Source organism: Rhopalosiphum maidis, chromosome 4, assembly GCF_003676215.2.
Source record: "Rhopalosiphum maidis isolate BTI-1 chromosome 4, ASM367621v3, whole genome shotgun sequence".
Classification (NCBI taxonomy): Eukaryota; Metazoa; Arthropoda; class Insecta; order Hemiptera; family Aphididae; genus Rhopalosiphum; species Rhopalosiphum maidis.
Genome location: NC_040880.1, coordinates 23,887,491 through 23,959,579, shown reverse-complemented (window position 1 = coordinate 23,959,579; position 72,089 = coordinate 23,887,491). Strand labels below are relative to the sequence as shown.

The window sequence follows — 72,089 nt, the reverse complement described above, 5'->3', positions numbered from 1 at the left end:
TTTAATACCCCATTATACCGTCTAAGATATCTACCTTCGTAACTATGAGCTATTGTAACAACTACGTAGAATTGTATAAGTTTAAAAATACAGTTAGTATTATAATGTACTATTTTTAAATATTGTATATTTTTACTAGCTTATAAACTATATAACCGTGATTAGTGATACATAAATGCATAATACAATTTATATCTATTTAAAAATAGATAATATTTAAGTGAACCTCTGATCTTGAACTTTTTTCACATATTTAGTTTGAGAGTGTTTGTCCACAGTCAGTACTAGATTTCTGTCCACCAAACCAACGTCTTCAAAAGATAAAACATGTATTCCAGTCATTCCAGAGATACCGTGAGGTACACCAGAGTTGAAATTTAAAAAAAAAAAAATGTTCACAAAAATAATAACGGTAATAAATTGTAATATTTTATGGGAAAACGGATATTATTATAATAAAATATTATTTTAGTTGAAAATAGTGAATATATTTAAAAAAAAAAAAACTGTGCTGGCTACACAATAATATAAACACCGGTTTCTGTTATTTTATTGAAAATAATAATATGTTTTTACAATTATTTATTTAATTGTTTATAGTTATTTTTCTTTAGTAATATTGTTATTTTTTAAGCACCTAGTAGTTTTTTTATTTTGAAGATGAATTAAATTTTTTATATAAATGATAAAACGTAATATCTAAGTTTTCGTTTAATGCATAATTTTTCAATAAGTACCAATAATATATTGTGATCAAACAAGGATTACTCTGGCGTTTTAAAAGTTTCTATAACTATTATGGACATCGAGCTTGCTGTTGTATTAAACAAATGTAATACATTTGATTTAGACAATTATAGACGATAGATTGATAATAATATGGGAAAATCGTTTCTTTACAACATCATTTAACTTGAAAGAAAAGTGGTCTGCTGTGATGGTGATAGTAAGCGATACCATTACTTTAATTAAGTAGTTTTAAAAATAATATTAATTTAAATACCTGTTAAAAATAGTTTTTAATTAATAAATAAGTAAATAAATTACCTATGTATTTATATGAGTTCAGTATGAGCATATATTTAGGTTTTTAAAGATGGAATGTATTTTTATTTATTTATATTTATATATATATATATATATTTATATATTTATTTATTACTTATATAGAATCAATTTGTGTTTGTTTAAATTTTTTTTTCTTTTAACATTCTGATAAAAACTGAAAATGTTGATTGTTTAGCCTGCACATTATTATATGTATACATTTATATCGATATAGATATTTTTAACGAATTCAACTCTGTCAAAAAGGATAATAGGGGAATTTTTTTCAACTAAAGGATACATCAAATCAAAGTTTTTATTTTACCATTACTAATCATGCTGAACAAAATGTATTATACAACCAATTTCTTGTTTTCTTTTTAATAGTTGGATTTCAGTTCTCCTATTCTCCTTTATGTGGATTAGGCCTAAAAGTCGGGGACACCACAATAAAAAAAACGCGCCAAGTGCAATACCTCACAGGACATTAAATACCACGTAATATGTTGAATATGCAAATATTATATACTGTTATTTAATGTACAAAGGTGGTGAGGAAACTTGCACAACATCTTATAAGTTATTTAGATATTTAAAAACATAAAAAAATTAAACATATCTGTAATATGTATTACCAACAGAGAATATATTTACAGTAATAATTATATTATTTCAACATTTTTCACTATAATAAATGGCTAATTTTTTTGTTTTTAATAATCATTATTATCTTTAACAAAAAGTTAGATAGGTTTAATAAAAATATATACTTAATAATTAAATTGGGTTAATATTGTTTAATTTATTATCGCAAGCTTAATATTTCATATTTAAATTACCTATAGTTCTATTGATTTTACTTTAAAGTGAATCCATAAATATATTGACAAACAATACTATATTACAAGTACAAAACAACACGTATTAATTAATTATTTTTTAATGCCTATCAACATAATATCAACACTAACATTATTCAAAATCAAATCAAAATAATACATGCATACATATTAAATGGGTCTGTGTGTGATAAAATATAAATATTTTTTTAGACTCATTTATATTGTAGGCAAGTAATTTACTTTTTTGTAATACCTACAAATAATATTAAATTATAAAGTTTAGTGCGCTAAACTATAGTGTGCAATAAAAAAAATCATTATTTTAGACTAATTTCTATACATTCTGACCTCCTCATGTCAAGTTTAACGATTATTATTGTTTAATTTTTATTTACGTAAATAAAATATAAACTATTAGACACAAAATGTTTTTAAGATAATGTAGTAGGTATTTAGGTACATTAAAAAAACTGTAATCACAAATAAATTCATTACTGCACCTATCTCATATTATAAATAATAATAATATGTCGATTGATGGCGACTGTACGAAAACAATTATTGTCCATATAGAAAACTAAATTGTGCAGTAGTTATAGTTAAAAAAGCCTTACTAAATATACTTATTCCATGCCAACATGAGATAACATCATTTTATATGAAAATGTTATATTAAACAGCAATGTAAGTAGGTACTAATAATGCATTCAGAATATAATACATTATAATCATCGTTGTGACATAATTGGTTCTCAATTTACAAGTATCAAAATGTTGAAAAAACACATATTAACTTTTTTTTTTCTATCTTTGTTCGTACTTGTAACGCTTTTATACGGATTATTTCGCCTTCATTAAGTAATAAGTTTTTGTTATTTCTTTTCAGACTCAAAAAATTATCAAAAGTTTATTTTGTATTCTCCTTCACTTTGTGTTATATCTCTTGTTGCAAGTGACATTATTGTTAGTCTACTATTGTTTTATTTTGTTTAGTCCAAATATTTTCCTTTGTTTTGGTTTTCTGTGATATTTGCTTGACGAAAATATAAGTTTTTAAATTTTAAGCTCAATTATAAATACACAGAATCATACAGGCTCTGTTTAAAATTCAAAAATATGTTTTTTGCTATAGATACGTTTAATCCTTTTACCTGTTATACCTATCATTTGGGGTGACCAATATTATGATGAATTATGATTATTGGACTAATGTTCTATGCTGTGTGCTTAATATAATAATAATATAAATACTTTAATATTATTATTATTATTATTATTTCAATAATAAGGAATACATTTAATGATGTTGGTTTGAAAGTTTTGAGTCAGGTACTACCAAAAACCTAATAAAAATTATGCGCTAAGGCGTTATCGTTGCAAAACACATAATAATATCCAAAGACCGCTATGGATAAAAGTACCAACGGGATTTGATTTCTAGTAAATACACGAGGTATTTGAATTTTTAGAGTACTCTTGATAAAAAAAAATGGTATTCGTAGATATAATATATATATATATATATATATATATATATAAAACTTAGTAAGTTGTAAAACTAATTTATTCTTCAATTCACCAAAAATCTAAATAATGTTTTGTAAAACCATTTTTTTTTTATTCATTAACTATTCATAGCCGTTTTTTTATTTTACTAACCTCGACAATTTGAATACGGTTTCGATGCCTCGTAAGCCCCCAAAGCGTTAGGGTCCGGATGCCATCTACCCTCTGATCACTCGGTAGTATTACGCCACTGGTTACAATCTTTTTTATCAATAAAGAAACATTATACTAGCTGTTATTTGAATCTACGTTCGGGTTCTCTGTGTATATCATTCTTGTTTGCATTGTTGAAATAGCAATGTTTATTACGCAATTTCCGGTAAGTTTCGGGTTCAGGAATTCATTAAATTTCCTTGAACGGGAAAATGGAACGGCTTTATTATAAATCCTTTTCTATTGTTATCGTTAGTTTTGGTAGTGATTCGTATTTATACGTTATTATAATATCATGCGATGGTGAAATAAGTATCGAACTATTATTAGTATCCAATATTGTTATATAACCAATTTATATAGTAATAACACCAATATAATCTTAATTGTTTTGTGTTATATATAATGACGTACACATTTAGCTAATTTAATTGACATTTTCAAGATAATAAAATCAAAAATGAATTCATTTTCAAAATACATTGTTAAACGTGATGCAACATTATATGTATATATATATATATATGGTATATGCATTATTACATTTTATATTCACATGTCATTACATTAAATCAAAAAATGCCGTATACTTATTATCTACTAATATAGGCGTTCGCGTGGGGGGGCTGCCCATCCTTCGAGCTAAATTTTTCATCCAAGTATAGTTTAAAAAAAATTTAATATTATTTTATATAATGAATAATAAGTAATATGCAAACGTTGTATATTAAACAATGTTTTTGTGTTTCAGCTTTCCGCGTACCGCAAGCGATACCGCAATAATAACGAATGTCTATACAGATATGCATGGCGGTTTTTATCGTGCCCGTTAATCGCGCCAATATACTATATTCTATTAATTTTTATGTTCGTTTGTGTTTTTGATTGCAATAACGTGTCTTTTTCGTTTGTATTTTAATTTTGAATTCAAAACAAATTTTAAAACTAATGATTATAACCAGGACTCGGGACTTAAAGCATTTGCTTAATTTTATGGATTGACTTAAAATGTAGCAGAATGCTATGGACGTGTATGTCAAGTTACAACACGTTCATTTATGAAATTTTAAAATGTTTTTTTTTTTTGCTTTTTCAACGATTTTTTAAAAAGAGGCTTATTTCCAGTTTTTCTATTTTTTCAAGTCTTTCAGAAAATCCCTCGGAAAATCTATAAACAATAATACAAAATGTCTCGAAAGTGAAGTTTGATTTTTTTATAGTATAAAGATTTATTAATTTTTTTTAGTTTTTAGTTTTTGTTATCTATAATTATATTATTTTTAGCATAGTTAGAAATTATGTTTAGTACCTACTTTATCATGTAAAAACTAAAAACTTTTTTTTTGATTAAATATTTTTGCTCAAATTTAGGTTTTTTTAAATGCTTATTTGAGTGCTTATAATGATGTTTTTAAGCGCTTATTTTAATGATCTTAAGAGCTATAAGTCCCGAGCCCTGATTATAATTTATAAGTAAGTTTTGATGTCTGAAATTGTGAAACACGCATAAGATGGTTAACCGATTTTGGTAATGGAAGAAAAACTATACCCAATAATATAACATTTTAAATGTTAAAAATATTTGTTATCATTACTGTAACTATAGTCTATAATTATTGTTCTCGTGAAAGAACGTTCTCAAAATTACGTTGTACAATTTATCGGGATTGAATAGATGGACTATTCATCATGTCAATTGAACAGATATTGGCCTACAATATCAACATCGATGATGTAATCGAAAAATTAAGAATATTAACCCCTACCGAGAAAGAATGGTACTCTGAAGAACTCAGGTAAGTAACAAATTGTTGTTTAGAAATTGTAAAGAATGCTAATTTTCTTATCTTTTAATATATATTATTATAAAATAAATGAACTGTGACATTTTAATTATTATATTAAGTTAATGGTTTATAAAACTAAAATAATTTCATCACTAATATTAATTTAACTAATTTATTGATAACAAAATTAATATTGAATTTAAAAAAAACAATATAATATATATATACATTCTGTCTCCCTGCCAGCAAGGTCTGTGCACGATTATGTCTACTAGTTACTTATTCTACACTGAATAGATAATCACTAAACATTTAACAAATCAATAGTGTACTAATGGTCCCTATTCCCCAAACACGATTTTGAGGCAAACGATTGATCCTCTAAATTTTTGTGAATTGTGAATTTCATTAATTATTGTTTATACAATTTGCCATACATGTAATATAATAAAGGTAGTAGGTAATTAATTTTAAAAGCATATTTTTTTATATTATAATATTATAAATGCACAAAATATAAAACAAAATTATATCCTACTTTTCGTATTTAATTCACTCTAAAAACAATGTATTATTTATTATATTATCAGGTAAAAGTAATCTATATAGTGCATGTATAATATTCAACAGTAATTGTAGTGTGTAGGTACCTATACTAAAATAGTATAAACTAAAAGCAATTTGATTTCACAAATTTCTGTTTACACAACCGTTATGAATACCTTTAATACCAGCTGTATCGTATTTTATTAATGTTAACCTATATAAAAAAATGTTATTGGGTCAACCACATTTATTATGGTAGGATTACGACTATAAATGTGACAATTGGCATTTTTGAAATCAGAAGGTGTCTTATACAATTATGTAGAAAACACAAATTTACAAATTATATGGATCAAGAAGGTATCTAATATATATACATAATTATTATTGATATAATATAGACATAATATACGAGATATTTTATTGCAATAATTCTTCTCTAAATAATGTAATATTTATTTTTTTGTGATATTTACATTTATTTATACTTATATACAAATGTTCATATTTAGTAGTTTCGTCTTGTTAAAGTTGATAATATAGTACTGTATTGGCCGCAAAAATTACTTTAAATACATTTTCTATTCAGTTACCCAATTATTTATTAATATTATTTTGCAATCCGGGTTTGAATATAATAACAATATAAAATAATGGAAATCAGGGTCTCTAAAAATCATTTCCTCTCTAAGAAAATTTTATATGAACGAAAAGTAAAATAAATTCATATTCATTGCACGATAAGATTTGCTTAGTCGTTGTTTATATTTTACTTTACGCGCCATTAACATAATGCATGATTAACCAAAAGTCGAATCCAAAGAAAAAAAATCTAGACTTTATAGCCTGAACCATAACGGGAGAAATTATTATTACAATATTACAATGTTGTTTTTTATTCCACTCTTTTTACATCGGAATACTTTAATGCCATAAGACATTGCTCATTAGTAATGCTCGCTTTTAGATCACAATAATTAGTTAGAATTTTTACCACCCAACACTTTGTCATGCACTGTAGAGCATTTTAATGCGATTTTTCACTTAATACAAGTAAAAACATTATTTCTATAATATTATAATATCAAGTATAAACATTAAATTATTAATTATTTATATTGCTTCGTTATTATGTCATCATAATGACATTACGGTGGTCGTCAATTTAGTTTCGTTTAAATTGCCTCAGTGTTTCAATTCATTCAGTGAAAAATCAATAACCATACATTTATTTTATACGGATAAGTTTCACAGCCCTTCACAATATCAAAGAAATTTGAAATCTGAGTTGGAGCCTTTGTTTGTGACAGCTTATATTTTAGTAACTGTATAACAAATAAAAAGTAGTGCGTCGTACCGCTTATGGCTTATTTTCATACATATTTTTATTCATATTGTTGGCAATATATTTTGTGTTCATATCATTTTAGTTTTATCAAAATATCAAATGTCGTATGTACTATTCTGGTTAAATGTTGTACTATTAGTTATTACTCGATACCATCCCAATGTTATAAATGTATTGATTACGAGTTACGATTGAGTTGTTCTAGCAGCTGGTATTTAGAATATATTATAATAATCAAGCATGTTGTCCCTAATTCAGACTAAATTCCGGACTGTACACAGTATTAGTATCGTAATTATATTATTTTATTTATGGTTTCAGTATTACTCGATATAGATGCTTTTAAATTTTAAGATTTTTTTTTTTAGCCACTTTTAATTAGTCAAATTCTGTTATTATAACTATTAGCGTAAAAAGTCTAAATAAACCATTTTTATTTTCGGCAAAAATATGTTTCATTTTGTTAACGTATAAATAAATAATTAAATTAATAATATGGACATTTATGATAAGCTCCACTTCACAATTGTTTTTATTTGCTACAAAAACGTCAAGGATCTGCAGAATGTCACAAATTTTCAAATCTAATACCTAAGAAACATGGATGTATTCTCATTAGTTTAATATTTTTTTAGTTAATCACTATTATAGTAGTATATTATACTTTTTATGTATATTAAAAAAAGAAACATTTTAGTTAAACGATATATTAATGTTGGTCATCTCGAGGGTAAGACGAAGGACAAAAAAAGTAATTAACAAAAATTGTAAAACTTCCGAAGTTCGCGGTAGGTCATGCATATTTAACAGGGTACGCATTATTATAATAGCTTGGTGTCTACCCACTGAAATGTCCATATAATTATATTTACACATTATTTCAAAGTCCTGACTTTAATAGTACCTTCTACTCAAACAATATTTAACATTTTCATATGCGTGTTAGATAATTAATATACATTATGTGTTATTACAGTTTGACAATGTTTAAAGTATAATATCGTTAATGGTCCAATTTAATGAAATGCAATTTCATTTGTTTTTCTTAGAAAAGATTTCAAATTAAAATAATATATTGTTGTAGTGTTAATAGAATATTATTAAAAGTAAACATTTGTATTTAATTTATTTTGTTATATGTGTTATATAGTTTTGATAAAAAAAACCAAAATTCACCAATTAATTACAACAAAAATTAATGTTAATTTATATATATACTGTAAAATATATTACTTCAATACTTATTTGTAACAAATCAGACTGTAGCTGTAATTGATAACAAATATCGATAAAGTTATAAGATTTATCGAAATTTACTAAAACTGTTCCTAATAATGTATATATTTTGAATATTTAATTACTACAATTTAAAATGATTTTAAAACAAATAAAATAAAATAAAAATGTACATAGTAATTCATTTCTATCAAGCATTTATTAAAACGTTGATAAATGGAATTTTTAAGTATATAAAACCCTTGTTTTTAGGTATTTACATTTTTTTTTTTATTAGTTGATTATTATAATTTGGCATTTATACTTGTTTTTATTTTTATTTGTTTTTAAGATAACCACATGTTTAATTTAAATAACTGAGAACATTTTTTTTCAAATATGTGAATACATCTGAATTAAAATTCTGACGATTATTTTCTTAGTTATTTAACTTTATGTACTAAGGTGTATAATTCTTACTAATGGGCTTTTAAAAAATAAAAATTATGAAATATATGTAATATTCAATATTTAATACTATGATTTTTTTTTATATATATACATGTATGTATATTAAGAATGTATATATGTAATATATATATAACAATATGTATATTTTTATGTGTAGGTTAATTAAAATAAATATTTTTCATATTTTAAATAACTTAAATCCAATTTAAATTTTAAATACATATATAACAAATAAAATATATAATATAATCACAACTAATACAATGCAGTTAGTTTTTGATTTTTATAATACAACAGGTAAATTAATTAAATTAAAACTATTTTATTTAAATTATTTTTTTTTTTAATAAATAAAATTACATTGATTAACAATATGTTTTAAATAATAATAATAAATAAATAGGTAAACCACAATCGTGAACCAAATAGGAGAAGGACGTTAACTCTTGAACATTATCTGGTTCCAAGAATTATAATACGATATTTTAAATTAAAACATTACAAATATGTAGATTTCATATTAAAATAATAAAATGCGATAGGCAATACGAGTATGTTGCTATTTTCTAACGTATGTTTCAAAGATTTTGTTAATTTAATTTAATTCTCTGAAAATCTCAGCTTTAGATTCAATGTTTTAGACTTTTAAGCAGAACACGTCAAGCTTTTAATAGTTTAATATATAAATTCCCATTTAATAAGTGTTAAATTTTATTGAATTTGAATTTAAATTTCTGTTTCAAACCCTATAAATTATAATTAATATTATTCGTATAGTCGCTATCTAAAATAAAGGTAAAAATACTGACGTGTGTCTGTATAACTTAATAATTAATTAAAATATCGTATCTTTAAATTTTAATTTATAGCGAATTAAAATACTCAATTCTATATGACGTGTGAAACTGATAAAAACGGATAAAATAATTCTTATTTTATATTGTACCTACAAACATTTTGACAAACACTGAAAATGTAACTTAATTAACTGAATCGTACAGTAATATTTCACGCCGACTTTTAGATTTATAACAGCTAAACTAAATTTAAACTTATTGTAGTATTATACTGGGGCTATAATATTATGTTAAAACGCGCCATACTTAATTTTTTCATTAAATTGTAATATACAGAATATGATTGTCGTTTCGCTTTATAAGCCTTTTTCATATGATAATAATTATAATAATAAATTAAAAAAATAACATGAAGATTTAACATCCAGTTGTTGTTCAATTAAAATGACACCACTCAAGTCCACCCGGTGTATTAGTTTTGACTTGCCATTCAATTGGGCAATTGCGTCAGGGACGTTTGCGGTTGATTTTGGAGTGGGTTTTCGCAGTGGTAAAAACACATTAACTACCAGACCGTTTACACGACTGTAGGCTTCGCGTTATTGCTATTATTATTACCGTGGTCGTGGTCTTCAAGTGTTGTTATTGCTATCGGCCAGTTTGGTAATAGAGTCGGGATTCGGGAACCCGTGCTCAGGGATTGAGTGTCGGGAGGAATAGGTCGTATACGCCGGTGTGCGAGCGTTGGATGATGGTATTGCGGGGTAGTGTACAACTGTGGAACCATTACACATTTCGCCCCTAACAGCCCCTATCTACCCGATCATCCTCCATGTCAAGCTCCAACCCTTACACATTCGGTACGGCAAGTTTGTTACACAGCAGCTATAAACGAGCCATACTGTTATAGTGGCATATTTTATGATTTCAGCCTCGTTCCGTAGCAGCGAAGTCATGCATTATCGCTATCACTGAGCAATTTTGTTCATTATTATTTTTCTATTATCATTTTGATAATATCACCCGACACTATTCATTTTATTACTATAATCATTTTATTTTTAAACCGTTTTACAGTGCCATTTGATATACGCGTTTCGCACTGAACGCCAGCAATATTCATTCGATTAAAATTATTATGGCCGTTTGTCTAGACCACAGACCTACTAATAATGGATCTAATTTTATACGAGTCAGCATTATGTTGATATATTATTATGTTTGTGAGCCCGCACGCATGTGAATAATATATTATGCAGTGTGCCCGTGTGTGTTTACTGAGAGAATAAAATAATAAATACACACACCATGCAACTGTGAAAGTATTGTTAGAGATAATCCTTATTAAATAATGCTTACAGGATTATCACGCGTGAAATATAATATATGTGTACAATATATTACATTATTATTATTATTATTATTATTATTATTTAAAAATTAGGATAACCGGATCACGGCCAAATGAATAAATACACTGTGCTACACGATAACTTATCGGCGCTTCAAAATGTATTTCTTGCACGGGTTTATTTGAAGTGCAAACAATCAACGCTAAAACATTGTAGGTTATAACTAATTGTATAATATTTCGGTATTTGACTAATTCAAATAGCATCAACAAATGCAGAATTAATACCTATTTTAAATTTTAGTTCCGTAAAATTAAAAAGAAAAACTAATTCGTAGAAAGCAAATAACTTTTATTAAAGTTTCTATACTTCTATTCGTGGCTTTTTTCGACGATATCGAGCAACAGTTTGGTAAATAACAGTAAGTTATATAAAATACAGACACTTAAATTGAACAAGAAATTGTGAAAAATACGTTTTTTTTTTTTTTAAGCATAGAATATATATTTTTATTATCAAATACTAAGTGTCATTTATGTTTTTATTGCAACAAACGTAGAAATAAAAATTGTGTTATTAAAATGTTTCACGATATGAACAAAAATATTTCTAATAGAATTTTATGACGTAAAAACGTTTTTGTTTGAGCTTTTATTGTATGAGAAAAATTACGGTCCATGTTTATGTATCAGTGTAAAATAACAAGTTTGAAAATCTATTATTTATATTTATTTTATTCTATGTTATTGCAGTATTGCAATAGAGGTGAATGTTACAGGTCGAACTATTTATTCTAAATAATCTAATTTTAATAAGGCACAAATAAAACTTGATAATAATTTGAAATACGTATTAGTATCTATACTGCCATATTAACGATACGAACTAACTTTTTTTGTTGATAAAGCATTACATTACTCATAATATGCATATATGTTGTGAATTATACAATAACACAAACAGACACTTAAACTAAACCGTAATTAATATTAAATTATAATTATTTCATTGAGACATATTTATGTAATGACAAGTCATATTTTTATTTTATTTTAAGTATTAGCAATTGAGGCTTGTATTATACATGGATATAATATTCGTGAGATTGATTGTTTTTTTTTTGGTAAGATTAAATTTTAAAGTTTACAGATTAAATTTAATTAATTACGTAGATTTTTTTCTTTTAGAAAATGACTTATGTTTATGTTTTATCACAGATCTAACTTAAACATTTCAAACATAATTATACTTTGGATACTATCCAAATTTCAACAAATTACGTAAATATTTTATGTTTTTAACCCTTTGTTGAAAATCCTATTTATTTATTTCATGTTAAATTTAAATTTAAAAACAAAAATAAAAACATAAATTTAAATTGAGGAAATGTTTGAATATCTTAAATATATATATATATAATATAATATAATATGTATATTACTAACATTGGAGTTGTTTCGCAAGTAATTTTGTATCGCTATATATCACGATTTAGTGTACCAACAGTTTGGTATGGTAATTAACATTCAGGATGGGTTAATAACATGAGTTAGAAAGCTCTTGGTAACCGTAAATCTAAGGAATTCGGATAAGCCCCAGCTACCCGGGCCAAGGCATGATTTATTGCTGGGAAGAGCAATGCATTACTAAATCCATGTGCGTGAAATTTATATGTATATTTTATATAGGTACTTTATTATGCATATAAATATAATATATTATAACTAACAGGGTACCTCCTACGCAAAATATAAAATTAGTGAGTAAAATGTATTTATACATATCAATACAGTTAATTGTGTTAATTTGTCTATTTAATACAATCATGATTTGCAAAAACTGTGAAAATATGAAATGCTTAATATTTTTCAAGTATTTTATGAGGATTTCACCATTTTCATAATTTAATTTAATTTTATATCAATACATTCAATATATCAATCATTGGACATTTGTAAAAGTAAAAATTGGCTTAGGAATTATCGAATAAAATAAATAATGATTAATAATTAATATTTTAAAGTATTGAAACATAATCGTTAATTTAAATTTCTTAAAAGAATCTTTTTCCTTTAAATCTAAAATTTAAAATACATTATATTAATATGCTTTTAAATTTTATTTTAATATGTTGAATTTATTTGTGTTGCAAATCTAGTAATCTAGTTTTAGTTTTAAATTCTGAGTGGAGCAATAAATCTATTGATTTTACCATGATTTGTATTTTTATTTGGTCTGTGTACACGATGATAAGATAATAAAATGCTTCAATTTTTTCTTTGAGAGTGCTTTTGACTAGAACATTGGAACCAATTTGTGCTTTAAAAGGGTTAATATTAAAATTTCTCAACATTTTTTTTTATATAATTAGGAAAAACAAAAAAAAAAAAAATTAAGGAAAACGTTAATTTTTACGTAAATCAAATAATATTATTAAAATAATAGTCTTATAATCATAGTTACCAAAATGTAGACTGTCTTCTCTCAGAATCGTTTCTTATTGTATATAATGAGTTATCATTGGATTCAAATTGAACGAAATCCATTATAGTAATTTACTCAATAACGATTTTCATTCATGTATAGCACTACATAACCTACACTTGCATACCTATTTTTTAAATTTAGTATTTGTACAATCTGATAATTAAGTTTTTTTTTTATAAGTGTAAATGGTTGTAGAGTTTATACGAAATAAATAATTTAATTAATTAACTAAATTTTGGGCGAAGGACCTATCCATGAATTTCATGTGTTTTAAATTTAATACACGAATTGATTTTTTATGTATATTGATATTATATATTGCTAATAAATAATAATTTAATATTAGACCAATAAATAAAAATACATTTTGATAAGTAGATTATAGTATTCAGACTAAAGTAATATTTTTGAGAATTAAAAAGGAAAACTGAAGGTTGATGGTGGTTTTAAAAAATAAAATAAGTACAAGAAAATATGATCTGTAGTATATTCTGAAAAAAATTCATTTTTAACTGTACATAAATGTATCAATATAACGTCACACTGTATGCAATGTATTTAGTTTCTATACTTAGTCCAAATCTGCTTTGCAGCGTAAGCATGTATACAAAAATGTAATCTCTATTGTTTTTATCTAATATGTTACAGAATCTAGTTGAAAATTTTAGAAAAAACTTTTATTTGAACATAATAATGCCACGTCAAATTATCAAAATGTACTTAGATCGTAAAAAAAAAAAGAATACTACTCTTTTAATGATTTTCTAAAGTTAAACGATTTATAAATAAGTTATTTCGAAGTAAAATAACTTAATATACACTACCCTTAATACCGTTGTGTATACATTTCGATTTTCGAATTACTTATTTATTCAGTTTTTTTTCACGATACACCAATATCCCTAAAACGATTTAATATCCTGGAATAAATGTGTTTATATGTACAAGTGAAAAAGTGCTCAAAAGAAAGTAGGTAGGTAGATACACCATTGCGTTTCAGTTTGGTTTTTTTTTTGTCATCAAAGTATATTTCTTATTGAATTCAATAGAAAATACATCGATTTAGCTTATATAAAAAGAAAACACATTAACTGAAACTCTGTGATACACAAGGAGATTGCAAATTGTACGAATAATTTGACTTAACATAACTCCATTCAATTCAATTTCCCTATCACAAATTACGGTACCTAAGCAATTTATCAAATGAATACGTTGTTTTCAAAATTTTACTTCAAAGAAATAAGCGCTGTTATCTGTTTTGTCTACAGACAATACAGTGAATCTTTCATTGGGACGAAATACAAGAAAACACATTTAGATTGATTCTACTGATTGAATACTGTGACAGTTAATATTTATATAAAAACTACGAACATACGTTTACCTTATTATCATTAATGAGTCTTCTAATTAATATTACAGTATTTTTCATGTTATTGTTATGATAAATTTATCAATCAAATTATTGTCATATTATTAGCCTACCTACTTTAACAAAAGCAATTTACAAATTGGAATATTATTAGCAGTATTAGCAGTATTTTATAATCGACAAATTATTTTTTAAATTAATAATACCTATTACAGACAGAAGATAATAGCTCTATAATTTGTGATATATTTTTTTTTACCATTCTTTTACATACTATGAGATTCATATTTTTCTTTTACTCATAAGGAACACTTAAAAGCGTTTAATATCTGATATGTTTTTAAATAATATTTTTATATGATGAACCTAATACTGGCAATATAATATTATTCACAATAATAACAATATAAATATACTAAATTATGTGATATATTTAACATGAATATTATTACTCTTCCGATTTTGACAGTAATATTATACTCACGATAAATTTTCTTTCTACAAATTCACTATTGTCTGCTGTTGTCTTGCGTTATGATGGCACGGTTTATATTTTTTGTTTTTGTTTTTATTTTTTATTTCTTGTACACCAAAAGTAACATAACCGCGTTGAAGACGAATTATACGGTCATTTGTTGTACCGGAAAATCTAATTTGGTACCCACGGAGAAAAAAATAACTACTGTTTGCGCACAGGCAATATTTCCTCTTCGTTTTGGACAGACGAAATGGCGGCAAGTGCTCTTACTCGGTAAACTTTCTTCTCTCCTCGGCTTTTTTCTTTTTTAAATTCCCATCGGTCTAATTCTCGCCTCAGACAGTAATTACTTGAGGAACGTTTAGTTTACGGGTTTCCTCTCTGCAGACAGTTTTTCTCAATTCTCCTTTGTCCACCACCCAGCCCGTCAATCCAGGAGCGCGGCGTGGAAAGAAAATGTCTCTCCCCCCAACCCACGATAGTTCTACGGGCGAATTTAAAAATAATTAATTGTTTGTGTTGCTTACGTGCTTTGCCTGAATTACGTTTGGTTTGGCCTCGTAGTAATGCACAAATTAAAAATGTATATAAAAACTGTTCACTATTACTGCCGGTCTCATAATATTGTTGGTTTTATATATATAACTTTAAAACTGTCAATATTATTAGCTGACGATGTAAATTCGATACAAAAAAATTATTATCCATTGAATTATTTATCAAATGTATTTGATCTAATTAGATTTTAGAGCTATGTGATGAAACTACTTTACTGATTTATATGTTATAAGTGTTACATAATATTTATTTACGGTTATAATTTCAAAATAAATTACTATTTATAAGCGCGTAAGATCAATATACCTATACACATGAACTAAGTATTGTGTAAGTTGAATGTTAGAAAAAATCTAAGTGATATGCAAATAATTATTTAATATTGGTAAGTTTACATTATCATTATAGTGATCAATGTCTAATATTCACCAATAATTATTAATGATTATGTGTTCAGAAAATTCATATTATATGTATTAACTAATTATAGCAACTGGTAAGAGGTTATACTTAAATATTTAAAAAAAAAATGTGTATCAATTTAAGGTATAAATCGAAAGGATTATTTTAAAGATATTTTGTATTATAATTACGTTGGATACAATGTCTTAAGCTGATTTCAATAAGGATATAATATGAAATAGTTATTTTACTCTTGTTTACTATACTGTTTACTTTGTGCATAAAATATTATGACTACTTATTAAAATCTATCAGCTTTATATAAATTCAATTTAATAAAAAAAAAATATTTGAAATTCAATTTATCCAACAAACAAAATTAATTTAAACAATTTCAAACACACACACACACACAAAATACATAATACTACAGTAAGTTACGAAAAAAGAGAAAAAGAAATGGATATGAGTTAATGAAACATAAACGTTAAATACTGTATTTTAGATTAAATCAAAGTGTCATTTTTAATAAACTGTCTGTTTTAATCAAACATGTACACATTTAAATATATATATACATATATACAAAACAGTGGGCATAATTTTAGTAATTCACATTTAGTTTAAAACAATATGAAATTCATTAAGAGCTATATTATTTCTGTGTTATTATTATTCCAATTATGCAAATGTGCAAATAAGTGATGTCAAAAAATATTAAAATAAGTGAAATTTGTTTACTATAATAAAAAAAAACCTATTTTTTAATTAAAAACATTGCAAACACCAAATAAAATGCACACATCAAATTTAAATATAAATATAAAACAATATATTAAGATGTTTAATAACGAACAATAAATGATTACTATGCGTATCTAGGGTTTTAAAATTTCATGAAATTTATTTTCTTGAAATATTTTATTGCAATGAAAAATAAAATATAAATTATTATATCTTAAAGTTTATAATCACGTCAACTTGCAAGTGAAAATTTTCAAAATTTGGCTTATTGTGAGAAACAAAGATATTATGTATAATAAATATTAATAATAACAACCAATAAGGATCCAATTAATAATACAACTAATACAAGTGATAAATTAAAAAAATATCAAAAATATATAGTGCATAATTTTGCATATTTACTAAGAATATTTTCTGTGTTTAATCAATATATTATTTCTAATCAACTATAACCGATCATGTATAAAAGAAGAAAAAATATTTTTCAATATTTCATTGAAGCATTTCAATTTTAGAACCTTATGCGTGTCATCATACGAATATTTATAATTTATTTTTTCCCCGTAAAATAATGTTTTGTATTCTACTGATTACACCATTATTAAACGAATTTATAGAAGTTCTCTTCTATGAGTAATTCGAAAATCATTGTGTTTTTTATTGATTATTTTAATTGTCCAAAAGTTTTCATAATACCCTAGTTCGTTTTTAATTATAAGTTTACAAATGTCAATAATAAACAATGGTTTAATTAATTACATTATTCTCAACATTGTACATTTATTCGATAAATTATTTAAAAATAATTATACTAAAATTGCCTAGTATCAACGATATTTATATTAATTAATATTCTTTATTCTTATTATTTCTAATATTATAACATTTATTTAGTTTTCTTTGAAGAAATAATTTTTTTTTTTTTACAGTGATTGATTTTTTATAACCCATCGTTCAATATTAATATTTCAATAATGTCTAATACCTCATCGTTTCATGTCGCTTTGATTAATATGCCACGTAACCGTTAAATCTACACCGTTTTATATTTTTCACAAAGTTAACGATCAACATCCCTTTCATAAAAAACACCGATTTTCTACAATATATAATATAATATACACAATATACATAAGCAGTATTTCTTCTCATCCGATTCAAGGGTTTTTCTTTCTATTGCAACTGTCCCTAGAAAATGTTGGTATTCTAGCAGATTGGGTTACGGATGAATTGATCACTTGAAAGAGTTTTCTTTATTCTTTATCATCATCTTGGGTATATATATATATATAAGTGTTTGTGTGTGTGTGTGTGTGTTTATTACCAAAAAAAAAAAAAAATACGATAATAGCGACATGTCATGGTTGGCGTAACCAACAAAATAAACAGACCTGTAGAAATGAACCTTTAGAACGGACAAGTGCGCTTTTCTACCCTTTGTTTGTTTACATTTTCACACTTTCTTACTAGTTTACAAAAAAGATACAAACATCTAATGTGGTATAAGAAAATCCAAGAGGAGAGAAACAAACTCAGTTAGAGAGCAAAAATACAAACAATTCTCACTATTTTAAATTGAACAAAAACTAGATGACCTGGTTTACTATCACTATAAGAATAGTAAATGTAAATACAATTTTTAAGTATACATAAGGTTAAAAAAAAACACGTATTCGTATTACCATAGTATATACAATTAGAACAATTTAATATTAATATTAATTGAATTAATATATTTTGGAATAAAAAAAAAAAAAAACGAAAAATGCAATCGGTTAAATAATTATTACTAGGTTCCTAAAAATATTTTATCTTTAGAATAGAAACATTTTATATTTCATTAAATGTATAAAAAAAATTGGTTAAATTAAACGTGTGTTAAGTGCATTCAATATTAAACTTAACGATTTTAATGTTACTTCATTTTTTAAGGACATACAATTAGCAGACTAAAATAAATAATAATTATAATGCTAATGATTGTAATTATTCAGTAAGAGGTACCTACCTATATATTATTTCGTTTTGAATTTTATTATTTTAATTGGAATTTATTAAGAATGATATAATAAAGTCCAAAGATAAAATAACAATAAAATAGAAGATACGTGTTTTATCTAATTTATAATTTCTGAATATAAAATATTTGCTTGATATCAAAGTTACAATCCATAAATCATTGCATATGATTTCGATACAACGGTAATATTGTGATTTCAATTTATGATTAATATGCATTTGAACGTTTTGAAATGTCATTAGAGTTTTTGTGAGTGTATTATTATGAAATTGTTTCCATTAGATGGCCTGTAAGAATAAAGTTTGCAATCGAGGGTTACACTTGGAAAGTTTTGAAGCGCCAAAAACCTTTATGGAAATATTGATAAAACAATAAAGATATTTACAAAAGGTTTAACAAAGGCGGTTTAATATTTCTAAACAAAATAAATTAAACTTCAACAATATAATAAATTCTTAAGATAACAATAAATGAATAGAGTTAACCGGCATAATGTTATTAAATTTGACGCCCTAGAAATTATTTACATCTCATCATACATGCAATATTTTGTTAGGTTTGTTTTGGTTAGTTAAATTGTTATTAGTTTAAATTCCAAAAATAAAATAAAAACTTCTTTACAAAACAACACAATACATAATATGATTTGCCAAAATTGAATTGAACGATGCATTACACGAATATATTTTATTATATATTGTACATGACTAGAAATACAATTGAAATTTTAATTGTACTCAACTTTTAATCAATGTAGCGAAATATTTTTAATGATATTAACTTGTAAAAGGTATAATATGGTTCAAGGCGATTGCCAATTAAAATTTAATTCGTTTTGGGCCCACCGAGCTGCGTGGCCTTAAACGCTTGACGACATTTTTATGGAAACACATAACTAATCAATAGAATCTCGTTTAAGTATACGAGTACGGCAAAAATAGGACAGGTCGTGTAAATACACAATAAATAGATTACACGTTTGTAAGTAAACATCGCAAAGCAATTCTGTAGCGCACGATACTCTAATAGCGTTATGAGTGACTCGACTCGAAGACGCGTTTAACTAGATATACAGACAATTTGTTGCATTCCACCATACGAATATTCTCGTTTAAACACAACGATGAGCATTGTATGGTTGAATACAAACATTCTAAATATTATGGCACGCCAAGAAGCTCTGATATCAATTCTCCAAGAAGTGCCATATACAAATTAACGTACTTACTAGAAAAGACAAGGTTAAACAGGTTCGGTATAATCGGGCAATATATCAAACACCTTATATAGGCGATGACACTTGGCCGTATGGCTCTATTGCAGTGTGCAATTGGTCGACCGAATATAAAATGCAAATGCTGCTATTTATTACTGGAATATCACAGCATTAAGCCAAAATCAAACTGAACCGTATCACTTGCATAGGCGGAATTCGGGGGGAAGCTCGAGGGGACTAAGAACCGTCCATCCCCCACAGAAGCTTAAAGTATCGGTCTTAGCATTATAAAGGTATTTTATAATGAGCATGTAATTTCATCAAATTTCTACTTATGAATTTCACTTGTGACATGCCACGATTGTAATGGGAATAATATAATAATATTGTAATACACAAAGTAAAGCACTAGCGTGGTACCTCAACTTTTGATAACCCGACATGTTTGGTTTATAAATAATATAAATTTTAATGACAATTCAAATTGTGCACGATTGTCACAATGGTCCGAAAAAATATGAATTGACAAAATAACGTTGTAATAATTTTAACGAAAACTAACAACATTCGCTCTCGAAAAATTATAATGGCTAGTTTTAAATAAATATATAAAAAAAAAAAACGATTTTACGCGTCAAGACTTTGCAACAGGATTGGAAATAATATTGTACGACCGTGGCGCAACAACACAGTTATACAATTGTAAGTGACTATTACGGACCTAACCTATCCAATTCCCACACTTACGTAGTAGCTTATTTATTATTATTATTATTGTCGTTGTGCGTGCTGGTCCGGGGGAGCTATTTCCCGAGAAACCGTGTACATATATAAGACACGTATATAATATATACCTGGGTATAAGGTATGTCATGACGTGTATATATATATATAGTATGTACGAAATATAATTCTCGTCCGTTAAACGGTAGTGCGACACGCTGTAGGTGGGTACGCTCCTATTTTTATTTCTCTGTGTACTCTTTTTTTTTTTTTCGTTTGTTTGTTTTCAATTGCCCCGGTAATATCAGCATCCGCTGCGGAGGATGCTATTGGCTTCCCAATTGAATGTCGCGCCCATTTCTGCAGTGTATTTACTGTCGTCGTCGTCGTCTTTATTATTATTTAATACGGTTATAAAACACCACAGACGCACCCAAAAATACCGATTAGCTCACGGTGTCGGCCGTGAAACGCTAAAACGGAATGACAATAATGACGATAATAGCAACAATAATAGTAATAATAAAATCCCTACTCGACGGCGGCGGAAAATCGGATCTTATATAAGGACGGACGCTCGAGTCGGTGTAGTCCACCGCAATCCGTTTCGGCGCGTCGTCAATCGTATATTACCGATATACGACTGAAAATTTTTGTTATTATCATTAATCAACAACGACAGAGATGATGAGCTCCTCGATGACCGGTCCTAGTGGCAGTAGTGGTGGCGGCTTGCAGAAATCGTCGGCCGGAGGTCCCATGTCGACGTCGCCACAGTCAGCTGTTGACAAGTCGGCGACAGTGTCTTCGGGCTATGGCACATACAACAGACGTGGCACAGTGGATCGTCGCCGTCGGACCGACTATCGTGGAGATCACCACGACGATGACGACGACGGTGACGACGACGACGACCGACTGTCCGAGCTATCCGACTCGGGACACTTTCTGGCCAAAGGTGCGTTCCTTATCACCCCCAGTAACGAACTGAACCTGGAGAAGGCGACTGCCATATGCGAAAAGATGAACTACAGAGGACCATATTCGGTGACCAAGACGGCCACGGGTATACTGTTTAAGTTTGCCGAACAAGACGACTATCACGTGACGTTTCGCAAAGGATTTCACAAAGTGACTAACTCGAGATTTTACAAGAAGGTAAGCAAATGGATTCGGAATATTATATAACCTATTTAAAAAAAAAAAAATCTCTCGTAGAAATGCACACACAGTTAGATTCATGATCAACACGCAAATGTATTTATAAATATATATATCAAGTATTATTGCACGAACCATTGAACCACACCATAAAAAAAATAAAGAAAAATATTTTTTTAATAATTTATTCATTGTTAGAATAACAGTACCAATATGACGTGGTTATAAAAATTAATTCAAGATTTAAATTTAAAACTCCTATGCAATAATTTTGTCATTTGACATTAGGAAACTTTATTTATTATTATCCGGTCCACTTGACGTTTATTTAGATTAGGAAAAGTATAGTTATCTTACTAGTCAGTATAATATAATAACGACATAACGATTGAATTATTATGTGATGATAATATCATACCGTATGAATGTATGGTTAATGACAAAATCTACGTAATTCTTCCTTTTTGAGGTGTGAAACTCGTTGCAATATTGAAGCCTGCCATTTTCGAAAAAAATAATCGTATTATTCCTCACACCGAGGGTAGGAAATAGATCATATTAGTAGAGTGGAAAAAACTGGACCTTCAAAAATGTTTAACTTTAAAACTGAGTATCTAATTTAAATTCTTCCGTCTTTAGAAGATACAATGGTTTAAGTGTATTTATTCTCTTTATTCGTCTCAATTTACTAATATAGGCTTATAATAATAAGCCAATAACCTACTGAAGATTTTAACATAGAAATTAACAAAATACTTACAAACTATTATTTACATTTCTTTTCTTGGTTTCGAAATTTTTTAAATTTAAATCCTCTGAAACCCTTAGAAACTAATTCCCGACCATTCCTCTAAACAAAACATGTTTGAAAATTTTTTATTGGTTTTGGACTGAATATAAAGGATTTTTAAAATGTATTGTTTTATTCCATTATATTTTTATAAAATGTGTACATTTTGTAGCTAACTGTAAAATCTTAAAATAAATGTATACAGTCGAGTCTCAATCACTTGAATTTCAAAGGAGATAAAAATTAATTAGACTTAAGTATTTTTATGTAAATAACTCGATTTTTATTTCTTTTAACCAAATTAGCTATTATTATTTATAAATTAACAAGAATTACAATTAAAATATTAAATTTTTGATAATACAATTTAAGATAAATTTGTCATTGCCGACTTTTTGACTTATCTTTGTACAGTTATTTTGACAGATATTGCATTGCGTTTTTTAGGCATTTATAAGTAATCAGAAAAAAATTTGAGTTATCCAGATTCGAGTAAACGGGACTCGACAACCTATATTAATATTTAATTAGTTTATAATTATTGATCTTAAATTTAAATTTATAAGTATATTAATATATTATTACAATTTAAATCAATGTAGTATATTATAGTCATAATTGTTTAGTCATTTAGTTATTTTCAAAAACACACTAGCCACTAGGTCGAATTTTTAACTAATAGAAATTAGTTTTATAATTTGTTATTTGAAAATGATTCTTTATCAAATTATTCATCGATTAAATTATATGTTTTTTTTCAAATATTTTATGTAATTATATTATGAAAATAATTTAAGTAGTACCTATAACTAAACACTAGTAAATAACTGGAATCACATTTGTAACAAAATAATAATTCAATAATATTAATAATAACTAATTAATTTAATAATTTTCAATATTTTCTCACATTTATATTATTACCAAGCCATTTAACCATATTTTTTTTGTATAGAATACATCGATAGATGTATTTGTAGGTAATTCAGTAATCGTATAGAATATCTGATGTATTGTTAATTATTTATATTAATTTAAAAATTTGACTTAAAAGTTAAAAAAGTTTTATAATGTTTTCATACCACTGGCCATTGGACATTTATACTAATTATTTATTTTGCTGTTTGTGAATAAACACAGTAAGTTTAATTCAAAAATAAATAATACATCTCATTTATTTATTAAATGATCTACAAAGTGAAATCAAAAGTAAATTATTCCATTAGTTTAATTTTTAGTGATTTATTCTGATAAAGTATGTAATAATTATATTGTATTTGGTTATTGTTATGAAATTTTTTTAAAACAGTTTATAAATTGTAATAATCCTATTTTTATATCGTATTAAAAGTAAACTGACTAAAGTCTTAATTGGTGCTTAAAATATTACATTTATCAGAGAAACTTCAGAATCAACTGTTTTATTAAAATGATTTTATCATACTGTATTATTAAAAATAACTTTTATAATAGTAATTTTAGTATTGAAACATTTAATATATATAATATAAACGCAGCTATTAAATTACAAATTTAAATTCAATTTTTTATGTTTAAATGTAAAATAATATACTATGGTGATCTTTTACAAAATTTAAATTGTTTTTATAAAATGGATTTTTGTGTAAGAATACTTTATCTAAAAAAATATTATTTAATAATTATTCAAAGGCTTTCCAATAATAATAAAAAATGCCACAGACAGAATTAATATTAATGTGGACTTTTAATAATCATGAACTTTATTTGTCCAGTTCATTATATTTATTTAGAATTTATTTCTAAAAGGATTTTACTAATAGTGTATATAATAATATACCATTTATACCCAGTATTCTGATTTATATTTTTTTGAAATAAAAAGAGACATTGATGTATACGTTGTCATAAAAAAACTACCTATCCTAATGTATAGTACAATTTATTTTAAATTCAAAAATAATTAATTAATTTTGAATTACATTTAATGATTGTATTATCTTTAATTTGTTTAAAACACATAAACAACAATCATAACTGTACACACTTCTAATAATAAATCTATAATTTAAAAAATTAAAAGAAAGAAAAAGGTTAAAAATATTGTTTTTGACGTCTATAGAACTGAGTTTTCATGATATTTCACTCAGTCTATTATTTCATTAAACTTAGCTCTTTTATAGTTTACTTGCATGTAGAAGTACAGAACGTGACTAGAAATCCCAAACAAAAATCAGTCGAGTCACAATAAATTAAATTACATGGTTTATAAATTTTGTTATACGAATTAGTTTACGCAGTTATAAAGATAATATTATAATCATATTAGCTTGAAACAAAATATTTTTCCCATATAAAAGTATAATAATGTTAAATACATTTTTTTTTCTAAATAACAAACACGATTTTCGTATTATTTATAATGCCTTAAATGCCTTTATTTTGTTTTCTAAAGAAAAAGAGTTATGACCAACTAATATTAAGTAATTTTTAAGAGATTCTATTAAGTCCTTTACAGAGTTTTTGTGGTCATAATTTAAGTTTGTGTTCACTATACATAATATTATTACAAGTAATAATTTGCAAGGTTTGGCTTTTAAATAGTCTTTCCATAAAATAAATAAGAAAATTTGAAACAAAAATTAAAAATGCATACTTTGAAAAACTTTTTTGTTTATTTCTTAATTTGAAAAAAACAACCGCTCTTATATACTTTATTGTGATTGTGGTATTAATGAATTATAACCGTAGTCTAAAATAAAACCTTAAGCGCATATTTTAATTTATTAAAAATTAACTTTTGAATTTAAAATAAATAACTATGAAAATTGCTAAAATATAATAAATGTATTTAAGTATATATTTTAAGCTTAATATTTTTTGATAAGATATTTGAAGTATTAATAAATATTAATATGATATTAATATTATATTTTCGTTGGATATGCATGTTATATTTATATAAAATATCGTAAAATGTGTGACTTGTACCTAATAGGTAAATATTGTTGTCGTAAGTACTAGTGTACTTACTTCTATATATTAAAACAATAAATATAATTTATTCGTAACCAAAATAGTTATGTTTACATAAAATATCAACTAGAAAACATTAGTCGTTAATTTTTTTTAAGTTAACTTGAAATTATAGGAAAATTAAAAATTTGACGAAAAATATTATTTCACACAATGATCGATTAGCATTATTTATAAGTGGCCTATCGAGCATAATTTTCTATTAAATCAGTCATATTTTCAATAAATTCATCTTGACGCACGCAATGGTAAGATTCTTCATGTAAACACCAAAATTATGGGTGTGCGAGAGAAAAATACCCTTTAACTATTATTGTAAGAAAAATAGCATAAAGTGTAGTGCATTGTATCTGTTTGTTTGCTTGACATTGAATAGAAATCGCCACACGCCACAATCTAACATTTCTCTATCTCTCATTCCCTTATTTGTTTTATTCAAAGACATTTTTTGTTCAAACAGAAGTACATTATTATTATTTTTTATATAAAGCTTTGGTCAGCTTTTATTAAAATATGACTCAAAAGAAAAAAAAACGAATTGAAAGCAAAAAAAAAAAAATTTAAAATCGCAATTTCCTTAATAGCTCTTTATATTAATATATACGTATTATTCTTTGAGGGATATAAAAAGGATTATCGTATTTTAAATTAAAATTATTGTTTAGATATCAATTAAATATGTATATTACTATATTGGCTTTATATTTAAATAAAATATAAATAATTTAAAATATTTTTTTTTTGTAATATTTTCTATCCTGAAAATTGTTATAAAAAAAACATAAAAAAAGTGTTATATATACTGATAAGGTTGGCACTTTTTTAATTCACCCAATTATATTTTCAAGTATAGAGTAATAAATAATAATATATTTATCTTTCGTCAATATATTTATAGCAACAGATTTTCTATTAAGTTATAAAATACAATAAAAACAAATCATTTACATTTAAATTACTCCAATAAAACATATAATAAAGATTAAAGTCTTAATATTATACATAATTATATTAATTCACCAATAACCACATCTTATTCTATTACTATTTTGTTCGCACCTATAGTTATTGTTGAAATCAATGGAAAATTTCCAAGTAGTCTCTTAATGTGCACCCCTTGCATACTACAACATCCACTTTTAAATCTATAAAATCAAAATATAAGAAACTGTTGGAACACTTTTGAAGTATTAGAAAATGTTCGATGAAGTAAAAATATCATTGAAATAAAATGACGTGGTCACGTTGTGGCGTATACTTTGTTCTAGGATACAATGCGTATGTCAATTTAAAAGAATAATATAATATATTATATAGCTATTAGTTTAAACATTTAATTTTTAATATATAATAAACATAATGTTAATCATAAAAATACACCAATTTAGATGTCTGTAATTTTGTTAATTTATTTATACAATTATAACACTAATAATTAGGTATTTATTCATTATTGCATTATAAATCATAGTTATTTTTGGTCCAAAGTTCAATCGTATTATCTAAAAATTACGGTAAATAAAAATTCTAAGTCTTATTTGAATATATTAAGTACCTATTTCAAAAAAATTAAATCTATTTATTAATAAATTGCATTTTATTTTCAAATCACTAAATGCTATGAGAGTATTATCTTATACTATAAACAAATTTGTATACAACCGTATTTTAATAAGCCAATTTAAAATCCTATTAACTTGAATACTTTGATAAAGTTTACGATTTCCCACTTAATTTAAAAATGGCTTAACTGTTACTTTTTTTTTAGTACCCATACGCATGGTTTATAATATTACTATTTATGTTTATGTTAATAGTTATTAATACCAAAATATCACTTTAAATCAGTTTATGTTTTGGGATATACGAAATAAAAAAGTTGTGCTCATATAAGAATATATTTCATATTTTTTTAAAATATAGAAAATTAAATTACATCTAAAAATTAATAAATAGATTAAGTCAAATATGTAATCACATTTCTGAATATTTGTGTAAATATAACATTATATATAGTTTAAATACATGTCATTAAATAAAATATATTACGTCTATTTTGATCATTCATAGGCTATAGAGATGTTTCAAAATATGTTAGTTGTACAGATAGTAAGTTCATAGATAATAAAAATATTATATAGAGTTAGTTTATATGAGGAACTAAAAATATCGACTATTAATGGTTTATCGTAAAGTGTGTAATTAATGCACATTTTTATAATCTTAACAATACATCAATAATTCTTGAGTTATTTGCAAAATATCTTTTTTTACTTTTAATTGAAACAAAAATGATGAAAAGTAAGTTATGAGCTGAAAATCATTGGAAGGTACTTAAAAAGTTTTAATAGCTATGAACAAAAAAATTCAAAAAAATTCAAACTTAACCAAATAATATCATGTAGGTAAGTACAATAATAATTTGTTTTAAAAAAAGTCAATTATATGTTTGCATTTATTATTATTGTTATTCATTCGAATAATTTTATTCTTGCTTACTTCGCCTTAATATTATGTGGATAGTGAGCAGTCAAATACTATTATTTTTAACATATAAAAACTAAAAAATGATTCAGGTAATTTTTAAAGTTACCCACCTATAACATAATTACTTACATATTATAAATTATGATATAGTTACCGTATTTATATTTTCTAACTCAATTACAATTTACCTTTTAAATTTTGCATGAATTCAATATTAATAAAACAAAAATCAAACATATTTAAATTTTCCTTTTACAATATGTATTTGCTCTAAAATGTATAGTGTATTGTGGGTAATCTGTTATTACTCGTCTAATAATAATAGTACTACTATATTCGCGTTAAGTATCTTGTTTTGCAATTTAAATATTGGTTTTTAATTTGGAAATGTGTTTATATTCTCCATTACCTAATTAATTATACGTACCTTTACATAGTTTATTATATTTCTCAACAAACGTAGAAAGAGCATTGTAAAACACGAATTGATACCATCAAATTAATTTCAGTGTAGGAATTTAATACAGATAATAAAAAAAACAAAAAACTATAAATACAACGTACCTACTTTGGACAATGGGGTGTTTTTTTTTTTTTTATTGTTTTTATTATTTTTTTTTTACCTTCGTGCTAACGAGGATGGTTTGAGGCCATATATGGTCTACTTACTTTATTTACAATACATACTATTTAATACTAACCACGCGATGCATATTTTAATGTAATCGATGGAAAAATGGATAAGTTATATAGGATTTCCGTATAATAAAGTTCGGTTTGCGCATAGGCACGAGCGCTAATAAAATAAAACGGTCTGGCAAGTTAGAACGTTAAAAACTTTCCGCTCGGGTTTAATACCACCCTGCATTATACATAATATTATTATTATTATTATATACACATGCATGCGCGCCGGAGGACCCCGAGAGGCTTTTAGGTCGTTCCCGGGCCACCGATTAATTTGATGCATATTTTAGGATGGCGGCTTATATCCCGAAAGCACTTGCGATAAAAAATGCAAGGGAAGCACGTCGTAGTTGAAAAAAAAAGGAAAAACTACAGAAAAAGACGAAACCCCAAAAACGAGGGATTAAAAGTGCAGTGCAAAGCATAAAATGCGATCAAACACAATAACATTATATCATACTGTATACTATTGTGCAACAGTAAAAGTGAAAGGAGTAGTGCGTATACTAATCCATGGTTTAGGATGGCTTTTGACCTTTAATAATGGCGAACATAGATTTTTATGACGAGATGTGATTACGACAAAAATACTAAGTACAAAATTAACTGCCTTATGAAACATAGTGTTGTTTCCGCTCGCATCTTGTGGTCACTTCGACTGTCCTAATTTTATTTCATTATTTTAACGAATACATTTTCTCGGCGGGTGCGGCACTTACTACAGTGGCGTATTATTACATTATTACGGACAATGTGGGTTAATATTCGTAGGTCGTATAAGGGAAACATACGACCATCGTAACTCATACGACATGTTATTAGACGTGAGTTGTCAGCTCATTCTACTTTGTACCTAATTCGTTTCAAGCCGTTTGTGCCGTATTATCTAATAGTCGGGTATAGTATTATATTTAATGAAAAGCTTCAAACAATTTATTTTTCATAATAACCAATTTGTTTATTTCGGTTGGTAAAAATAAAAAACTCAAAATACAATTATTATTTATATATAGCCACGACGTTTAGATGACCAGAGATATGTTAGAATAATAAATGCCAAAATCCTACAATAATATTAGGTATTATAAGTGCTTCTATGCAATACGAATACAATCGATAGTCCTATTTTACACTACCAGAGTATATAAACCTAGAGCAGACAATTGTTGTTGTGACGAAGCGGAGCCTATAAGATTACACTACGCGGAATAAAGAAAACTCTAAGCTAATATTATAATCTTTTACAATATACATGATACTAGGTATAAGGTACGGTTGAAATGCTAAACAAGTTGCCGTTAACCGATCGGAAACTCTACAAATGGGCGAAATGTAGCGTTTCGCAATCACACGGTCGGATGGTCTAACAAGCTTTGGCAATTTCTACATTATCATGAACGTATAGAACGCCTTTGAATTAACAAACGTATCGCGAGCCGTTTCTTACACCGTGCCGAGTATGACGCACATGTACGAACGTAATCGATGTTCAGACTTTGGACAATCTGTTTCACGTTTTCTGTGAGTCAATATTAAAAGGCGTATTATATACTATACACACATATAATGTTTAGCGTAAATTATTGAACGGGATGCTAATCCGATTGTAATCGCCACATAATAGACCAAGTTTATTAATGATCAACAATAAAGGCGTGTAATTTGTTGAAACAACAACAACAACAATAATGTTAATCGCTGAACTTCTCGACCGGAATTTTGATTACTTAAAAAAAAAAAAAATTAAAGAAATAACTTCTTTCGAATTGACAATGATTACACCGTCAATTATTGTTGTAAGTGGACGGGAAATGAAATTACTGTAAATTATGTGTGATATTATATCACTAACAAGATAATCTTGTAAATAGGACGTTCAAACTTCCGCTATAAAGTTTAAAAACCAGCGATTTTCTCTAGATCGGTATCGTAGTCTCAAATTATTGCGTGTCTTTCTATAATTTGCGCAGATGAAGTTCTCGAATAATGTTTTATTATTATTATTATTTTTTTTTTACGATGTGTGTTTGACAGTTTTTGTACAATATAATAAATTAACATACAACCGTCGTATTATTATTTTCAGTATCTCAGAAAATTCTTCAGTATCTTCGTAGGAATTTTTTTTTTGAGATAAAACTCGATATAATCTTATATTCTTATACATTTAAGTAATACATTTATAATCAATATATGATATTAAATTTTATCAACATTTCCAAATTGTAGGGAACATATTATATCTAATAAATTGTTATATACATAAAAATAATTAATACATATTGTATTATAACTCGACGTGTCTAAAAAGTTTTACAAGTTTTTAAATTGGGCTTTTGGAATTTTAATGATTGGTCATTATTATTCAATAATAATATAATATAATGTATACAATACACTACATGATTTTTAAAAATCAATAATTTAAAATTATCTGGTTTAGGACATTAACAATTTTTGTTTGTACAGCACCCGCACTAGGAAAAATATATTATTATAGATATATAATCATAAAAATTACAGGTTCAGTGTCAGGCTACATATTCACTTATTATGATAATATAACTGTAAGAAATTCTTTATTTTATTATATTTTTATACAATATATCGAAGCTGTGAAGCTTTTATTTCTTTTATTGTGTGATTAATATAATAATAATATTAAAAGAGTGTATGTGTGTAATTTTTAAGACTATCGAAATCGCTGGCTATTAGCCAACTTTTGACTTAAATTAAATTAAGCTATATCATATTTAGTAGTTAAATATATACACAATAATAATTTGTTAGCTTATTAAAAAAAACATATAAATTGCTGCGTTACACTTCATATCGAGTGCTTGTTGTATTGATTATTGAAAATAGACTGTTGAAGATGTTATACACTTCAAGAGTTCAGTGTATTTAGGGCTTTGTAAGGTTTTCATTATATAAGTCACATTGTAGTGCTGGTTCTTTGTCGATAAGGTGGAAGTGGTTTAGAAATGTGTATCGTATTTTCACCCTTGTGGTTATTTCTTTCTTTCTTCGTTTAATCTCAATTCTCAGGGAATATTTTCATATTCTTAATGTTAAGTTGTTTTTTTATTTTTTTAATTCTGAGGATTTTTGAAAAAATACATTTTTCGTATTGGTTTTTAGTTTTTCTATTATAACTATTATTTCAATAATTTTATCTTTGAAGTATATCTGATGTAGTTGAATTAGTTTTTGTGGAATACTGAGATAAGGCATTTTCGTTGGTTTTTTACTACTCGTAAGTCTAACATTTAGTTTATAGTTACACATATGAATATTATTTACTAGATCTCTTTTTTTGGTTATTGGTTTAATTTACTTATGATATAACTTATAACTTGTAGCGATTTAAGAAACAAATGGTTTATGATGATGCAGTTTTCTGAGTTTAAATATTCTCAATGCTTCATAATATATAATATGTTATATTAGTTTTTGGCAGTAATAAGTATTTATAATTTTTGAAAATATAACGTTTCACATATATTATAATTATTATATGTTACTAGCAGACCCGTGCAAAAATTTAACAAAACATTTTAGCATAAGTACGCACTAAAATATATTTATTCATCATAAATGTTTATCTTGAGTATTTAATCTTTTAATACCTATGAGTATGTTGAAATTGCAATGGTATATTGTCAAAAGTTATCCGTCAAACCATACCCACACGTTTTAGTCGTTTTACAATGTATATTATATTATTTAAATGGCGTATATGAAATCGGACTTATTTATTTAATAATATTGACACAATATGATATGCGTACCAATTTTTTATTGCCTGCAGTAAATTTATGTTTGTCCTATTATAATTTAAAATTATTATGTAAGCTTACAATGTCAATTTGTTAATAAACAAAAAAACATAAAATGTTTATTAATTACCTGAGTACCTATACAATCTACATTTATAAATGATGAATGACGTACTATAAATATATTATGTGCCATAGATATTTTAGAATTTAAACATTTTCAAATAAATTAAACATTCTATTGCTCCAACTACGATTCTTATGTTGAAATTGTGTAATAAAATAGATACCAATATTTTATAAAGTCTAGTAACATCTGTGCAAAATAAACATTGCGTTTTAGCTATAGGTACCGTGTATTTAAACGAATGAGCCACTTATATAAATCAGAAAGATTTATTTATATTTAATAGCAATTTATGTTGTAGACGATTTAATTTGATGCTAAAACACACAACAATCGATGTTCATTATTCAAAAAAAGTAATTTTTATTTTTATAATATATAAATCTAATAATTTGTAATTTGTATAATGCATCGTTTTGATTTCGAAAAGTAACCGAATTGATTTCTGTATGCATTCTACATTATAAAATTATAGCACAGTTTTTATATTATATTTCATTTTAATATCTTTCTATTAAATCAAGTCAAATGCATACATAAGCCGAACTACTATAATTTCCTGTATTTAAATGTTTATTACACAAATAATGATTGTTTAACATAGAAACACGACTGACCAATCCCTACGATATTATAAATTTATATTTTATACGTATATTTTCCATAAAAAACTTACCTACCCACGTCCCCGGTAATTAAAATATGGAGTGTCTTTCAGTGATATAGGTTTTTTGTAAGGATTGATTAAAATTCTTTTTTTTTAATAATTAATTCGATGACCATTGTAAATAATATATTACAATGTAGAAATAAACCTCAAGAGAGACAATCAAACTTTATAATCACTTCCACCACCATTGTAAATAAATACTACTGGCAGCATTTCCTTGGCACAATATGTGACCCGAGACAATAAAATTACAATCTAAATCATGCTGCAATAATCTATATGTGTTGTTCCATATTTGAATAATCGTCATAATTTTATACTACGCATAAAACTATATTTTATCAACCGTTAAATTATATTTTAAATTTGCGATCCTGGTAAATATACCAAGTTGTTACAAAAATATAGTTGGGTAGTAGATATATAATATGTATATATACATATAGGTTTATGTGTATATATAATGTGAATACGGAAATTAAAGATGCTATATATATTTTTTTTTTAATTAAAAATCAAAATAACTTTGGATCGTTTATTTTTATTAACAAGTATTTTATAAACAAAATCAATATTTTTAACTTAACACATTTATAGCAATTTAGTAGCTTGACTAAAATAATATGACGTTTAAAGACTTAATTACTTTTCGGGACTTTTTACTAATTGTCTCAAATCATTATTTAACTAAAAATAGCCTTATAAATCGTGTTTCCAGCTAATATCTTTGATATGTTTAGGTTTATTTATAAAAATTCGTAACATCGGAAAAATCAAAATGGGTAAGTACCTACCATACTTTACGAAACTTGTTATTTACGCGCGTCATATCACCTCGTCTGGAGAGTAGGATTAATGAAATTAGTGGTCCTGGCCCCCGGGCTAAGTCAGTTTTTGGGGCCCTATTTTTTTTTTTTTTTAATAAAGCATTTTTATAATAATATGTCAGTTGATATTATTTATTAGTTAAATAAGAAAAATATTTTCCCTCTGAAAGGAAATTTACATTACACATTACATTACGATTTGTCGGGCATAAGTGCATAACACAATTGTATTTTGTGATTACGGCTATACATAATATAATATTATAATATATTTTGATACGAGTAACACGTGGACAATTTGTTACGAATCGCAGTCGTGTTAATAATTTCTATTTGATGGAGGTGGGTGAAAAAATTTAATTTTCTGCTCGGATAATGTATACCACTTTTAATATAACCATCTCGATCTCGCCCGGCGTTGCATAATAATAATAATAGAACGGTGACACGCCGCGTGACAAATTAATGTCATATACACAAAATATTGTCACTATTATTATTATTATTAAGGATGACGTCTGTGTAAAATATTATTTATATTAATATACTATGTACGTTGTATTTTTATATACGTTTCCAGACATAGAACCGGACGCGTTTTCCTCAAACTAATATTGTTATATTATTTTCCTCTCCGAACCGCGTTACGATTCACCGTTAAAACGCATTTCAAAGAGTATAATATTATTATAATAGTATACATTATATAGGATTAATGTGTGAGGTTTATTTGCCGCACGGATATCGTCTTACGATCGGTTTAATATGGGAAATAAAACATTTTACGTACATACACCCGTTACCATACGGGCCTTGGTGTTTTATTTCAGCGTCCCGTCGTAAAATCCCGTTATCGTTGCGCAGTATATATTATATTATATTATTATCATTATTACTGTTTCACAGTGTAATATTATAATATACGACTTATTCGCAAGCCACATAGTAACTATATATTGTGCGAGTGCGTATCACGATTTTTTAAGGTAGTTAGATAGACATATTATCGTATGTAGATATGTGTGTGTGTGTGTGTGTGTATAATATATATAATATGCCGATTACACATTAAATAACAATACAGTCACAGTGGCAAACAAGTTCAAGCAAGGACCTCGTAATATAGCCACGGGACACGCATAATGAAAATCAATAAGCATTTTCACTCTATAGTTTTATTATTAATGATTAAAATTTAAAGTTTTTCAGGTAGGTTAGAACCGTTGGTTGAGTTCGTATGTGAACATTTATTCATCAATATTCGCTGCGATGGTTTTTATATCAATTATAATGTAATGTACTGACTCTTTCAATATTTATATTTTTATTTTTATCCATATTATTATTTCGATAAATCAATTAGGAGAAGCAGTGTTGTTTATAAAGTAAAAACGAAATAATTAAATAAAAAACAGTTTTGAAAGAGTGACCGACTATAAAGGCTACTTCGATATAATATGCAATTATTAGTAATTCGATTTATTTACATTCGTTACATTGTATGTAATATAAATTATAACCACATACTTACTTATGAATGCATAGTGTTTACTCCGACAGTTATATCTACAGGAAACTGCGTGTGTATTTATTTTTAAATAAACCCTGTTAGGTTTACATTAAACCATCAAAATATAGTAAATATAGTATCTTATAGTGTTATTTAATATATGAATATTAATTTATATCATGTTCTTTATGACGATTAAACCTTACAATATTTGTTTGGTAATTATAAACAAATAAGTTTGACTATTTATTATACTGCTCATTAGTAATTTAAAAAATGATTAATTTTTTATTCCACTAAAGTATGCGTTGTTCATTCGTACCCAATGAAATATATTGTCAGCGCAATAACCATAGTACCAATAATGTTATTAAATAGGTACCTATACAATATATATTATGTATAGTAAAATTATGAATAAATAAATATATTTAATTTAACTAGATTCTAGCTAGTAGCTATACAATTGCTTAAATGATGGATAACAAATTAATTAAAAAACAACCATTAATTTCTATACGTGAACATTAGTCTATTTTGTACAAAATATTTTAGATTCTGAGTGGAGCAATGAATGTATTGATTTTAAAACGACGTTTGTATGTGTTATTTTTTCTGTCTATTATTATCACATTTATAGGCAATAAAAATGCTTCGATTTTCAATTGGATTATTTTCGGTAGCAAATTTGATCTAATCAGTACTTTAGGAGATCAAAGGAAATTTTTAATCCAATACTTTTCTTGATAATCGGAAAAAACGGATATGTTTAGGTAGGTACCCAAACCAGGATTTGACAAAACTAATTTTGTTTTTTGTTCTGATTTAAAAACAAATAACTGTAGGAACTTTAATTTTTTTACCAAATACATGGATTATCATTTTGATATGCATGATACAATTTTCAAAATATTTTATTTTAGTTGTTTTTTTTTTTTAAATGAAATTCAAAATTACAGCACATAAGTTTTTCTTATAATATCTGTATACAATTATAAATGTTTTTTTTATATGCATTTTAAATTTAAATTTTTACAAAATACGTAAAATTTATAAAAATTATAAGTTACAAGTATGTTGTAGTAAAAATTTTTAATTTTAAAAACTAGGGTTTAAAATGTAATACATTGTTACTCGTGAGTATCATAAGTATATATACGCAATTGGTTTTTTTATAGATATTTTTGGTTCTAATTTGGACGAAATTACATATTTTAACGGTGAATAACTGACAATATTAATTTTTTTGTTAAAATTCAAAAATACTTTTTGTTAAGGCATAAAACGTATATTATGAATTTTAATATAAGCAGTAGCATTTTCAAAATATTTAGATCAATTTAAAACAGTATATTATATTTATACTATGAGCCTATTCACACATTCATACAAAATTAGTAACACTAATAATATTATAAAATAGTATATATAAATATAAATTATTATACTAATTAAATATCGGAAAGAATTAAATCAACGTTTCTTATTACTAAAAGTAAAATAAAAATTAATTTTATAGATATATGATATAAAAAAAAACATATCATGAATTAATTTACTTAGTGGTATTTCGTATATAGGCTGACAGACCGTGTCCCCTTCAAAATCGTTTCCCGTATACAATAAAAATCAAAATAATTAAATACTTATTTATCAAGTACCTATCTCTCTAGCTTTTTTTTTTGTTTCATTTTTAAGTTTTTAATATACACTATAGTTATTACTTATAACTATATAATTTAAATATTACTAATTCAAAAAGATTTTACAATTTTCATACAAGCTGACACAAGTTGTTTTTCCCAGTGAGTTTTGAAAATTTGAAAACTTCTCTCATGTATAATTATAAATTCCAGATATTTTAACGAGTTTGGTATTGAATATCTGCTAGCAAATTGAAAATGTATACCTATCCGCCATCCGTGTATGAGCCAAAATATCAAAGCTAAAATGTGCGGAGAGTACCGTAAACAGGAAATTATAGTATCTCATATTCTGTCAATCATATGCAAGCAAATCATTTTCAGAAAATATTAGCAACTATCACACGATAAAACATTTTCAATACAGGCCGATAGTTCCATAGTTCTAATGAAAAAATTGTATATACCAATAATCTAATCCTATTGTAAAAAAAACGTTAATTATTTATTGTTGCTAAAATATAAAATTTTACCAAAAACCATTTATTAAATGGTGATTATTTGTATAATTAATAAAAAAAAATCAAAATAGGCAATCAAAAATTGTATAAATAAATTAATATAATCACTGACAAAATGTTTGTGATGATGGTAGAATCACCAATGGTTGGCGAGTGGTTAAGGAATACCTAGGAATTAAGTAATCGTTTCTGGTTGTATTGGCGATAATGCAACGACTACGTCTGTAGATGGTAGTTTAATTACAATTATTTTGTGGAATCACGAACTTTCTAACTTAAGGCTATTAGATTTTAGTAAAATGCTTTTATGGTTAAATGATAGTATGTTTTAAATTTCCAGAGTTACATATCTACAAAGGATTCTATAAATAACTTTATCAATTATTATGCATTATAATATTATATTAACATAGGATTTATTTATAATAAGATGTACAATTTAAGGATATAAATTACATTATAAATACATTATAAATGTAAAAGGAACATTTCCTAATTGTAATATGTGACTGAAAATATATTTTATACAAATGTTTGAAGAATGACAACTGAAAATAAATGAAAACCTGATTTAAAATTAATTTTAAGGCAATTAGATCCGTATATTTATAAAGGAACTATAATGCAGACAATTTATAGTTTCAAGGGGTAGTGATCAAACAATAACCGTAAAGAAAAATAAAATCTAACCATTTCAACGATCATAAATGACTTAACAGGAAAAAAATCACACCCCGTAAATAGTCGGTTTATGATCATTTTTTATGTACACATATAGAAAAGGAAAACTTTATTTTATTTTTGAACTAACTTTAATTAATGCAAAAAAAACAAATACTACATCTCATAATACCAACTAAAAAATGTTTGTAGTTTAGATACTATCACGACTTAATAGAATAGAGTTTTTATTCAAAATATTTTGAATGTAAACGAAATTATCGAAATCTATTTATATCGCGAAATGTTAAGTATTAAAAACATGTCAGTTCCAATACTATTTAACGAAAAATATAATAACTGTTAAGGTGCGCAATTTCGATTTTCGGCTATTTGTTTATTCAGAGATTTTATTGTATGAATGATGAAATGGTTTCATATTTGTTCTCTCAATGTATTATTTCGACGGCATCGATACTATTATTAGTTTGAAACTAAAAAGTTCTATTTAAATAACGAGAAACCGGAGTTTTACGATTCAAATGAAGTTTAGAACTATTGTTAAGTTTTTTTTTAGTTTGTTAGTAATTCAAAAAGATGAACCGGAATTGATTTGTCGAGAAAAATTATAGTTATATTAAACTAAAAATGGTAAAATATTTAAAAAAAACAAGTTAGAGCCATTTGAATTCTGCCCCTTATAACATATAATGTATTTTTTACTACTGAGGTATACACATAGTATTAATTCTATATCCTACGCATATTGCATATATAATATGTATTTATACATACAATAATGTATTACGCCTCAGCTATAACCTGACCAATGCCGACCGAGTGTAACTAATATAATTTAATATATGCGTTGAATAAATACACAATCGCGTATCAAATATACATAGTATTTAGGCACTAATTTAATATTATGTTAGTCATCCTTATTAATTGAACGCATCAGTGGTGGCGTTTCGATGAACTAATGTGCGAATTATTATTAATTTTTATCTATATATCGATAATTATATATGTTTATATAGTATTATATAGCCTTATAAATATTATTGTATTATTATGCAAAATGATATACCGGGCTAGGGCCGTCGGAAAAACATTGATTTTATCGGTTGAGAAATTGCTACCGCCCACACACCTTTGCCGCCGCTGCCCACCCCCCTCAACCATGGTCATCCCCTTCCTGCGCCGGTGTGCAGTGCCACCGCCGCCACCGCTGCCGTCTGACGAGTACGCGCCATTCTGGGTCATATCGTATTGATATTTCGCCACGCTTTCCGCCGTCGTCGTGGTCGACGACGCCACCTCCGCCGCTGCCACTGTCGCCACTGTCGCCACTGCCACTGCCGCCGTCGACTGTGGTCATGGTCGCGCGACGTTCTACGACCGCGACTGCCACCGTCACTGCCGCCACCGCCGCCCCCACCGGTGTAGCTAATTAAAATTAACACACGCCACTGACGCCCCTCCGATAAGACACGGACGGAATGTTCGTGGGCGACCAGAGAAGGCCGCCTGCTCTTTTCCACCCGCGTGTCCTTATCTCTCGCGCGTTATCTCGTGTGCGTTTGTTTTTTCCTATTTACCTTTCCTCACTAAACGACTCTACACGTGCACGCACACTCATAGGTATACGATTATTATACCCGTTAGACACCACTCGCACGCGATTTTTTTCTTCGTCTTTTCCTTTCTTCTACCTCACGCCAAAATCACTCTAAAAGATTGTCCTTTAGTAGTTGGTCGTTGATTTTTTTTTTGTTTTGTTCTCGTCGAATGAAATTTTCGCTTTTATATCGTTGGACGGGAAAATGTAATTTTTATTTTCTTAGATTTTTGCCGGTATATTTTTATTTTTGTTGCGTGGCTTAAAACGAAAACAGAACACGTGCATCTCCGAAACAGTTCGAAAAATTTAAATCTCGAGATCGTAGATTTTTTTTTCTGTTTTCATAACCCTCCCCCTACTCCACCTTCTGTCGCTACTCACGCGAATTATAAAAATTATATTAAATGAACATTGATATCAACATTTACTTACTTAACTGCTGACTTCTTATCCATAACTTTGCAAATTTTATGCTCAGATAAATCCATTTTACACTGTTATTTTTAATTTAACAGTGAATTGACCTTTTATCAAATTTAAAAGTTGGACTATTTTCTAGAGCTTAGCGTTGAATTTGTTTGATGTGTTTATTGTATTTATGAATTAGCATTAAGATAATTATAAAAAATTGTTTCGTTAACTGAAAGCGATAGATAATATTCTTTCTTTCACGTTAGATAATAGGTTTATTTACTGTAATGTTAATAATAACAGCGTGAAATGGATTTTTCTGGAGGTAAAATTTACTATGTTTTGCATTAATAAGACTGAGACACACACGCGGATACGTCGTTCTTTGCATAAAATATTTTTAAAACTTTTAAGAATATTCACTATATCAATAGGGCAGTCAATATATTACGTATTATAATTTATTTTTATTTATGTTTCCTGATTTCCTGGGATTAGAGCCGCTCTTTATATTATATATAGGCTTTTGTAACTTTCTCTTTTCTTACATTTTCAATAAACTTTGAGCGTATGGTTATTGATTTTTTTTTTAAAGTAAATATTTCACTTTATACTTTATAGATATAGAAAATATGTTTGCAATACTTTTTTTTTTCATTTTCTATTGTAGTCATTTTACGCCACGTAACCACGTAATATAATAGACATTATATTTGTATTAACTGTTCATATACAGGAGTTAAGTAACAAAACATGATATTATTTATTTTACATTTTTTGAAATTATATAATAAAATACTTATGAGTTATAATAGTGAACGCGTGTTTTGAGTAATATACAAGTCTTGTAAATCATTATAATTCTTTTATAAAATGTCATACTTTTTTATACGGATACTTTTTAACAGAACTTCCAATAGACGACGCAAAACCCACATTCAAATGTAAAATTAAAATAGAAAATATACATGGTGCATGCATGATATACATTTTTTTTAAATAAAATTAAAATACACATCGTTATAACTTATAACTATCAAACCTAACCACACTTAGGAATACTTACAATTTTTCATATTTTTAATAAAAAATAAGTGTAATAGAATAATTAAAAACTTTTACAATTTACCATTAAAAAAAAAAGAAAAAACTAAATTAAAATCTCAAATAAATGGTTTTCTGGCTTCTCCTTTAATAGTTTAATGTATAATGTAAATAACAAAATTACTCAGATATTATAATAAAATTAGACTATATAGTTTAATACCACTTGTATCTATTATTATTTATTTGGTAAATATATGTATGTAGTATCTGATACACATATACCCGTAATCGGCACCTAAATACTATACTGTATAGATGATTTGTATGTAATAACAATTTCCTTTGAAATATTTCTGCTAGGTTTCGTTTTGGCGGTCTATTTGCATAAAGCGACTGTGTTTGATATTATTACCTATTAGCATAACATTTTAAGTGTTGTACTTACGAAAATAAACCCAACGCTAGAACACGGGACACCTCATAGAGAACTTTTAATCGATACGATGTACTTTTAATACAAGTATTATGTTATTTTAATGGTCACATGATATTATTAATTGCTCGTAAATTGATATATTATTATGACGTCCTATACGCGCAGCCTACAGTTGGTGTGGTTTCATTAACGTCACGGGGATCCGATAAATTATTAAATAAAGCTGGTTGGTGTTCTGCAGAAATAAGTGTAGAGGTATGGGTGAGGGATTTTTTGTGAGGCAGAGGAGAGGGGGCACGTGACGCAAAAACGGAACGTTTGAAAATGACAAATTGCTATAGCTAAATACGCAGCCGCCGCCGCTGGCACGACACGGCGGTCATGGATATATATATATATATATATATAGAAATAAATATGTCGCAGGATTATTCGGGCAAAATGATTAATAGCTGGGTGGCGGCATGTGATATCCTCCTCGACTCTCAAGCCACAACCGCTCCTCCGTTTTGTCACTCTTTGCCTGTAAACGTTTTGTGTTTATTTTCTTGATTTTTTTTATTTTACACCCAAACACACCTAAACAACCACCATGCAACAGCAACACCCAGAGAAGCTTTTTCTCGTTTCAAAACCACCTTCGTTCGTTCTCAATACACTGGAGCAACGCACCCCTTCAACTGTCTCGGTTACGGTATGCCGGCAGCATATATCTGCTTCTTTTTTCCCTTTTCCTTTTCTTTTTCCTTTTCATAATATTATATATATATATATATATAAGCGTAACGAGTTTATTATAATGTATTACGACACTTATTGCTATGTTAAACCACAAAATCGAATTTCCATTAAGAAACAAGCTTTAGGGCTATGAATCATAACACACACGTATATTTAGATCCAGATGTTGATTATTATTTATCATTTTTTTTTTCTACTTTTTTGTGGATTTTGGTTACAGTTTTTTACAAAAGAGAATCTTTATACGAGTGTTTACAATCAAAATAATTGCATAAAAATGTTCATAACTAAATTCTGACTACTGTAATATTTAAATTTTCTTATTAGACATACTTAGATTATATTGATTTTTGACAAGATAAATTAATAATAATAATAATAATATATTTTTTTATAAACCTTGATGTTAAGTAATAAAAAAAAATCAATCGTTAAATAATATAATATATATATATATATATATATTATATGAAACTGTTTATAAAGATTAAGTCAAAAACTAATAATATTTATTTTTTTAATACACATATTAATGTGCGAATTATAAAACTCAATTAGATTATAGAAATTATGGAAATTATTCTTACAAATTTTATAAAAGTTTAATAAATAATATTACCTATAGAAGTTATAATATATATATTTGTATAAATCAACGTATTTAAGTCATGGTTTTGAGCTAAAATTAGATAAAAATACACTTACTGAAATGTGTACCAATTGTGTCTAACTACCTATTGATATGGTACGCAGTAAGTGAAAATACTATAAAATAAAACAAAAAACCAACATTAATTACAAATAAAATAACTTCCCCGTTCTATAACAAAAATTAAAACACGTAAAAAAAAAAATGACCACGGTACTTAATCAATAATCGATATTAAATATTTTTAATCTATTATTACGGAATAATGAGAAACACTAAACATTAATTCAATAAGAAATGTTTCAATGGTAGTGACTGTAGTTATTATTATATATTATTAAGCGTCTTGTTTGCACTAACTTTATTTATTTATTATTATTTTATTTTAATTTATATTCAAGAACTTAATACTATTATTTGTCACTTGCAATTATACCGCCAGTGTTTATTACTACACGCAAATAAAATGCTTGTACTGACATGTTTTAGATTCCTATACCATGCAGACCACAAAAAACATTTTCGGTTTTGGTTTATGAGATCCCCGAAGACATTCCTGATGAAGACATTCGCCATTCGTTGTATAAATTTCAAACTGTCGTCGAGGTCGTCCGACTTTATCATGCGGGTAATTTTTAGTATAAACCATACAATACAGTACCATTTTAGTTCTTTATAAAAACGGGATTTACACAGGAAATAATTCAATATTATGTTAAGAATCCGATAACTGTATATTTGCATTATATTTGAATTTGTAGTATGCGATAAAGACGTATGCAATACATACTTACTCACACGAGTATTTATAAGAAAAAAAAATCTAACTACCAATGGAATGAATGTATTTTTACTCATGTGATTTTTATTGTTCGATATACGATTTTAAATTGGTGAACTTACCTTAACCCAAGTATTGATATTGAGTATTATTATAATAAAAATAAAACTTCACTCTCATTATTACTTTACTAGTTTACCATACATAATATCATTATAAGGCACATAGTATACACATTGTAATTTTTATGTCCATCAATACCATACAATATGTATACATTATATTTTAAAATAAATTATTTTATATAGGTAGTAGATAATAAACGCTATATCAGTAATTTACATGATATATTACATGACATAAAATAAAATATATAATATTCAGTTATATAAGGTGATGAAATTAATTAATTAAATAATTAGTTCGTGTTCACATAATGTTTATACACGGGTAATCGGTTTTGTTAGTAATTCGAAAGTTTCCGAGGGAGTATTACTCAAAACGATAATAATAATAACTTACCAAGTTGGAACATCATTAAACATTACTAATGTAAACTACCAAAACAAATTCGATGTAATGTTTAAACGTCAAGTCATTTAACTCGTAAATAACAGTATTAATTAATCAAACCTCTGAACACCATAATATTGCTTACTGCGTGCAATAAAAAGTTTGAAAATTTAAAATTGAATAATTTGAAAAAATCAACTAATTTAATCTGCCAAAAATTTTTCATTTATATAACACACTCGCTTATGGTATGGAATAAATATTTCATATATTAATGTTATGTCAGTGGATTTTTTAATTGATATATTCTGAGTATACCTTCGTAATACGCAACAACAGAGTAATAATCTAAACTAATAATAAGCAAATGTAGCACACAATATTAAATTTATGGATTAGAGTCATTATACAGTAATTAGTGAATATAATAATATATATATATATATATATTAGTATATTGCGCATAATTTAATAGAGTCCAAATATACGTGTATCATGGTTTTATTTTCCAGTGGTCGTTATTTTGTGAGCGTCGGGTCTTACACAAATGTTAATTGTTACTTACTTACACATATAAATATTTAATGTACTTGTGTACTACATCGTGTTCACTGCACATTGAAAAATAAATAAATTTAGATAAAAAATGATTAAAAATGATTTTAGGGTTATAACGCGTTGAGCAAGAATTATAAAAATTGAAATAAATGATATTATTTTGGACGTGCATCGTACCATTTTTTTACTTATTGTCTTCTGCATTATAGTAATAACATTTATACATTTTTCAATCATTTTATATTTAAAAAGTTTTAACTTTCATAACATTTTTAAAAATGACAGTACAAAAAAACCTTATAAATATTAGTTTGTATAAAAAAAAAATTGTTTGATTAAATTTTTAGTATTATTTTTATTCCGTAGACCATAACAGTAATGTTATTCTTCGTTAAAATCGAATTGTTTGGATGATTTTTTTTTATTAACTAACCTCAACGTCCTCAACACTAACGTTGTATTAGTTCATATTGATGACATTTATAATCTGGAGTCTGAAGTTTAGACCGATCTCAATGGATGTGACACGGAACGCAATAAAAAAACAAAACGAAATGAAAAAAATTTTATGTGCGGATGAATTATTATTTGAAAATAATCTAACACGTAAAGATGAAAAATATTTTACCACGTCCAGTTGCAGTTTGGCCATATTTTTAAAAAACTTATGCTATAACATATCGGTTTGCACGTAAAAGTGTACGTCGGTTCCTAGTCATCTTGGGCGTTATCCCTTCTACCCATCATGGCTCCTTATAATATTCCTCTTGTAAATACGTCATATCTACAATATATTACATGCGTACGGGAAATATTGGTTTTCGTATTTGAATATATTTCCGTTTTCTTTGCCCCTATACAGATATATATACATATAGTAAACCATCATCATGTATACGTCATGTCTTCCACGTACATTTTTCAATAGGAAAACTCGAATGAGAGTATATAAAAGTATATACTTTAGAAAACTATACGCAGAACATCTCACTAGCATATTCTAATATATATATATATACATATATATATATATATATTAATATACGCGTGTCCAGCGGCGATGCCTCTGCGGGGGTGTTGGATTAGGTTCGTAAAGAGTTTTTTATTTTATTTTCTTTCTTTCCACCCCTACCACTCTCACCCACTCACTTACTCGCACGCTAACCATCTACCCGATTCGCCGAAATAATGTTTACTGATTTACTGATTCTTATTATTTCACCCGAGGGTGAATGAACGGCGAGTCTAGGGGTATAGTACCCCAAAATCATAACAAGTTAGTCTACATGCGTCCAATAACAACCATCACTGTTTAAGACCTAACTGCTGAGAAAATCTATATTATATACGAGTACGCGATATTGTAAAAGCTTACAATCACTGGACAAATTAACGATTTGCACATTTTTGGAATTTTCACTCATCAGTCATAGGAGTGTAGAAAACTAATAATTTAATATTATGTAAAACTAAATAATTTTTTTTTTAAATAATCAAAAATAGAATAATAATTAAATCAAAATGATTTTGCTATAGAAAATTAAATAGTTGTAGTTACACATCTAATAATTTTGAAATAATTAAATTTTGGAATATTTTAAGTAATTTGGCTCATTTTCACTGCAGTAAAGACACTATAATGTACTGTAAAACAAATATAAATTTATCGTCATTTAAAAAAAATCAAATAAATTAAAAAATTATAGCGAATAAAATGTTTAAAAATGTATGATACTGTTTTTAAATAATACTAAAAATTATGTTGTTAAAATATTTCTAAAAATTTTAATACTTTTCGAGACAATTATCGCAGTGCAAAACAAAATTTGAGTACTAATATCATTATATAATAACCATCTTGGGAATTGGAATCAATACCTCTTTGCCACATCTTGGCTGAGTTTTAGTTGATATACGATGAGTATTATTATGATAGTGCAATATCATAATATGTATTAGTTGTATCACTGCAGGCTAGGATCCACTACGACAACAACTAAATTATAATTCTTGGTCCTTCGACGCTCAAAATATGTTTATAACCTTTCGGACGTATAATAATATTATTCCGTATTAATTATTCCTTCAATATAATACGTACACAAACCATAACTTTATGATTAGTTTGAGATAACTTAATGAAAATTAGAATATTGGATCCAAACCTAATCTCCAGATTTAACTAGGTTCCTGAAAAACTCAAACGAAAAAATTTGACTATAATATACCTAATAGATAACTGTGAATTATTGTTTAATGCTTTAATAATAAAAATACAAAATGGTCAGAAATAATTAATTAATTGACTTTTTTTCAATTATTTTTGTGTAACTATTTGTTATATATACAGTCACACCATAAAATTCATAGCCATAGACTTAAATTATATAATTGAAAAGTCTTATTCAATCTTAAAAATAATTCTTTCATTTATTTTTTTAACCGTTTGTTTGAATAATAATAATAACAACACAATTATTTTGATTTTTTAATTATAATATAAAAAAATACGTTAGTTACGTTACATAACATATAAGCTAAATCAGAACTTTTCATTATGCGAATCATACAGTCGAATATTGGAAGAAAAATTCGATTTATTTAAAACGTTTGCATCGATGTAAGAAAAACGTGAAACAGTGTCCCCGAGAGATGATATTATATAATAACAACTACGTGCAATTATAGTTGTCCAGCATATATAATAATATTGTACACGGTAGGATAGCTGCCTTGGGCATTGGAATTCGATGCGTCTTTTCTGTATTTGATTATATATTTTATAGTCGTTGTAATATTATGTGTATACTATATTATGTATATACTTGTATTGTACCACTGCGGGCTATAATATGCTATAACAGTATTGTAGTCGCGAATTCTTGAGCTGTCGGCGCGCAATTGTTTATAAGTTTATAACCCCACAAAATGTGTATCGGATATTATACAGACATGGTCATATTATTATATTTTGTTATAGATGCAATATGAATTTAATATACAATTTTAGCTGCACATCATCATAATTTGAGATTGTTGATGAATTTTAATTATTTTGGAGAGTATTATGATATACGATTTACGTCTTATCTGAAATACAGTAAAACAAAATAATTTGTGCTTTCCAAACATAAATCAACTGATTTTATAGGTTTTTATAGGCACGGTTAAAGTTTAATATTTTGACATAACACCATACCATATTAAAAAAAAAAAAAAAATAATAAATAATACTTCTAAAAAGTGTGTAAATACCTACTTATGCACTTATACAACTGAGAGTAAATTTAAAACTATTCAAAAATGTTCGACTATAGTGCTGTATGCTGCAATAAATTTTGAAATAATTTTATCCACGTGAATTTAAAACCAAAAACAGAGCTACGAAATAAAACATTGTAAGTCTTGATAGTTTTATTTATTTTTAAATATAGGTTGGATGCTAAAAACCATTAACCATTTCAAATCAGACACGGATTATTGTTGTACTCTATTACATGCATTATACTGGATATTTTATGGAATTTCTCAATAATTTTTGAAATAATGTAAATTCGAAAAACTATCTATATGCCACCAATATTAATAATATGTAACCTGATCTGTGATTCAGAACAATGCTAAAATAACTGTCTGGCGTAGAGTTGTAAAATAAAATTTTTATACGCATACGCCATGACCGCCGTGGTATGGTATTGGTAATTGCTCTAGTTCGCGTATCAGTTTACTATTTGGAAATAATATGCACAGGCATATCAAGCGTTGAAATTCAAATATTATGCCTATGAATTTTCCTCGTATATAATAATATTATAGCTATACCCCTGCATTAATAGTTTATTATGTATATTATTATTACCGTGTATACCGTATACAACAGTTGAACAGTGTACCTACTGCAATCAATTTGGTAAATATTACAATAAATTGTAAAAAAATTATACAAAAAATAAAATTCATATTGCTTACATATTTAGCTTACTAATCAATTTAACTTTTTGATTCGGTTAAAATTAATATTATGATATTAACGAAATTAATTTCAACTCGTAAAACTATTATTTATTTTATTAGTTGTATAAAATATAGTAGGTATCTTCTTCTAGTAGATTTCCATGAAAATAATCTAAAATTTTGAAACTATATCTATCGAATTAGTTTCAAACTAAACCTAATCCCTATAGAAATATCTATTTTACTCATAATATTAATCAAATCGAAATTCAAGTTTGATTCTACACATTATTTCGTATGTTACAAATATAGAAACAAATTAAATTTTAAGCCTGCAGTCAAAAACACGATATTAATATATTATAATAATAATTGAATTCCAAAGTATTATACATGGATTAAAGACTATAATAATAAACCTTAAATTTTAAAATATAAATCATCGACAACATTATAATATTAAGTACATATGAACAAAATTTATAGATAGATACTATTTTATAAAGCTATAATTAAAATTTCTAAGTGCAAAGTTTTGGAAAATCTTTAAATTCTAACCCTATTTCCAAGAAATTTCATTAGAACAAGAGTTTACTAAGCAACAGAGATTATTGGTCTGGTTTAAAACTTATACGTAGAATATAATATACTATAGGCGTTTTAGGTATACTGAAATATTATATTATTATTGAATGAAGTAAGTCTTGTGCAAGTCTTTTTCGAGGAAGATCCTATTACGAAGGATAAATTTCACGCAACACTTTATAAAAATATAATATTATACTCACACGCCATGTTTGGTGGACGATAATAAAATTATTTACACGAGGGATTTCATTTTTGGTTTACGACATGGGAATATTTCGACTGAGTTTTGTTTTAAGAAGTTCACGTTATTAGATTGCAGTGGCAGCGAAGTAAATCTGTAGTAGTGGTTCGAAAAAAAATTAAAATAAATTATTTTTTTTACTTTTATATAATTAAGTGTTTTTTAATTTATTTTTACAAATTTGTTTTATTTTTTACAAACTGCAATTTAAAATTTTGATTTTTTTTTTTTAGTCTGTAATAGGAAACTTTTCGAACATGTTAATCGTTATTGATTTGGTTTTATTATATTAATGTTTTAAAAAATACATTTTGTTAACTTACATCGATTTTTTGATAGGATACTGTTGTAGGAGATAACATATTAAAACCGTTACATGCTATAAATGACAAATAAACTGAATATAAAATCAATACTTACTATTACTAAATTAATTACTCTAATAAAAATATACAAATCGTTTTAGCTATTTAATTTTTATCGACATCCCCGTAATCACACAGACTGACTTGCTGACCGATTACCATTGATTATTTTTTTAAACAATCATGCACAACGCGTTTTTCTATATTATATAATGTGTGTTGTTATAAAATAATATGTTACGGCGTGATGCTCACTGTGTGCGAGTAAAAGGAATTTCAACATTATTCGGCCGGACGTTAACAGCGGGTAGCTGATATGGTGTACACAGTAGTGGTGACGGGTGAGAGGGTAGTGGAGTGTTATATCCGTTTCTACGGTTTCGACAGCAGAGCTAGCTATTGTCGTCACGATTTTCCAAATCCATTATCCCCGGGAAAATTACTCTCGCTGTTATTCTTCTGTATTATACACACACACACAGATACTGAATAATATATTATATGGTTTCATTTTATTCTCGTATTTTTTTTAACGTTGCAAAAAATAAGTTTGCATGACGTATACAAACAAATGGGTTCAAATACGCGTAGAAATTACCGAGCTGAGCTGAGCTGCGTGTCCGATAAAACACTGTCCCCGGTTTTAGGTTCGATTGCGGTTCTCATGGTTTCAAAACGTCAATATTACACATATATCCGGGCATAAGCCATGATTCGACCAGACAAATTTGGCGGCCTAACCTGGGGCATGTCGGATGCAACACTTGTATCATGTTTGGTTAGTATATTATTATGCCAGGAGGGTAATCGTAAATGAAACATAAATACGTACAGTTCACATAATAATACATGCCTAACCTAGCCTTTATAATATACGAGGGTAAAGGGTATATCGCAGCATGTCAATCGACTAATTTGCTCATCTAAATTTCAAATAATTATAACTTATTAACTAGACACTCATTCAATTGAAGTTTCTAGACGTAGCGATATCTATATAACATGTAAATAATTTACAATGATGTGAGTTTTTGTTAATTTTTTTATATACTTTTATTGTGTTTACTGTTACAAATTGGAGCAGTAAGACAACTTCAATTTTTAACTTTATTGGTGGTTTCTGTTAGCAGAGTGGATCTAGTTGATACTTGGAGGCTCAAAAAAAAAAATTCCAAGTACTTTTAAGGCTGTATCCGTGATGAAAAAATATATAGATACATCACAATTTGTATATTTTGATACGCACAACCCATTCAAATAATTTTGACTTCGTCTATATCCTATTTATCCAATTTTTATAGGTTGTCGTTACAAATAATATACATATAATTATAATATAACGAAAATAAATAAAATATTTGTACTGCCTATTTTAACTTATTTTTATCATTAATCTGTAGGTATTAAACAATTTCAACAAAATTTAATTCAAATTTTGCTATTATATTTTGTAGTTCAAAAATTATTAAGATGCATTTTTACCAAATATTGTCTTGTATTAGTATATTCTAGAATTGATAAGGTTTTTAAAATATTTTAGATAACTTTAAGGTATTTATTCACACTGAAAACTATTGAAATTTAAAATTGTTTTTAAACAATTCATATAAATAATGACAATTTATTACTATATTTGATTACTTTATGAGAACAAATGCATACAATTTTTAATTGTATCAACTAAGATTTAAAAATTAAGTTTTCTCGTATGTTCTTTAATTTAAAAACTCAAAAAATATCAATTATTATATTTTGCTTAACTCGTTATTAACGTATGATACAATATATTGCGTCATCGAAAATTTATAATTTATAAGTATAATAAATCGCAATTGAAGAAAAACGATTATCGTAATATCTGCAATGCATATTATCTGTTATTTTCATTTCTCTGGTTCAACAAAAGTAAATACCTCATAGATGTAATTATACGATTCTGGTGTATATTGTCCACAGTAATAATAAACCATTGTAATTACTATAAGTTGTAACAATCCCTAAAACTGTACACGTCACTGTGCAAGTATAACGAATAACTACAATAATTAACAACAATAACCTGGATGGTTGTCAAAACGATATAATTATTCGTTTTAATCCTACTTCAATTTTACGTCATTTAACAAAAGCCTGGCGATGAAAATTAGGACAATACAATGGAGAAAGTATCTCATTCTCGTCGTCGTTATAATTTATAAATTTGTTTTAAAAATTTAACTCTGCACCATAAAATACAACCAAAACATATATTTTAAAATATTTTTTTTATGATACGTGTAACAATCGTTACAGTTATTTTTAATTATATTTCATTATCATTTAATTAAAAGTAAATTCAGTTTTTTGAAAAAATTATATTTAATTTATTCTCGTTTTATTTTTAATTACGCACACTTTTTGTGACATGTTGATAATAATGATAATATTATATTTTAATGAAATAGTGTTTAAAAAATACTATAAATTGAACTTTACGACAGCCGTGCACCTAAAATGCATATCCAAAACGCCGTACTGCCATTATTATTATTATTTTATTATTAAAATAGGTCAACATAATAATATTATTATTTATTATAGCTAATCTTTCTATATACATACGAAACGCTAAGCAAGTTCACGCGCCCCAATAAATTAAGGAAATTAATTGATTATATTGATTCGTTTGATTTTCAATATATTACATTATTATTATTATTATTGTTATTATACCTACCTATTGCTCATATTATGTCCTACTCGGTATGGTTCAACCATGTCAAATCATGTTTTTCACAATTACCTATCAAACTGATAATTTTAAAATTATATTTTAACTGAAACATGACTTAACATGTATGTACATTTACAAAAAACAATAAACCACTTCCAATAAAACTATTATTTAGTTACTGTTTACTAATATATAATTAAAAATACAAAAACTAGCTTATGAATAATTCCTTAGTTCCAAAAGTACAACAAGTACTTAACAGTAAGTACTTAAAAATTGATTTTGAAGCACCAAAAAAATACGTATTTATAATAACAACAATAAAAATTATTGTCACATGTAATAATATTGTTAATGGATAAAATATTTTTAACCAAACCATTTTTCATTGAAAACATAAAATTAATTTTTACGATTTTATGTAATGCAATGTATTTTGTACCGCAATAAACAGCAAGACTATTGAACAATACGTTATAGAAAAATCAGGAATGCTGACTGTGTAATAAATGATGAAATAACAGTGTTGTGGAGTCGTATAAGGCCATCGCTATAGAAGTTTATACGATATGTTGAAAGTTCGTGCAAAAATGTTTCTACGATATAATATTTGTTATGATTCTTAAACAAACCTTACGATCTATTTGGCCGTTATTTATATTATATTGATATGATGCTAAGTGATAATAACGTATAATTTATGTCAAAAGTACAAATATCGGTAAAATTCAGATTTTATAGACGCAAATGTTAAGCTATATAAACGACCGCTCTTGGACTATACACCAAAGCCTTAAACAATATTCTTATGATATTTTCTACTGTAACGAAAACACAATGTTTATCATTTGGAAATTACCGTGAGTTTTTAGATAGTACTTTATATATTATATTATATTTTAGTACCTACGATAAGGTTCCGAGATTCGGGTATTGTCCAATATCTATGTTGATAGAATCCAGTGTTTACCGTACTTATTAAGAACGCTGATTTCACCTGTATTAAAATGGTATGAACCGAATGTAGGGTACAACTTTGTTATTGTAAAACCACTATAGCGTCAGATTATAGTTTTAGAATTACCACCAATAGTGGTTACTCCTTCATTATTTCAATAATTGTTTTTCACTTATTTAAAATTTAAAATTAATCCGTTAAAATATATTTGTATTTATTTTATAATCCGACCTAGACTCTAAGTACTGGAGAATCACTAAATAATAGTCATGCTTTAATTTGTTGTCTAAAATGTAATGAATTATGTAACGTATTACACGATGTTCTTAAATAAATAAAATATACATATATAATACAAATTTTTTAGACGTACCTACGTGATATAATATGTGCTTGAGTTTTAAAATCTACAAGTTTTAATTGATACGTTTGGCAAAACACTTAAGATTATAATAAATCACATAATATCAAATAATTCCATACCACATATAATACTATGGTTATTGCAATGCGTGATTAACAACATGAGCTATGTTTCCGTGTATAGTAAGTATTATAATCGTTTGTCGTTAAAGTATGTCGGGTGTCTGTGTGAGTTAATGAACGGTGGGTGGTGGGGGCTATAGAAAATTATGTAATCTGCTATATGTACGGTTATTATATCACAAAATATATTTTTAGAAATAATTATACCCTGACGGAATCTTATAGATTATAATAATATCGTCATTATTATAATATTATTTTCCTGGTATAAATTTTGGAAACTTCTGAAATTATCATCAAAATCAGCTTTTGTTAAAATATTAATAATATTATAAAAACAACATCAATCTAAATAATTGTCGTCAGTTTATGGAGCGCACATGACGTAGATCTGTATTGTTGTCACTGACGATGACGGTGAGGTGTGTCAGTGTGTTGTGTACATTGGGTACGAGTGTGTGGCCTCGCGGGGGGAGTAATTACACTTCTTGTGCACATTTATTCTACCTAATGTATCCTTTTCCCCGATACTCGACAGAACACCAATAAGTTTTCATAGTACTTAAATATTAAAACAAACGTATTTTAAACTTCTTTGTTTGAAAAAATGATTTATGACTATTTTATAGTTATTACAAATACAGTATTTTGAATTTTAAAACTATAATTTATATATAGTTTTATTCAGGGTTGGTAAAAATATTTTAAACGTTTGTATGTTGTATCTTATAATATGATTATACTTTATAGGTCAAACTGATTGCGAATGCTTTTTTACTTTTAGTAAACATGTGTTATAGTTTATCAATAAGGCTATTAAAACACAGAATATTGTATTTTTGTATATTCTTGATTAGATATATTACAGTAAGAAAAGTCATAATGTTCGTTAAAGATTTGTACATAACGTGTATACAAATAAATTTAACGAAATGGATAAATTAGAAAAAAATTGCATGCTAAAAGTTAATTTAAATAATAATATAATTTCTAGCCATACAGTGAGTAATGAGTGCAGACTGTAGAGTAGCATTAGAGTTGTAGTATACGTCACGCCTTATGAATTCATTCAGTATATGTTTACGTTTGAAATTTTTCGATCATGATGAGCAAACGGAAACTACATACAATAGGCAACTTCTAAAAAAGCAATTCCTACCAAATCACGCTTGTCGGCGACACAAAATTATTGTTTTATGCATTGTAAAATAGGGTTGGAGAGAAAGGGATGGTTGTATAAACTATGTTTTTTACAATTAATATAATTAAAATATGAGCGCGTGCGTTCCTGTCCGTAATATAATAATATAATGTTATTATCATCGGCATTATCATTATTATTATTATTGCTATTATTATTATCATAGTTTTTAGTCTACAAAAAGAAACACTTAACGTGAATTACAAATAAATATTAATAGCGCCAGCGCCCCAGTGGAGTCCATTTGTACTGATTAAACCAACATTTTATTTATTTATTTTTTATTTATTCTGTCCTTCGCGTCCGACAACCGGAGTCGGTATCGCTTCGTAATGCAGTATATATTATTATGCTGACTATAATATCCGCCTAACATTATAATAATATGCTCCTACCGAATTCTTTTGCATTATGTATATTATTGCACACACACACACACACACACACACACATACATTACAAGCAATAAAAAATATACGACTGTGGTTTTGATATACAGAGTGAATCGCCAAAACACTCATACCACCATTGTTTTTATTTATTTAAATTCTGATTTTTAGAATTTTTAAATATTCTTACTTAATAAATACCATATTTCTAAATTCTTAAGATATTTTATATTACTTTAACATTGTCCTAAGGCAATATGAATTTCTATTTTAAAATGAAATTCGCCTTTTTACTGTAAATTATTTAGTGCATATTTTTTTATATCTAATTTATAATGTGAACGAGTAGTTTTTATTTATTTAAATATTAATTATACTCTAAGGATAATAATCTTTAAAAATGCTTTTACAAATATATAAATAGATTTTATATCGGGTCTAGTAATTAATAAATAAATAAAATGCTGTATAGTCTTGAATATATTTTTTTTAAATTATAAATGTTGATCAAATCACAATAGTCTTCATATCTTTCAAACTCTTTATCATGCCCCTGTTATGTTTAGTACACAAAATTAAATACTCGTTCATATTTTAATTTTAATGCGTCGAGATTTTTAGAAAAATCATTTGCCACATATTTTACAATTAAAAAAGGTGAGGTCCATTTGAAAAATATAAGTTTGATATCCTTAAGTGATAGAAAATATTTTAATAATTTTAAAATACGAACCTAAAGTAAATTTATGGATTTAAATATCAGGTTTTGAATAACTGCACTATTGACGAAGAAAAAAAGAGGTGAGCATACTTAGAGAATTGTGATGAATCACTCTGTATACACACATGGGTACTTTAAGTATGTGTGTGTGTGTGTGTGTGTTGGTAAATGGATTGGTTATTTTCTCGGGCCTTGTGGCTCAGTTCGTACGCATATCATATACACATTTCCACGAACATATATTTCGTACATAGCAATGTCAATACATATTATTATTACCTATACGTATCTAAAACGCGTCTATATGTGCGTATTATACGCGTTTATCGGACACGGTCGGACCGGTATGTGTAAGAAACCGTTCGGGAGTTTTCGGCGAGGACTCTGCCGCGAGGGGGTTGATTTATTTTATGTACGCACACACACACGCAACCATACAGACACACAAACCTATATATGTGTGTGTGTGTGTGTTTGTGTGTGTATAGGTATACATTATCCACTGGTGGCATACACGCGCGTTGTGTCGGCTACATCGTTTATCACGTCAGTTGTCCGCGCGCGTGAGTTCTCCGGTGTGGCGCGGCGGGAAAGTAGGGTTGTACGAGTAGAGTCGGTTATTAATACCTTCGACCGACTACCAAACTACTATATACATGTATATATATATATACGAGTGTGTATACCACATTATACCGCTGTATATACCACTACGCTCCCTCTCACTTTACACGTAAATACGCACACACACAGACACACACAAGAGTGAATACGGTGTACGTGGGCAGTGGCGGCGGCGACAGCGCGCGCAACAGCCACGAGGCGCGCGGAAGAGTGTTTGAACGTGTATTTTTCCGCCGCCGTTGCCGTCAACGAATCATTTGTTTAAACCCGTCCGCTGGGCAGACGGAGGTGGAGAGCGCGAGACTAACGACCGGCCGCCGGTCTAATAAAGAATTCCCGTAACGTTCGTGACCTTTTCCGCGCTCGTATTTTCGACGACGCGCTTGGGGTGGAGAGTTCTGGTCCGCCACTCGACCCCTTCATACGACCGACACGACCCTGCGAGTCAGCCCTGTGGCCCACCTGCACCCCTACCCTCCTCCCCACCGGGGGGCTGTCGACGGACCGAGCCGACCGTTGCCGCCGCTATAGTTCTTACACCGAAATTTACAATTCCCCTCCCACCACACACACGTCCCATGCAGACCTAACCCACCACCACCATCAGCAGCAGCTAAGCAGCCTGTCACTTTATTATTTTGGACATTTTGTATTATATTATACACTTCCACACGTATTACATTAAAAATAAATAATAACAATGCCGAATCGCATTGGATATTTCGATTTAACGAACAAAATCATGTCCAAGAGACCATTGATTCATTAATGTCAAATATGTTTTGTGTAATCATTCTTTTAATCCTAAAGTAAATAATATCACCTGTACACTGAAACTACTTGTTTGAAAAAAAACCGACCGCAGTGACGATAAACATATTATTGCTCAAAAATTAGCTCTTGTTGCGAATGATTATTATTTTCAGACGGAATTTGATAGAAACATTAATTTTATTTTATAAACTCATAGAATATACTAATTAAATGCAGAACAATTAACAGATATTTTATTGAAGTCAATTGATCCAAGACCTGTTTCATTATCCTATTTATCTTTCTTGCTCGGACTTTTTTCCAGTAAAACACCTTTATACCTGTAATGTTTCAATGTAAACAGTTGAACTTTATTACACTAAGTTTTTATTTAAACTTATTTAAATTCAATGTACACACTTTCAACATCTAAACTGCACTATTACACCACTACTTTACACACTTTGTGTCGGAAACTCGGGAATCACGAAAACTATGGGCAGAGGTAATCGTATACGATTTCTTTGCATCAATAAAAGAACCGGTAATGTTACAGACAGTTTTAATTAAATTCTTTGCGTAGACAAGATACGAGAGTAGAGAAATACGCAAGTTCCATTGCGTACTGCCATGCTGGTACATAATATATTATAAAATATTAAATACTTAATCACATGTTTAGTTTTTTTTTTTTTTTTTAATTTAATTGTGTGTACTATGCTATGTGTGTATGCAATCATTGCAAACTATAGTTAAATCAAAAAATACGTACAATTTTATATTTTCCATTATTCCAGTTGATTTTTTATATAATGGACGTACTGGTTGTAGCAAGAGAAAAGTGTAACATTTTTCAAGACTGTATGCATTCGCATTCGGTAGTTTTCGAGTTTCGACTAATGGAGGTTTTACTAATCATATTTGATAATATTATATAAATATCACATGGCTATACCTACAGTTTTTCGATAATAACCGTAAATCATGAAAAAAACATTATTTGTGTCTCACTACAATAGGTGTACCTACTCGACATGTCTTTATGACCGTTCTTCTATTTACTAATTGAACGTAAATTTCAGTCATGTCATCATAAAATAAAAATATATTATTATAAAATTGACTCACGATTTTTCCATTGGTAGTTGATACCTACCTATTTATCGATTCAAGCGGAAAAGTTTGCAGGTATGCGGAGTAATAAGACAACGTATTCCCCATCCCCAACCACTCAAATACTCAATGTAGGTAAACGCGCGTTCGCAAACACAAAATCATATTATGCGTACGTCGTACGTGTGCTATTTTTATCTTCAGAGAAACAATCACCTATAGTCATAAAATATATACAATAAGTATATTTTTATTTTATATATTATATAAGCTGTAAAGCAATAAAAAATATCGTAAATTTTTTTGTTTTTTTTTTTTAATTATAATGCTTCGTCATTTATACACTTGCGGTTTTGTTCATATTTCACCCCGCCTGATGAAAATAAATTCCAAACTTTTATATTTACTTTAAATGAATGTGGATAGATGAATGTTTTTCATTACCATCTGGATCAGTCGAATGCTGTAAAAATAATGAAAAAAAAAACAATTTTAATTATTACAAGCTTTTTAATATGATATTATAATTCAACCGTCGTGACATAAAATATGACTACCTTAGTTACAACAGAACAAATAACTATTTACAATTTAAAATAAACTTTCAACTGTAAATGTTCAAATGTTAGAATATATTTTTGCAAACTAGTAAATATTAACTTGTACTCAATAAAGAATTTCAAAAATACCTGAAAAATTATTGTTACATCCCAAGTGGATGCATAAATATTTTTCAGGCTATTAAAATATTATAGTTGTTTTACATAAAAAAAAAAAAAAAAACGGTAATTTGTTGTACTATATATAGAGCAATATATTATATTACGTTATACGCTATACAGCTGTTTTATTATTATTATTATTTTGACTTTATAAAAAATACCTACATTAATATTTTGGTTGTAATTCAAATATTTATAAGCCATACGATTGATTAAAAATGTATTTTTATTTATTTATCCTGATTTATACATAGATGATCAGTATATACAGTGGCTGTTGGTTATATTAAAATAAAAAATATATTTCACAAGATGAGCTGTATTTATTTTAATACTATAAAAATTACTCAAAATTAATTATAATATAAAAGTATTTTTTTTTTATACAGATGACTATTAAAGTAGTTATTAAAAAGTTATGACTTTATTGAATTATTATAAAATAAATCTGATTCGAAAAATCCTAGTCTATCTTTTTATTACGTTGAAAAGTTTCCATTCAATGTAATACATTTTAATCATTTTCAATACATTTTCTAAGAATTCTATCTCGTTCTCTTATTATTTATTTTATACTTTCAATTACATTAATTGTATAGCATATAAAATATGCTGAAGATATTTATAGATTAAATATAACAAACGGATCATGTAATAACTTAGTAACTTAAAAAATGATATAAAATATTATACATATATATTTTATTAATTGTATTTTTATCTTTTTTTCAACTAACTTATAACTAATGATCAGGTAAAAAAAACGTATCGGTGGAATTTTCATACGCCCACATAACGTTGTTCAATTTGTATCTCATTAATCATATTCCACTTCTTATTTTTATATTCAATTAATAATAAATTATGACATCGATCATGAATTTTACACCAAATATACTGTCACAAAAATACTGTCTAAAAATTTAAAATAATTAAATGTATAAAAAAAAATTTCGTCTTTCTAATATTTAAATAAAGCTGTGTATACAATAGCGGCGTGGTCCGCTGATTGCCAACCGTTGCATTAAAATGATAAAACCATAAAACCAATATGGTTAATGCTGTTATTGGGCCTATTGGGAAGGATAAATCTCAAATGATATTTTACATCAAAAAGGGCCACCATCTTATTTTATTTAAAGTATTTGGCTTTACTCGTTTGATCTGTTCGGATACAATTTTTCTCATATTATTTTGTACTTTTGGAACTTTTATTTCACAATATATTATTTAAAATTGTTTAATTTCATAAATAATAATAGAGTTCACGTTAAAAATGTTTCGTTCTTTTTTTTTATGCCATATAATTATTATAAGTATGTGCAATTATAAAATAATATTATACTTTATTCAACTTATATTATATTATGTTATTATTTACTAGCATAAAATGTAATATTGGTGGGCTCGCTTTGCGGTGCAGTCGTTGTATTAAGTTTCTGATGAAGTAGTGTTTCAATTAGGTAGAAAAAAACGAGCCGAACATCTTATTAAAATGATTTATACACATTATGTTCCACTACGACGTTTTATCGTATTCGCATCATATTATATAACATACAGTTTATTATCGAGAGTGTCACTGTAATAAACTATCGTATAAGACATCGATTTTTGCGTCAGTAGAATAATAATAAATTCAAAAAACATTAACTGGTCGAACAACAACGACGATATTATCTATTTCGCTCGTAGCATACCTCCATCTTGCAGTCTAAAGACACGTATTTGTTTACATACGATTACACCAATTGTAATTGTCTAGAATAATGTATTATCAATGATTACAGCTGATTCGTTTACAATATGCACTTGGACATGTACACACGTTCGACGATTTTATTTTTTAAACATTTCAAGTCGGAGTAACGTAGTGTACAATATAATTATACCTATAATACTCGCACGTGTAGGCGTTTTGGATAATTTTCTAGTTAACAGGTTACTGTAACGTCGAAAGTTCAGCAACAAGCATTTCACAATAATTAAAGTAAATTATAAAGACGCATTTATACGATATTGTATTAGCATTTGTTATTTTCCAAACCATTGTGTGCACACGAATAAAAGAGCCAACATGGTCATCAGAAATTGAAATTGTGGCATTGTCCGCGTGGACTTTTCGTCGATGTTCCATGATTTTAACTGTAAAATGTTTACCGAATCGAATAAAATAAATATCTAATATTGTGGTAATGGTAGCCAGGTGGCGTACAACGATCACGACCACTGCGAAATAAATAAATCACTCGAAAACCTGCAAACTCGAATTTTGATATGTACATTCGTGAAAAACAATACGGTCGTCCGAGCGATTGCGAAAAACGACGATGAATCGATAATATAATATAATAAAACAATTAATTTTACAGGTAAAATCCCTGTCTCGGTCGTTCGATTTTAATGACTATAAACACGGACTTTATTCGACGCCGGGGTTTTTGAATGTGGCCCGAGTGTCGTTAATCAATGCCGACTGCCGTGGTTATTTCGATCGTAACCACGTGTCGCCGCCGCGTGTTTCTCTCGTATTATTATAGAGCAGTAAGTCATGTACTCTTCGCTATACGGTGTTCTTCGGACGCGCCAAATACCGACGCGCGTCCTATCCCGTGTGTGTCCGACGGGCGAACGGTCCTACATAATATCACGACGTTATAGTCGTCTGCGACATCATACCACGTGCGAGCCAAACGGAATCCGACGATTTATTTTTCGCTAGCACCGCCGCGGCGTTCCTGGCAAATTTGTCTTACGGATATCCGCCGCCGTCTCTGCGGACACGACCGACGCAGCGTCACTGTAGTGGACGCGTGCGGTGGCCGTTGGTGCCGCGTGGAAGGTGCGCGCGGCAGGGACGGACTGCTCGTCGCGCGCGTAGCTCGCCGATCACGAAGCGGGAGGTCGTCGTGATAATAATAATTATTGTAAGACATAGAAACGCAGCGCGAACACTCGCGGACGCGTGTGGGTGTGTATGGGCGTGTGCGCGCGCGCGCGCGTGTGTGTGTGAAGTATATTTATACATGTATTTAGCGCCTAGATAATTGGATTCTAAAAATCCCGTGGGCGTCGAAGAGGCGGCGGCCGAAACGGACGGCGGGTGGCAATGATAGAGTTTTCCGTTCCGCCAGCGTCCCCGTGCAGTTCTGACCGCCCGCCCGACCCACCGCCACCGCCCGCGCGACGGTTTTCCACTCGCGACGCGTCGCGTCTCCCGCTGGCTGGCTCACCACGCGCGCGTATACATATAACCTTTCGCCACTGCCGTCGCCGCCGCCGCCGCCGCCGCCGCCGTCGTCGCTGAGAGCTCTCGCCGCGTCGTTCTAATTACACGACCGACTAGACGACGGCATACGGTTTTCGCGACTGTCGCCAGGCGCCGAAAACGCTGTCGGCCGATGCCCTCACACGTCATCAGTATACTGCACAACACATAATATAATATACTGTTAATATATATATATATATATATATGTTAGCTATTGCTATTCGGTATACATTTCAACATCGACAATATATATATAATATGTGATATTATTGATGAAATGCACGCGAATTCAATTCAGCCTTAGACATAAAATTTTCCTCGAAACCCTATACGGCCTGGGGGTACTTATACGGGAAAACGTTTTTATTTTTATATAAATCAATTTTTATTTTAAATTATTTCTCCTTATTTCATGACGTACTTAACCTAGAAAACGAGTACATCACTATAATACTAATAAAAGTTGAACTGATTCTTTTTCTATTCTTTATTGTATTTAAGATTATGATATAGGCAACATTACTTTTTTTTTTCTTCATTCGGTTGAAATAATAATAATATTAGATCAGAATTTAAGAAAAAATGTTACAAAAATGATTGTATTTTAAAAATTTACTTTAAAATATATCTCTTTAATATTTGCTTCTCGCAAATTAACCTTTTTCAAGTTTTTCATGAACAGTATTATATATAAAAAAAAGTGTATAAACTTAGAGCATTTTTATAAATTAAAGTAGTTATTGAAACTTTTCTCTCGCGAATTTTCGTCATATCGTTCTGTTTTATGTACAACTCTATATTATAGCAATATTTAACCATCGTGCAAAAAATATTGTTGCTGCGTTATTATCCTAATAGCCGTCTGTTGAAAATAATTTTGAACGAAAATATCAATTATTATACCTTTACCTTTTGTTGTTAATTTTGTACCGTCGAGACAACAGTTTTTAATTAAAAATACATGGGTCATTATTTTCATGTCTAATTACACAACTTGACGTGTATACTTAAAACTGTGTTAATAGTAATTGTTGTCGTATATTCAATTTATCATTGAATATATATTATTATTATTTTATTTACTAAATTTACGTCTTTGATGATTATCTGACAAAATTTAATTATATCACTATTACTATTTTTTTGGAAATTTACAATAACATTTTACAATTGTGACGTTCAAATCATTATTGTAATAATATTATAATATTTAATAAATTCTATTAGATAATATTTTTTTAGTATTCGGTTATATCTTATATTACAAGTTGTTCTTAGTTAAAAAAATAAATTAGCCTACATTTTATATAGTAGTCGTTAAATTGAAATTTGTAATCGATTTGATAAAACTTGAACTTTTTTCAATTTTTTTTCTCCCATCGAAAAATGGTACTTGTATTTTTGTATATACTTAAAGAATTCATTTTTTTTGTCGATGAAAAAATACACGGTAACCCACTTAAGATACGTTATAATGGAGTTTTTTATAATAAAAAAATACATTTCACATGAATACAAAATAATACTAGTTTTTGTAAAATACTTGTTCTAACATTAAAACGAAATGAACCTTGGCCAAAAACTTTTAACAATTATTTAAAACGCATACTTGACAATAATGATAGCATTTTGTAAAATGTTTTAGGTCTAAATCAATAGACGCAAATTGAATAAGACATGGTTATAAAATTTACTATCCATCACTGAGTACCTATCATAAATCATCATATGTATTGCCTAAAACAAAAATGAAATCGATTAATTTAAAAGTAATATTTTTTTTTTCAATAATTATAATATACTCTTAATTTCATAATACCACATCGTGCAATAGGTGCCGATCTGGATTATATTTTAATGGTTTTTCTGTCGTGGGTGTATAGGACAAATGTTGAATAACGGAGAAGTTCATATTTAGTTTAAAAAAACTAAGGAATAACCTCATGTGTCAAAAAGTGAATATGATTTCCATATCTGCGATATTGTAGTCTTTAATTGTTGCTCGTAATTAAGTTGAAATAAATCGATGTAAGAAATCATAATACATTATATTTAAACTTTACTTAGTAAATCCGAGTCTCTTCAATAAAGTAACAACAATGTATGAACGAACTGCAACTACCTACGAGTGACCCGAGTAACAATAAGATCATAATATATATCAATAGAGTTGTTTGCGTTATGGTACATAAAATGTCGTTTTTGGAAAATCAAAATGCATCACTCGTAATTCTTACATTTTACGTTTCCCTCGTCTCTCCATCTCTGTCGTAATATCATCATGCATATTTCCGAACCCCCTTCGACCTTACTCCCCACCCCACACGCCCGTCAATAGACACACACACACACACACACACACACACACACACACCCACGGACCGTCACCTCTTCTAACCGCATACGTTTTTATTATTATTTTAGGGTACCGCCATGCGCCCTTGACCGTGGCGGACGGCAAGAACTCGGCTACGTCGCAGACAGCTGTTGAACAGCAACAGCAACAGCTACTGCAGGCCGGACCGGCGTCGTCGCTGGCGGCGGCGGGCGGGTCCGCGTCTGCGAACACGCAACAACACCACCCCGCGCCGCCCGTGGTGCGCGTCACATTGGCGTCCGTCGAGGAGTGCAACGTGCTGCTGCACAACGGCTTGGACTTTTACGGGGCCACTTTCTTCCCGGTGGAGGCCGCCTCGCCCGTTGTACCGAAAAAGAAATCGTTGCCGCCAAACAGGTATATATATATATATATGTATACAGCGATGTCCCCACAAGACCACAACGATAAAAACACATATACATTGGTATCGTATAAACAGTTTACGATGTTCAGAATTTATTGATTTATAGTGCTGTGAAAAACGTGTTAACAATAATATTAATACACCAAAGTGTTGTGGGGTACCCACGTGCAGTGCCACTCCACCGCATTCGTCTGAATTTTCTAAATAATATTGAAACTCATTTTTCACTACTCGTTTGGCATTCGATTTGTATTTATCGAAACACTTCAAAAACAGGTATTCTTCTTCCGAGTATGGAATTAAAAATGTATGTTGCTGTATAAAAAAAAATAAATTTGATAAAAATAATGAGTGAGGACACTTCAATGGATCACTTTTTATTTCGGCACGTAGATATTACATGCCATTACGTCGCATTTGTTATTATAATATTTCAACGGTATGATAATTTTATTATGATTTACGAAACACTTGAAACAGATGAAACAGTTGAAACTATCTATGGTTATGTTTGTACGTTAAAATATATATCTAACTGCGAGTCATATTTGGGAATTTATAAAAATAAGTTATTGATATTTTCAAAATTATTCTTAAACAGCTGTGATAATAAATTGTACTAACTCAGAGATAATTTTAATGAAAACTACAGCTATCTCGTTATTAATAAATGGTCCAATCGTCTTAGCACTCTGTTTTTATCAAAATCCACAATTTTAAGGCGTTACTAGACACTAATCACATGTTATTAAAGTGAATATCTTTTCAATTCAAAAACTTTACCTCACCCGTAAATTTATATATTTTTTTTATTTTTTTTTTATACGTTACATATTTTAAGATATGTCTGATATATAAAAAAATATACATTCACACAGTAAATAAATTGTCAGTAAATGCCATTGCTGAAATATAACTATATCTGTATATATCTTTACAATATCCAACATATTTTTAAATGAAATAAAAACAAAAACCAAGTCAAATAATAATTGGGATGTACGTGACAGTTTTCAATGTTTAGTACATAATGCGAATAACAATATAATATCGTTTTCGAACCGACTGGAGGCACAAGCGGTTTATTGGATTTTATTCAACGGCCCCGGGCAGCAGACATCGTGTACGTAATATGGGTCATACACAACCGTCAGCTATCGCATGGTCTATTGAGACCCACACGTTAACTATGATCACAATATTTTCAATTTATTATTATTGTGCGTTCATATTGGATATTTGGATCCCGAGGTCTCCAAACTCTTTTAAAAGAGACTAAGAATCGTACGCATAAAAATATATATAAGCATATTGTAGTATTGCCACTTTCAGTTTAGAATTGTTTTTCTTTTAATATAAAAAAAAAAATTATCTAATACAGTTTGACATTTGATTTATCTGTGAGCATTTGATATCGTTATTTTTTTTTGCATTTCAAAAGTTTTCTCAAATTAGTTATCATCACAAGGTCAAATCCTTTTTACTAAAATATTTCCAACGAAACTTTAAAAGTTTTAGTATTTTTCTACTCCTAATTTAATATCAATTTTAAGAAAATAATTCAATTGAATATTGTAAATTAAATTTACATTTTATTGTGTATTATAATAGTTATCCAACAAGAAATTACTGGGTTGTACAAGTATAACATTCAGTGTAGCTACTAGTTTTTTTCTTTACCGTTGTCACTTTTTTCATTTTTACTTTTTTTACTGTCAGTTTTCAAACGAAAATAATATTTAAACAACCGTACCATATTACACAGCGTTTCACCGTACTTATTATTATTATATTACAGCTGTGCGTGTTTGTTTGAATAGCGACACACACATACGCATATATACATACTTACATACATACATACATACATACATACATACATACATACATACATACATACATACATACATACATACATACATACATACATACATACATACATACATACATACATACATACATACATACGAACACACATACATACATACATACATACATACATACATACATACATATATACATACATACATACATACATACATACATACATACATACATACATACATACATACATACATACATACATACATACATACATATATACATACATACATACATACATACATACATACATACATACATACATACATACATACATACATACATACGAACACACACATATTAGTCTCGTCACGACATTGGTAATCTGATTTATACGCATACTACTTTAACTGCAAAATTCGCGAAGAGAGCAGACATCATCCTATAAGCATAAAATATACAGGGTTATCCACCAAGCATGTTCCCTTTTACTTTTTTAATAATGCAATTATTCAAAACCTGATTTTTAAAATTTTTAAAGATATACCAAACTTTAAAATTCTCGAGGTTGTTTGTACTGCTTAAAGAATAATATAGTGGAGATATGCAATTATAAATTTTCATTTTCCAAATTGTAACCCCCTTTTTGTGCATTTAATGTGTAATTTTCTAAATATGTCGACTTGTCAAAATCATAAAATTTGTATGAGTAGTATCTTATACCTAAGTTATTTCACTTTGTATACTAAGGATAATTTATTTATCATTGGTCCATGGTAATGTGTTTGAAAGTTACGGGTATTATAGATATTTGAGAATAATATTAATTAATATTGGAGTATCAACATTTAATATTTGTAAAAATGTTCAAATTATAATAAATCCTAGACTCAAAAAGTCTAATAGTTTCAATATTAAATTTGTTTTATATTTTTCTAAAGCTACATTTTTTAATATAATTATTTAAAAACCTGAAAAACTACTCGTTCGAGTACAAAATTAGATAGATACATTAACATTTTCCAAAAAAAAAAAAATATCTAAAATATAATTTACAATAAAACTAAGGGTACTCATTTGAAAAACAGAAGTTTGTATCGTTACAGGACGTTTCTTAAGTAGTACAATAAATTTCAATAATTTTAAAATATGGTTTTTAAGTATAATTGAAATTTTCAATAATCAGAATTTAAATCTATTTAGGTATACAAAAAATGTATTAATATAATGTGTGCGTGAATATTCCTACTTATTATTAGTATAATATTATGATAGTCGTGTTGCCAACTTATCTAATTGTAATGCATTGCACAAAAAATTACCATCATCGCGTCGCACTGAATCATGTACACATAGTATGTATGTATGTATGCGGTATACTTATCATAATATAATAACAACAGTATGTAGGCAGTAGTTGTATTTTTATGTATAATTATACAGAATACACATAGGTACGTGTTTTGTTGAAATTACTTTTTGAGATGTCACATAGCATTATTATGTGAACCGTATGGGCGTTTTCTTAAAAATACAATAGGTAATATAATAGTTTTCCCTTACTGCGGGGTATCCCATCATTTGTTGGCCTCCGAAATAAATCTGCAAAATTAAATTCTAACGAATTAATTGCCGTTCACAAATTTAGCACGTACGTACGTTTATTATAGTGGCTCGCACTGTTACCATGGTTTAAATATTTAGATTCAAATAGAGATTGTTTATTTTTCTCAATTAATGCGTTTTTGGGTAGTAAACTTGGTCTTCACACATTCAAACACATACGAACCATTGTTTGCAAAAGGTTACTTAATATTATGTTTATTATTTAACAAAAAATAATTAATAATCTGAAAATAATTTGACAGAGTCAAATTGATCGGTTAATATTTAACAGATAAGATAATAATACACGGGCACATAAGTACATGACACGTAAAACGCAACGAACAATTCACCCATTACTAACACTTCTTAATTAAATTAAAAATTCCCTTCAGTAGTTTTTTTTTTAACATTTTAATAGAATTTAGCTATATAAAATGAGTAATAAAAAAAATATGTTAACTATTAAATGTAAATCATTTACAGTTTGTGCGACACTTAGATGTATTATACTTTATGCAATAGCACTGTATATTAAATGCGTACAACAAATAATTTTGAATTTTTTCTGTAGTCACACCACGCCTGACCACGTAATATATTCACGCGTATTTTTATCATTTTAAAATTCCCGAATAGTCCGTTTTTTTTTTTAACAAACGATAATCACAACTCACTCGGGAGGTCCCATATGCCTCCATTTATATTATGTACCTACAAGAGTGTGTAGTTATTTTATTATTACATTGCCCGAGTATCTAACACAAACATATAGGTACATCAACGTTGTTAAATCTATACATACCTGACCCGATACAATTTGACGATTACACGGAACTCAACCGCAGGGAAACAATTTTATAATAACATTTATTTTTTATCATTGTAATATTTAAGTATCTAATGCAAATCGTACTGTTTTACAGCCGTCTGATGGATTTGGTGACGACCAGTGGTCACCGTATACGCGACCTGTTACCCGTCTTCGACTCTGCAGGATTTACGAAAATTCCGCCACCAACCAGCAAAGTGGTCAAACCGCACTAGTCGACGATGGACGATCTTCCTAGTCTGGTGGACTATATACGATTCAATGCAAATATTCATAAACGAATATTAATATATTTATTTATACATAATATATGATTTTTATTTTTATTTAAAATTTTAACAAAACAAAAATACAAACTTCGCATCGGTTTACTATACTGCAAAACCATTACAATATTAAATCGCATTTCTAATAACACGCAACGTTTAGTACATCTTGATGCATAATATTATTATATTATCGTAGTATAACGGTTAGATGGTTATTATATAAACATTTTTTTTTTCGTGTATTATTATTATTATTATTATTATTATTACTACTATCATATTTTAATCCAATAAAAAGTTCATTCGAAACGACGTAGCGTTTTATTTCATTTATAAATAATGTACAGGTACCAACTGTGTGTACACGTAGGCACCTCCCACATTATCATAATATATTTCTGTACATCACAGTCGTTTTGCGGTCCCGCGCCAAAGACTCCGGCAAAGTTTTCTGCGAATTTATAAAGTTTTCGTGCGGAACAGCCGCCACCGCCGCTGCCGCGGTATATAAATGCGGGTCGTCTCGCGTTAATCGTCAATTCAAGACGTAGGTTATACTTTATTTATAAAATACATTATTAAGAGTGTGTGTGCACATCTCAAGACAAATCTGTCGCCACGCCGCCGACGTCAAAGGTGGTGCAGATGTAGTTATATGCCAATTGTTCATTTTGCATTTAGTTTTACGCCGCTTTCTCTCGCGGCACTCTCTATCCACTCCTGCAAGACTACCCACTGCTCCCAAACTGCAGCCTCTCTCACTATTCTCCTTGCTGAATATTATATTTCCACGATTTAACCGCGAAATCACACTTAAGTAGTAGTTAAGAGCGTGCGCTCCTTTGCGCTGCAACATATAATAATACGCGAATCAGCACTGTACGATATTATAAAGGTACTGTCGATATAATATATATTTTAAAAGCACAAACAAAATAATATGTAAAATACT

The 72,089-nt window shown here is 27.7% G+C and overlaps 1 protein-coding gene across 1 annotated transcript; it reads left to right on the top strand.

Moving 5' to 3' along the window:
- The first annotated feature begins 21,726 nt into the window (after window positions 1–21,726).
- On the top strand, window positions 21,727–71,385 carry LOC113548684. The gene is made up of 4 exons (XM_026949694.1): window positions 21,727–22,288; window positions 44,405–44,543; window positions 66,291–66,600; window positions 70,963–71,385. Exons 1-4 carry the CDS (start codon window positions 21,815–21,817, stop codon window positions 71,081–71,083), a joined length of 1,044 nt encoding a protein of 347 aa, XP_026805495.1. The 5' UTR covers window positions 21,727–21,814; the 3' UTR covers window positions 71,084–71,385.
- Window positions 71,386–72,089: the final 704 nt, after the last annotated feature.

What these genes read in the sequence shown, in the direction of transcription:
- LOC113548684 (XM_026949694.1), top strand. Translation starts at nt 21,815, where the DNA reads ATGATGAGCTCCTCGATGACCGGTCCTAGTGGCAGTAGTGGTGGCGGC. An exon ending in CGTCCGACTTTATCATGCGG is followed by an intron (nt 44,544 to 66,290) that starts GTAATTTTTAGT and finishes TTATTATTTTAG; the next exon opens with GGTACCGCCATGCGCCCTTG. An exon ending in AAATCGTTGCCGCCAAACAG is followed by an intron (nt 66,601 to 70,962) that starts GTATATATATAT and finishes ACTGTTTTACAG; the next exon opens with CCGTCTGATGGATTTGGTGA.